The sequence below is a fragment of the Rhipicephalus sanguineus genome, unplaced genomic scaffold (assembly GCF_013339695.2).
Source record: "Rhipicephalus sanguineus isolate Rsan-2018 unplaced genomic scaffold, BIME_Rsan_1.4 Seq1203, whole genome shotgun sequence".
NCBI classification, from domain to species: Eukaryota; Metazoa; Arthropoda; class Arachnida; order Ixodida; family Ixodidae; genus Rhipicephalus; species Rhipicephalus sanguineus.
The window spans coordinates 12866-80001 of NW_023614480.1; the positions used below are offsets into that span (position 1 = coordinate 12866).

At 48.1% G+C, this 67136-nt stretch overlaps 1 protein-coding gene across 1 annotated transcript; it reads left to right on the forward strand.

The window, feature by feature from the left end:
* Positions 1–14802: 14802 nt before the first annotated feature.
* Positions 14803–59905, forward strand: LOC119376436 (conserved oligomeric Golgi complex subunit 6). Its single transcript, XM_037646260.2, has 7 exons — positions 14803–14911; positions 36789–37045; positions 44404–44813; positions 51124–51379; positions 56649–56792; positions 58270–58450; positions 58791–59905. The coding sequence occupies exons 1-7, from the start codon at positions 14803–14805 to the stop codon at positions 59198–59200; spliced, it is 1767 nt and encodes a 588-aa protein (XP_037502188.2). The 3' UTR covers positions 59201–59905.
* The last annotated feature ends 7231 nt before the right edge of the window (positions 59906–67136 follow it).

The following is a 67136-nucleotide window of genomic DNA, read 5'->3' on the forward strand; positions in this document are numbered from 1 at the left end:
TGCCGCGAATTTTTGCCAGAGGACTGCCGTCTTTTTGTTTACGGAACGACGTTCTCTACAAGAAGAACTTTTCTCCAACCGGCAGCGCGTACTTGCTCGTCGTGCCTTCATCACTGCGAAAAGAAATTTTAGAAGCCTGCCATGACGAGGCCACTTCCGGTCACCTAGGCTACACCCGAACGTTGTCCCGACTGCGACGAAAATACTACTGGCCCAAACTACCTGCTGCTGTGAAACATCACGTCCAGACTTGTGCTGACTGCCAAAGACGCAAAGCGCCACCCGGTAAACCAGCGGGCCTATTACATTCTGTTGAAGTACCAGCACGGCCATTCGCCCAAATTGGAATGGATTTCCTGGGCCCATTCCCAACTTCTACTGCAGGGAACCGATGGATCATTGTCGCCACTGATTACCTCTCTCGCTACGCGGAGACTAAAGCTATGCAGAGGTGCACAGCAGCAGAAGCGGCTCACTTCTTCATCGAAAACGTCGTCCTTCGGCACGGCGCCCCAACAGTGGTCATCACAGACAGAGGAACTGCCTTCACGGCGGAACTTTTGGAGTCGGTTCTCAGGCTCAGTGGTACAGCTCACCGGAGAACAACTGCGTACCATCCCCAAACAAACGGACTAACGGAGCGCCTTAATAAGACCCTCGCAGACATGCTCTCCATGTACATCGACACGGAACATAAAACGTGGGACGAAATCTTGCCTTACGTGACCTTCGCCTATAATACAGCTCGACAGGAAACTACTGGAATGACACCGTTCAGTTTAATCCATGGTCGCGAGGTCACGACAACGTTGGACGCTATGCTGCCGCACGAGGGTGACGACATTGATACCGACGCTGAAGAATTTACTCAGCGCGCCGAGGAAGCCAGACAGCTCGCCCGCGTACGCATTGGTCATCAGCAACATAAAGATGCGAAACGGTACGACCTGCGACACAGATTCGTTACCTACACACCAGGCGACAAGGTATGGGTCTGGATCCCAATACGTCGACGCGGACTTTCTGAAAAACTGCTGAGACGATACTTTGGTCCATACAGAGTCATCCGACGCTTGAACGACGTGAACTACGAGGTCGTTCCCGACAGTGATTGCTGTTCCAGTCGCCGGAAGCATTCACCCGAAGTCGTGCATGTCGTGCGGATGAAACCGTACCTGTCCAGCTAACTCTGGTTGGGTTCCAGTGCATATGTGCGCGCTTTTCTAAGTAGAGCGCCTAGGCTGTGCATCGGGACGATGCCTCTTTCGAAGGGAGGCAAATGCCACGTGCGTGCTATGAGAAAGACGAAGACGACAGCGCAAAGGCTCATACGCGTTATACAGGAGCCAGAAAGGACAAAAAAGAAGAACTCGCTGGCGCGCGGTATTAAAAAGACCGACCCGCTGTTATTCTCTCTATCTTGGCGTTACGACCTCTCTCTTGACGTCGCGACAATATAATCCGACGCCTTTTCTATTGGTTTCGTTCTCGTCATCAATACCCTTCTTACAGGGGACATCTCCTCGCCTCTTATTTCTTCATAAAGCACGCGTACAACATCAGCACTAAGCGTTGAGCCGCTCATGATTGCGCGCTTGTCGGATACACTCTGTTATCTCTGCATGCGCCGTCGCAAACGCACAAAATGGAGCGAAATCAGTTAATTGCGCACGGTGGTCGTCCGAGAGAAGCAAGAGCGGGTGGGCGGCTGCATAGCAAAGCAGTATGGGAGACAATTAACAACTGGTATTTCTCGTATATAGACCAGTCGAGAGTATGTACCCTGATGATGTCATGTGAATCACTCTTTTGGCATCACGAAGTGCACCAAAAGACAAGAAACGCCAAGAGAGAATAAAGCGCTCGTTGTTTTTTGTTGTATTTTCAGAGGCTGATAGGGGGTCCTTTATAAAAACAGGGCGTGCAAACACGGACACAGGAGAGTAGTCGACACCAGAAACGCGGCTAACAACTGAAAAATCACACAGCGTTGGAACCGAAGCTAGACACAAATATTTATCTGCGCAATCCCATGTAAGAGGCCATACCTATCAATCATATGCGAGTAGTGGTCTACGTGAGAGATAGCTGTTCACTCTCTCGACTTTGTTCTTATGTCCGTGTTTCCAAGTCATGTCTTCTTAACATGAATACGTACCAACTGGCTCAGCTATATATTTTAAGTTTGCCATTCTCTTTACTTCTGTACTTATTTATCAATTTACTCGAGTAAGAATGAAAGCAAAAGCTGTACTAACGCACCGAGATATACATATTATCTATTTTATTTATTTATGCACAGTGTACTAGGTCCAAGACTCCAAGAATATGCTATCCAGCGAGTTGGGTCGGCCCTTTAAGGCTGGAGGACGCAGCAGCGTTAAGGTCAGGCAATACTCGTGAGACTTCTGGAGAAGAAAAAGATACTACAACTTCTTGGGAGCTATTCTTGATGCGTTCATCCAAAGGAGATGTCCACAGTCCATTTCGGCAGAGAGCATTCAGTGATTCGAAAAAGCGGTGAGCCGTGATGTCACCTCGCTCTTGCCCACGTCGCCGCACCGAAACTGCCAGCACATTCCTATAGCGTAAGAAGAGAGTGGACGAAATGCACAGAAACAGGAACTTTTCAAGTCTGACTTTGCGTATGAATGTATCCCAGATGTTTGAGAACGATGCAGGGAATGCGTACCGACCTCACAGCTAGGTTAGACGGGCGGCCACATTAAACCTAAATCGATGGCTAACACGATCAAGAGACATTTGCATCGAAAATCGAATCTGTGAGGGCTGCGTTCGTTGCATTGAAGCGCATTCCGTCCCTATCATTTGTGTCGAGAGCGTTTGAAAGCTTCGTGATGTTATGGCGCTGCAGAACAAGAACCGGAAACAGGGCGCGCGCTTCTTGCCGAGCTCCCGCTATTCAGCGGCCGCTGAAATGGACAGTTCATTACATGGACACATCGAGAAGAGCTCCTCCGGCGAAGTGCTGTATTTTACAAGGTGTGGGTTCGAGCTAGTTGGTACTCCATGATCAACACTTCTTGCGCAAAATTTTCTTAGACAACGGACGAAACAGACACGGACGGGCGCAAATTTCCAACTGAATTTATTATCAACATGTGACATATATATACATACAAATATAAGTATGACAAAACAAAAAAATTGGCCGCGTATCTGCGTGCTTCGCTGCAAATGTCGTCTAAAGACGATAGAAGAGGCGCTGCCTGAGATATGGACGCCATCTGGCAATACGTCGGGAAACACGAGTGCTGTGTTGCGGGCTGGTACTCCCGGCGCAGCGGCAGGCGAAGACCGACGGTGACCAACGCGACCGGTGGGGACGCCGGCCAGCCCGAACACGCTGTTTGGCGCGATGCGCCGAAGGAGAAGAAACGTCCGCACTCAACGAGTACTCTCCACACACTCTTTTATTTACACGTCGCCTGGGTAAAACAGCAATGCCAGAGCGGCGCCCCCTGTCATTCGTACAATGCAATACTGAACCGAAACCGAAACACAACATGAGCTTGTGCAGAGGGCACGGAGGAAGACAAGATTCAGCGCAGTCGCATTTTCAGCGCAGCTTAAGAAACTAGGGTTGTAACATTGTAGGGCGAGTAGGGCCAGAAGGACCGTCACGACGAAAACCTGCCTCCTCAATCGTATTCGCCTGGAACGTTGGTGTGGCTTCGCGTTCCCTCATCCACTCCTGGCCTTTCCACAAATCTACTGCCTAAGTACGAAGGCCCCTACCGCGTCCTACGTCAAGCATCCCCAGTTAACTATATGATTGAGCCTGTTCAATCATCTACGGGCCGCCGTCGTCGCGGCCGCGAGACTGTTCACGTCGATCGACTGAAGCCGCATTATGACCCACCAGCTGTACCTGTTCCTTAGGTCGCCAGGATGGCTCCTTTTCCGCGGGGGAGTGATTTGTAACATGGTACGGCGCAGACAAGAACGCCTGCGAAAGAAGAAGACGAAGACGGTGGCTGTTGGCGCTCGCGCTTGCTCGGCTTGGAGCGCTGATCGCTTCAGCTGTGGCAATCTTTTAATAAACGCGTTACTGTCTCAACGTTAAACGCATACCATCAAGGTCATTAAAATTGCGTATCTATGTATTTTCTGTTAAAGGAACACACCGCCTAATGCTTACCTAGTGATGTTGCGCCTCAGATATGCGTAATGTTTGCTTTTTGATCAACAATGTACACAAGTATGAATCTAGTCAGCCGTTCACTATGGCTGGACCTTGGGCAAGTGGTTCAACTTTGGCCGAGTGGTTGAATCGAGGGACGTGCCGACAAACAGAAAGACAGACAGAAAGGCAGACCAAAATTTCTGCGTTTAAGTTCCCCAGGAAAGACTATCGTCTTTGAAACACCAACGGCACATGTGTGCAGTGTGTCAGCGCGCATCAGCTACTCACTCCCCCAAATGTAGTGTTCCTTCCAAGAAGGCCATTTGCTTCTGTGTCAATGAAACTGATGTCATGCTCACGCAGTTGCCGCCCTCCCGTTGCATTTCGGCTGCCTCTACAATCTATCGCGTGCGTTATCCCCGTCATGAAAAACAATAGTACATGGTAATGCAACGGTTTGCATGCATACAGTCACGGCATTGAAGGGCCAAATTTCCATCCCTGCCCCCTTCCACCCTGTTCGCATGCTCACGCAGGCGGTTCGCCCGTCCGTGTCTGTTTCTTCCGTTGTCTAAGAAAATTCTGCGCAAAAAGTGTTGGGCTGTATTTTATTTCCAGAATCCCCATTCAAATTAAAAGAAAAGACTAACGGCGGCGCACCGCCATTATTTCGCGGCGGCGGCGCAAGCGGCATGACCAAAAACACACGGCGGCGGCGGCGCACACCTCTAATGCAGTACTAAGTTGTGGTGAAATAGTGAAGAAGACGAGGACAGTAGCGAAGAATGCGACACGTTGCGGACAAAAATGGGGCGCGTGGTGGTGGCGGCGAAGAAAAAAAATCATAGCACATCCACGGAGTGAATGATGATGAGTGGGCGAAGCTGCGGAGGTTCATCAGTAAACCGTGAATCTTCCGCGAATTCTGCCCAGTACATCATCACCGACGTGAGATCGGGCGCGTTTATACTAAAGGTTCGATGAGTTGTGACGACTTGCAGCTCACTTTAATTTTACATGTACGCTGTGAATTTTCATTGTTTAGAAAACCATTGCTTTAGAAAAATCTGGCGTCTTTCGTTAAGCAGCTGGCGTCTTTTCGTTTTGCTTTAGAAACATCTGGCGTTCTTTCGTTTTGCTTTTACAAAACATCTGGCGTCTTTCGTTGGTTTATTTCATCAATCAACGGCGTTTTGAACAAAATTTTTATTGTTTAATCACGCACAGGAGAAATCTCACCAGGCACTACCTTGGAGGTAAACAATGGCTGCTAATGGGAATGAGAGACAGAAAAAGTCGGCTTTTAGCTAACACTTACACTTCTACTTCTACTAACGTTTCCTACTGGAACATGCCAATGGCTGCTAATGGGGAATGAGAGACAGAATAATTCGGCTTTTAGTTAACGCGCACGCTGCGAATTCTTTATTGTTCAACAACGCACAGGAAAAATCTCCCACCGGCACCACCTTGGAGGTCAAAGCGTAAGACTTGTTACGGACTACGACTACTACTACTACTACGACGACGACGACGACTACGAGGGACGAACGGGTGCCGCCTTAAGGAGCTTCGCCCCTAAAAAAGGAAGAAGAAGCAAGGAGCTGGCGGAAGTGGCCACGGAGGCACAGCGTTCGAGAGGCCACGTTCGTGAGGGCTAACCGGGACAACCGCTGGGCAGCCTCCTGACGGGTCGCGCTCCTGCGGGCGCTAGTGACCAAGGTGTCCGTGTCCTGCCCGGTACCTGGCCGGTTCCTGCCTGCTTCTTTCCTGCGCTTGCTGGTTCCGGTCTGCCTGCCTGAACGCGTGGTCCACCACCACTCACCCTGCTGCTCACCTAGCCACGCCACTACGTCCCGTCTATCTGCTGAGACGGTCGACCGTCGGCCTGCTGCGCTGCAGACGTTTACCCGGGACGGGAGCAGGACGTCAACGAATGTGAGCGCATCACTCTAGGACATTCCACGCGTGTTGACATTTTCGTTTGAAGTGTATTTGGGGGATATCTGTTATGCGTGTATTGTCTTCGAAGCTTGTTGCTGCTTGATAATATATGTTGCTTACCAGCCTTATCGTGCACGGCTCCTTCCTTCATTGCACCGTACATGAATCAAACTGACGGTCCGCACCTTACTCTTTACATTTCTGGCGTCCATCTTTCAACCACCGCACGTGAACAAAGTGAGGCTCTCAAAAGATGTTAAGAGAGCTTAGTCCTGTCGCGCGGACGCCAGAAATGTAAAGAGTAAGGTGCGGACCGTCACTTTGATTCATGTACGGTGCAATGAAGGAAGGAGCCGTGCACGATAAGGCTGGTAAGCAACATATATTATCAAGCAGCAACAAGCTTCGAAGACAATACACGCATAACAGATATCCCCCAAATACACTTCAAACGAAAATGTCAATACGCGTGGAATGTCCTAGAGTGATGCGCTCACATTCGTTGACGTCCTGCTCACGTCCCGGGTAAACGTCTGCAGCACAGCAGGCCGACGGTCGACCGTCTCAGCAGATAGACGGGACGTAGCGGCGTGGCTAGGTGAGCAGCAGGGTGAGTGGTGGTGGACCACGCGTTCAGGCAGGCAGACCGGAACCAGCAAGCGCAGGAAAGAAGCAGGCAGGAACCGGCCAGGTACCGGGCAGGACACGGACACCTTGGTCACTAGCGCCCGCAGGAGCGCGACCCGTCAGGAGGCTGCCCAGCGGTTGTCCCGGGTAGCCCTCACGAACGTGGCCTCTCGAACGCTGTGCCTCCGTGGCCACTCCCGCCAGCTCCTTGCTTCTTCCTTTTAGATGCGAAGTATCTTAAGGCGGAGCTCAATCCGGTGGTGGTGGTGGTGTGCGGCGTGACCACCCTTACTGCGCATGCGCATACCCTCTCCACACACCTCCTCTCCACTCACCCTCTCCCCTTCCCCTCTCCACATTCCCTTTCCACTTTCCTTTTCCACTTTCCCTCTCCCCTCCCCCTTTGCCCCTCCCCTCTCCACTTTCCCTCTCCCCTTCCTCTCGCCACTTTCCCTCTCCCCTCCCCTCTCCCCTCCCCCTTTCCACTCTTTCACTGAAACGCGGGCTAGACATGCCGAAATTCTCTCCTGCGCAACGCCGCGATGAGCTCGAGCGCATGCGCGTCCCCTCCCCTTCTCCCTCCTCTCCTACGCTGCCCCCTCTCGCCCGCCTGTCGACCGCGTTCCCCGCTCGCCCTGTGAGAATTAACGGCCGCGCTAGATGGAAGATACGACGCGCGTAGCGTCCCTCTTCGCGTTCCACGACGCGAGGTCGGTAGCATGCCCAACGAACGCCAACGAAACGCGATCGTGCAAGTGCTCTGGCTTCGCATCGCCTCATGGTCCCCTTTAGCGGGAGATGGTGTAATTTTTTTAAAGACGATAGTCTTTCTTGGGATACTTAAACGGAGAAATTTTGGTCTGTCCTTCTGTCTGTCTTTCTGTTTGTCGGCACGTCACTCGATTCAGATACTCGGCCAGAGTTGAACCACTTGCCCAAGGGCCAGCCATCTTGAACTGGTACGGCTGTTCATACTTGTGAACGATGTCGATCAAAAAGCAAATATCACGCATATCTGAGGCGCAACATCACTAGATAAGTATTAGGTGGTGTGTTCCTTTAATAGAAAATGCATACATACGTAATTCCAAAGACCCTGCTTTCTTAAGCTGCGCTGAAAAATGCGACTGCGCTGAAACTTGCCTTCCTCTGTGCCCTCTTCACGAGCTCATTGTTGTGTTTCGGTTTCGGTTCTGTATTGCACTGTACAAATGCTATGGGGCGCCGCTCCGGCATTCCTGTTTTACGCAGGCGACGTGTAAATAAAAGAGTGTGTGGAGAGTACTAGTTGAGTGCGGACGTTTCTTCTGCTTCAGCGCATCGCGCCAAACCGCGTGTTCGGGCTGGTTGGCGTCCCCACCGGTCGCGTTGGTCACCGCCGGTCTTCGCCTGCTGCTGTGCCGGGACTACCAGCCCGCAACACAGCACTCATGTTTCCCGACGTATTGCCAGATGGCGCCCATATCTTACGCAGCGCCTCTTCTATCGTCTTTAGACGACATTTGCAGCGAAGCACGCAGATACGCGGCCAATTTTTTCTTCGCCGCCACCACCACGCGCCCCATTTTTGTCCACAACGTGTCGCATTCCTCGCTACTGTCCTCGTCTTCTTCACTATTTCACCACATAAATACTCTATTGCCGGAGAGCTGGTTGCAGCTGTTGTTAACACATATATTTCGTATACGTGACAGGTCCACACTGCCATTGGAGCCACTTAACAGGAAAACGTATACTTAGTGCTTATCCTCTTCTGCCACCATAGTTTCACAAGTCAATCACGCGGCGTTTCGCTAACTATACCGTCGACATTTGTCTCAAACATTATACCATTAAAGGATGAACAAACTTTCCAGCAAAGCATTGCCTCTTTTAGCAATGTGCCTTACTAGATCCCCTGAAAGTATTAGATGCGAAGCAGCTTTTGAGCTGGGCTTTGTCCGTAGTTCCATTGGCGACCGTCCGCTTTCTAAAACCTACCATAGCCATCCGTGACATATTGATTGCGCGCTCTCGCCAAGGAGAAGTCTTCTTCGTCTTGTTCTTCCACCGCCATGATGATGATACGTGCAGAGCACTTTAGGGGCCCGGGCTGCCGTATGCTGTCCTAGCGTGGCGTAACGCAGACAAAACCACGTGGGGGATGGATGGGGAGATCTTTTGGATGAGGATGTGTGAGCACTGGCTCCCGCTTCGCAAAATGATTTCGGTGTTTTCGTTTGTGCCCACTTCGACGGTTTTAGCACCAACGTACTCGTAAAGTTGTGGCGATTACGTCGATACTCGATTTTTTGAGGTTGGTGGACTTTTTGCGATATTATCGCCCTTTTTCGTCCGGACCACGGCGCTGCAGAGCAAACGCTAACCGCGTTTGGGCTGACGCGGCGAGGTGCTGCGGTGTCCGGCTCTTTTCTCGCTTGTGCGGACACTGAGACTGTGCAGGGATGGAAGTGGAAGGGGAGCCTCTGTCTCCCGAAGAGTTTCGCAAGGATTCCGGATGGCAAACAGTAGCTGCCAGGTGCTCCCGAACCAAATCGGCGCCCGTCGAGCCAGCTGGCGCCATTTCCACCGGCGCTAACCCAAACGAAGGTGTGGCCGCCCAAGGTCGTCGAGACCGCGGCACAGCTAAAGCGAAGATTATTCGGGGTGGAAGGAAGCCTCCGCTGCCCAAAGACGACGTGAAGATCATCGACAGGCCGAGGGGAGGTTTGAACACCAGCAAGGTGGGCCCGACCGTTGTGGCCGAGGTCATATGGTACGCAGTCGCCATCGACTCGGCGACGCGGGACTCGGACACAATGTGCCCGAATTTGCAACAAAACATCATGGTCGTCAGTACTCCCAGCAGAGAGAACGTGACCCGTTACATCAAGGTCGAATGCATCGCCGTTGGCTGTCAGCAGCACGAAGTCAATGCGTACGAAGCGGCGCCCCACTCCACGTGCAAGGGCGTCGTCCGTAACATAGCACCAAGTGACGGCCCGGAGGAGCTCGACTGCAAGATCTTCACCTCGAAGAACCCGCTGGCCCTGGGAGCCAAACGAATCAAGAACACGGGTACCGTGGTTGTGGTCTTCGACGGCTATAAGGTGCCGAACTACGTCTCGTGCGGCGGTACGCTCGTCAGGTGTACCTTGTATCGAAAGCATGTGGAGGTGTGATACGCATGTGGCCGCCTTGGGCATCGAACAGACGTCTGCCCTTATCCAGACGAAGCCGTGTGCAGGGGATGCGGCATGGCCAACCTGGACGAACAACACAAGTGCGACCCCAAGTGCAGACTGTGAGCCGGTCGGCACCTCACCGCCGCCAAGGAGTGCAAGAGGTACCAGACAACGCACCTCGTCAGACGCAGACGCGGATAGCAATCCCGTGGCAACAGAAGGAAATCTCCGGCCTTCGCCAAAGACGACCGACAATTCCCGACTCACGCCGGTCGCTCCGCGTCCTGCGGAAGCTCCAGATCCAGAAGTCCCTCTCCGCCGGCTACCTCCGGGCCTTCCGAACGCCGTTCTAGGTGCAGAAGGATATCCAAGTCCAGGGGCAAATCCGGATTCAGGGGAAAGTCCAGGAGCCGTTCCCGGAGCCGCTCCGTCTACAGGACCCGATCCGGTTCCAGCTTCGGTCAGCAGAGAAAGAGGAAGTCTAACCTAACCTGGGCCGAGAAGCTTCGTGGCGGCTCCGAAGCGCGACCTTCTCGGGGCCCAGGCGACCCGCTCCCAGAGCAAGCTAAGGACGGCGAGGTAATGCGCCTTCATACGGAAAACGCGGAATTAAAGGAAATTATCAAAAAGATGGCTAGCGAAAGGACAGAGATCAAGAAATTGGTTATCAGTCAGAGTGCTTCGGGGAAAGCGTCGGCGACCAACACCACAGAAGTACCATTTCCGGCTAGCGACACGGCCGGGGCCCCCAAGCACCGGGCACTTTCCAGTAAGGAACAATCAGGCTCGCAAATTAATGAGATAAAGGGCATGTTGGCCACCCTCACTACAAGTGTGCAGCAGTTACAGCAACGTTTAGCACAAGTGCAAGTCGCCCTAGGGGACCCTTAGCGAGGCCTAAGTACGCTGGCCGATCGCATGGACGCCCTCGATCGTCTTGTAATCCCAAGTAATACGTCGGCAACTCCAATGCAGGTCGTTGTTCCGGACGCGTCGGGGAATAGAATCAGGGCTACGAGCACATCAGCGCATCAGAGTGGGGGGCACTTTTTACGTGCGGCTTCGCTTACAGTGGGCAGTACAGAATCAGTCAGAAAATTTAACAGTTTTTTCTCCCGAACAATAAAAACACAAATTCCCAGTAGGCCCTTGTACTTTAGGTCAAGAAAATCGGCTTCAGCCTTCTTTCTCAAAGAGGACTTGCTCTATCATTTCAGTCTAAAGTGTAACAATGGGTATCGATTATTTCTATTACTGCTTGCGCCATACATTTGAATACACCCATGGGGTACTCCATTATTTCTAGTGGAGAAATTCAAAACTTGAAAACAGCAATAGTTATACCTTTACACAAAAACGGTGCGCGTGATAAAATTGAAAACTATCGTCCATTCAATTCTGCCTTCTATACCGCAATACTAGAAAAGCATTAGAACGATCAGTTTCTCGAGCCACAACATTTATCACCCTGTAATGGTTTTCAGGGGAACCTCGGACGCTAGGAAGACTTCTCTGAATAGCAGCGTTAGAACAACAAGGTTGCCTGTGCGCTACTTCTTGACTGCACAAGGCTTTCGACAGTCATCAAGTAGGTAAACAAACCACAGGTAATAGCATTACAGGAAACCCTCGTTTCTGCCGCATCCCTTTCTGGTTATCGGGCTGCCCTCCGAGCAGCCCGGCGGTCGGGAGTATGCACGTTAGTGGATAAAAAGCATACGCACTTGTCTCACGATCTGAAGCTGGTGAGTTGCACGGTTGAATATGTCATGTTGGAACTTCTGCTGAACACGCGACAAGGCAACCAGCTAAGAAACAGCGTGTTTATACTCAATGTTTACAGTAATCCCACGGACTCCCGACAGCAGTTCAAGACGATACTGAATAAGTCCGTCGACCTGACCGGCATCCATCCCCTTCTCGCCGTCGGGGACTTCAATGCCCCGTACGGATTATGGGGCTACGTCTACGACACGAGCAAGGGCCGGGGTCTGTGGCAGAACGCCAACGAAATGGGCCTCACGCTCATCACGGGCAAGGCGTTCCCGACCCGTATCGGCAACTCAGTGACCAGGGACATCACCCCCGATCTGGCATTCGTGAAGAACGTTGACGCAGCCGAGTGGAGTAACACCGCAATGGATTTTGGCAGCGACCATTACGTGCTCGAGACTCGCTTCGACGTCGCCCGATGTAAAACAAGAGAGCGTACCGTCACAGATTGGGATCACTTTCGCAAGCTCCGCGGCAACGAAAGGGCACCCGCTCCCAGAGACCTGGAAGATGGTGCGAGGGAATCAAGAGTGACGCGGAGAGGTCCACTAAGAAGATCGTCACCGAACTGCAGGTAGAGATGATGGATAGCAGTCTAGCCCATCTGGCTGAGTCCAAGCAGGCGCTGCTCCTCCGATGCAAGGGAGAAAGGTTCAACCGAAGACTGCGGAAAAAGATCTCAGAGCTCAACAAGGCCATCGAAGATCACTGTCGGACCCTGTGCAAGCAGCAATTGGACGAGGTGTGCGACTCGATCGACGGCCAGACGCGCAACGGCAAAGCCAGGCGCTTGCTCAAACATCTCCTCGACGAGGGTTGCAAGAGATCCAATAGAAGACACACGCTTGCCAGAGCCCTGCACGAAGCTACCAGATCCTGTTCCAGGGAAAAGTTGGTTGCCAAGCTCTTGGAGAAGTATCTGCCCGTAAAGCACGGCGATGAGGAGGTACAGTTTCCCGAGCACCTTGGCCCGGCCCGTCCGGAGCTGGACGAAGACTTCACCGTGGCGGAAGTCAGGCAAGCCATTTTTGCACTCAACAGCAAGTCGGCGCCGCGTCCCGACGGCATCACCAATAAGATGCTGCGGAATCTCGATGACCGTTCGATTGAATACGTCAACGAGAAGATCAACGAGAGGTGGAGAAACGGCAGTGTCCCAGAAAAATCGAAGACCACCAACACCGTCCTGATCCACAAACAAGGCAAGGCTCCGAATGTTGATAACCTCCGTCCCATCTATCTGACGTCTTGCGTCGGGATAGGGGCGGAGCACGTCGTTCTCAACAGAATAAGCAGATATCTCGAAGACAACAGCGTCTATAGCCGCAACATGATTGGCTTCCGAGCCGGCCTGCCGACGCAGGACGCCATGAAGATGATCAAACATCAAATCATCGACCTCAATACCAGGGACACCAGGGCCTTGCTCAGACTCGACCTCGAGAAGGCGTTTGACAACGCTCTCCATGCATACATCCTGGCTTCTGTCGCGGACCTCGAACTGGGCCCCAGACTGTATACCTACGTTCGGTCGTTCCTGACCGGAAGGAAAGCGAAGCTGCGATTTGGTGACTTCGCCTCCGACGAAGTGCTCCTGGGCCTACGGGGTACGCCGCAAGACTCTGTTATTTCGCCCACTCTCTTCAACATCTGCATGGTCGGACTCTTGAGGAAGCTGGCCCAAGTCGAAGGTATCATCACATCACGATCTGCTCCACCGGCGGTAGTGAGGGCGAAGTAGGAAGTGCCCTGCAAGATGCCGTAGACGTCTCGGAAGACTACCTGCTACCCACCGGACTCAGGTGCTCCCCGACCAAATCCAAAGCTCCTGCTTTACAGAAAAGAAAAATGGGGCAGACCCAAGAGCTGGAAGCCGGTCTCTGAAAGTGACATTCACCTATTCACTCGGAGCGGCGACCCGATACCCAAGGTCGACATCATCAGAGTTTTGGGTATGTTCATCAAATCGCGTGGTGGCAACGGCACTGCGTTGCACAAGATCATCTCAAAAACCGCTAACGCTTTTCGCCTCGTTCGAAGGGTCACGAACAGACGTCGAGGCATAAAGGAGGACAACCTGCTTCGGCTCATCAACGCCTTTGAGCTGTGTCACTTCACCTACACGGTGGCCATGCACAACTGGCTCAGAGCAGAGCGGGACAATCTGAATGCCCTCATTAGAAAAATCGTCAAGCGAGCACTCGGGCTGCCTGTCCGAACGCACACCGAGGACCTCCTCCAGCTAGGCATACATAACATCATGGAGGAAATTGCCGAGGCTCAGGAACGGGCCCAGCTAACTCGGCTCTCCACCACGCCGGCCGGTAGGCGGATTCTAGAGGAGAGTGGACTCACCCCTACCAAGAACTTGGGTAGCAACACCCAAATCCCCAGAGAAATAAGGGAGAAGCTCGTCGTCACTCCGCTGCCCCGCAAGGTCCATCCTGTGCACAACGCAGGTCGTCGCAAGGCAAGAGCGTCAAAGATACTAAAGCAAATCACCAATGATAAGATTGAAGCAAGCTTCGTGGACGCCGCCGCGTACCGAGACAGCAAGGCTTTTGCGCTTGCCGTCGTGGACGCGCTGGGCGATGTCATCAACTCTGCCTCGATTCGGACGACAGACCCCGAAGTGGCCGAGCAAGTGGCCATTGCACTCGTCATGCAAGACGGTCGGAGAGACAACGTTTATAGCGATTCGAAAGCGGCTGTCAGGGCATTCCAGAAAGGCCGGGTAGCCCGGCAGGTAATTGAAATCTTGAAAGGCTCCAAAAACAGTGACAGCTCCACACACTCCATCTGTTGGTTCTCTGCACACGTCGGGCCGTACGAAAGGGTTCCTCTGAACCTCAACGAGTCTGCCCACGAGGCTGCGCCTTTACCGACCGCGCTGCGCTAGGACCAGGCGACTTTTCCCCCGGACACTGGGACGCTCCTAGCGCGCACAAGGAAATTACTAAATTCTTTTACTTAGAGAGAACGGTCTTCCCGCCGCCTCATTCCAAGCTAAGCAGGCCGCAGGCGGTCAGGCTCACACTCCTGCAAACTAACCCCTACCCAAATCCGGCGTCTCTAAATAGCATATATTCGGGAACTTACCCGAATAGTTCTTGCGAGGCCTGTCACTAGGCTGCTACTTTATCTCACATGCTCTGGGAGTGCGAGTCGCTGAGCCCGAAGTTCACCAAGGAAGAGTGGGACGCGCTCCTACGAAGTCCCGTCTATGAGGACCAGATCCTGGCCGCCCAGCGCGCCCGTGATCGGGCCGGCAGGCTACATCTGTCGGTCCCGTCGTGGGATTAGCCGGGTCCGCGATTATTCGCGTTTTTCTGGTCCAAATAAACGTTTATTCACTCACTCACTCACCACGTGTGCTGGCGCGCGCTCGCGCGTTCGGGCCTGTGTAAGCGGCTGGGTAAGACGCTGTGGCCCCTCCCGCTTACACTCTCTCAGCAATCACGTGATGGCGTTGGGGGACGAGATTCTGCAGACGTGCGATGAACCCGCGTGGTATGCTCCAACAAGAGTTCGGGACGAGTAACAGCAATAGCAACTACAGTGAATTCATGGTGTGTTCCACATGCAAGGACGCGTTAACATCGGGCAAGGTGCCCGTGATGAACGGAACTTTAAGTCGACCCATACGCTCCTTCGCATCCCCACATGGTTACCTTTAGTGGGAGATGGTGAATTTTTTTTGTTCCTTTCTTCTTGCTTAGCTATGGATTACAGCTAGAGGGGGACCACTCGCGGATTGATAATCGCTATCGGTGGCTAATCATGGAGGAATAAAAAATCTGAAGAGGGGCCCTGACGTCATTCTCTATGAAGCCTCGATGAAGCCGGAAGTCGGCCATATTGACTGCGCAGATTCTCCACTCTTGTTTACATGCGAACAGCGCAGTAGAAGGAACGTCTCTCTTTCCGGCTCGAAAACCACGTGCATGCCCGACGCGTGTGCCGTGACGATCCGAAACCAACGGAACGGAAATCAACACGCTGGGCCACCGCGATGCCGTTGGGGAAATTTTCCTCTTGAGCTGAAAGAAGTTGATATGCGCATTTGTAATTAAACTGTAAGATCTTGCTTTTTTAGCTTATATCAAAATAAAGATGCCATATCGGACCAGCCAAGGTACTGTTGCGACGACTAAGCGCCTCCAGTTTGCATAGCTTTTTTTGAACGCATTAGTTTCATGCTGCTCCTTTGTTTCCATCTGTTTGGGCTTTCAGCTAGCCTGCGAGCTAGAAGCGATAATACGATAAAATCCGTGCAATCTTACAATAATAAAGAAATGACCGGCAGAACCCGCGCTTCACATACGTGTAGTACATTCCGAGATATAGATCCATGGCTAAACCATCGGCAGGTTCCAAACTCAAATACGTAGTTCGGTCGTGGCTTGATGAATCGTTCTTAGATATTGAACCAGTTTTGGCCGGCCAGGCGCCAGGGAAATGTGGCGAAGAACACGAAATTATATATATGATGCCCCCATTTCATCTTCCGGGGCTTAAATGTTTCGTCCGCTGTGACAAGCACGAACACTGCACAACCGTCACTGACCTGCACGGAGTTCAACGTGCACAGTTGTTACGTTCTGTCATAGCGCTCGAGCATGATTTCACTGAACACGTCAAATCTTTCATATGCTTCGTCCGCTGTGCGGTACGTGGATAAGCGCTCGTTCTACGCACTGTGCACCCCGTGGCTACATACAGGTTCCATAAACGTTGTTGCATATAACAACCACCGGGAGAACGCTGCTGAGCTAACAAAGCGGCAAAAGAATGGCTACTGTTCGGCACGGTTGGGTACGAGACCTACGGAAGCGCACATGCCATCGCCGCTACAAAACACGGCGCGCCAAGTAACCTTCGCAACGCCGCCATTGTTCCTAATCCAATTGGCGGATAAAACGTCACTTCTTCCACACTTCTCTCCCAGCGCTCTGGCTTTGCTCGCCCTCTCCTTACTTCTTTCCTTCTTTCATGTGGCTAATACACCTGTCCTTAGAGTCGCGCGCGCCATCATGCACCGACGCAGTGCAGCACGCGGAAAAAAGAGCTCCGAAATCAGTCCTCTACTTCTGCCGCGCATTCAGGCTTGGCGTAAGGCACGTGGTTCGTAACCTCATACGCCATTTCCGGACATCATTATGCGATGTTCACTGATAGGTACATCGTGTTGATAGTCGAGGGCTACGGTGTAAACCATGTTCTATCAGTCAAGGAATGTCTAGCGGCGCTGCTGAATCTAGTAGCAACAATCTTAGTAATAAATTCGCTGAGAGCGCACGCCTTTCTTTGTGCGGCGCGAGATTGTTCTGCGCCGCACAATTCTGCGGCGCAGAGCGTTCTCGTAAACTGATTGGAGAATTCTTTATACTGGAGAAGATTCACGCACGCATGGTCCTCCTAAGCATACACAGCTCTGTGCAGCGCCATTTTTCAAAAGCGCACGACTTGTCTAAATTTGCATTGTCAGACATCGACTATATGTTCCGCTTTGTAACGAAGAAAAAGAAACGAGATACGTTTTTAACATCAAAGTGTTTTATGCCGGGTCCATCAAGACTTTCATGACGTACTTCCGTCACGGAAATACGTAAGCAAAATGAACGCCATTAGATTGCAAAGACAAACTACAAGAAAAAGTTCCGTTAACAGGAGTCGAACCCATCACCTCTTAGTCGGTGACGATGGCCGGCGGGCGTTCAGCCCACTGAGCTACCGCCAAAGACATAACGGAGGCTACATGAACGCGCCTTTTATATTCCATACTTTCTGTCTCGCAGTGCTTTTGGATGGATGGGTAGGTGCTACGAGCGTGCCCTTTATTGGGGTGTGGTGACATGTGTGCCACCAGGCTAGAGAAAAAAAAAAGAATCGCACCGTTGCTACGACCGTCCCATTCGGCGCGTTTCCAATAGAAGTGTAATTTCGTCAACGCTTTAACACACCGCGAGATGGTGGCTTTACCCAAGCCTAGCTCATTACATCCATCCATATAAAATATTAGCTCTCCTACGTTCGCGTTCCCCGCTCGCCCTGTGAGAATAGACCTTTTTCAAGCACACTAGCACCACTAACGGGCGCGCAAGTGCTCATGGGAAATGCGTGTACGCCGCAGCAGCCGCCGCGACGAGCGCGCGGGCCTAGTGCTGTATAGGGTCACTAGAAAAAAAATTGGCCGCGTATCTGCGTGCTTCGCTGCAAATGTCGTGTAAAGACGATAGAAGAGGCGCTGTGTGAGATATGGACGCCATCTGGCAATACGTCGGGAAACATGAGTGCTGTGTTGCGTGCTGGTAGTCCCGGCGCAGCAGCAGCCGAAGACCGGCGGTGACCAACGCGACCGGCGGGAACGCCAGCCAGCCCGAAAACGCGGTTTGGCGCGAAGCGCTGAAGCAGAGAAACGTCCGCACTCAACGAGTACTCTCCACACACTCTTTTATTTACACGTCGCCTGGGTAAAACAGGAACGCCAGAGCGGCGCCCACAACCGGCAGCCTGAAGGCCGCCCACAACGCTGCTTTTTCATTTTTTGAATATTTTTTTCACCTTCTTGGCCTTCTCAAAACTAAAGTTTTTCAACACCAACCCATGGCATTCGTACAGTGCAATACAGAACCGAAACCGAAACACCACAATGAGCTCGTGCGAAGGGCACGGAGGAAGGCAAATTTCAGCGCAGTCGCATTTTCAGCTTTGTTGAAACAGCGCTCACTAGACGACGACGAAGTAAAAGAAGGCACAGGACAGGCGCTGCCTGTCCTGTGCCTTCTTTTACTTCGTCGTCGTCTAGTGAGCGCTGTTTCAACGAAGATGAACGCATACCTACTCGCTCAAGCTTCCATTCTTATGCATTTTCAGCGCAGCTTAAGAAACTAGGGTCCTTAAAATTACGTATGTATGCATTTTCTATTAAAGGAACACGCCACCTAATACTTACCTAGTGATGTTGCACCTCAGATATGCATGATATTTACTTTTGATCGACAACGTTCACAAGTATGAACAGCCGTACCAGTTCAAGACGGCTGGCCCTTGGGCAAGTGGTTCAACTTTGGCCGAGTGGCTGAATCGAGGGACGTGCCGACAAACAGAAAGACAGACAGAAAGACAGACCAAAATTTCTGCGTTTAAGTTCCCCAAGAAAGACTATCGTCTTTAAAAAATCACAGCATATCCACGGAGTGAATGATGATGAGTGGGCGAAGCTGCGGAGGTTCATCGGTAAACCGTGAATCTTCCGTGAATTCTGCCCAGTACATCATCACCGACGTGAGATCGGGCGCGTTTATACTAAAGGTTCGATGAGCTATGACGACTTGAAGCGCACTTTAATTTTACATGTACGCTGTGAATTTTAATTGTTTAGAAAACCATTGCTTAGAAAACATCTGGCGTCTTTCGTTAAGCAGCTGGCGTCTTTTCGTTTTGCTTTAGAAACATCTGGCGTTCTTTCGTTTTGCTTTTACAAAACATCTGGCGTCTTTTGTTGGTTTATTTCATCAATCAACGGCGTTTTGAACAAAATTTTTATTGTTTAATCACGCACAGGAGAAATCTCACCAGGCACTACCTTGGAGGTAAAGAATGGCTGCTAATGGGAATGAGAGACAGAAGAAGTCGGCTTTTAGCTAACGCTGCGAATTTTTCATTGTTCAACAACGCACAGGAAAAATCTCCCACCGGCACCACCTTGCAGCTCAAAGCGTAAGACTGGTTACATACTACGCTACGAGGGGCGAACAGGTGCCGCTATAAGGAGCTTCGCCCCTAAAACTTCAGAGTATCGCATCTGTTTACCGCGCGCCACCGCGTACGCGATTGGCTTATTCGCATCACGTGACCTCTCGCCGCCATATCTCTTCCAAGCGCTTTGGGTGCAGGCGCGTTGAATGCAGAGCGCGGCCGGATATTTAGCAGTACCACGGTCCCTAGAAGTACTTCGTCGCTTTTTTAAACGCGTCATGCAGATGCCATAGAGTAGCTCACCAATAACCGAACGTTGCTGGTGAGCTACTCCGCGAATTTTGTACATTTTTGCATTCCGTGTGACAAACATTAACGTCAAAGAGCGTCGCTGTACGTGGCTGCATAGTTGGCCACGGAATGAATTCGCCCCCCTTGAAGAACACTCCTTTCTGTAGTGAACTACACAAACTTTGGTGGAAAAGCTCTCATGCAACAGGATACTTCGCCATTTCTGTTCGCTATGTTCAGCGATATTGAAAACTACGTACTGCATACCTTTCTATTTGCTCAGCTGTTTATATCTCGATCTGTTTAATAGATTGTGCATGCATTTCGAGTTATAAGCATGTCGCGCACGAGAGCGAAATCGAAGACTTATTAAAATTAAAACTGTTTACTGTATACCTTGAACGCAATTGTCGCATGATCATTTGCCACAGCGCAAAACTGAAGCGTGGAACTCTGTTGATAAACTTGGTACAAGGCAATGTTATTAAGCGTATTTTATTTTTTTTTAAATGTTGCTAATGCTGCATTGCGCCGAGCGTACCCTTATAATACTGTTTAGTGGGTGAGAAATGGTCACAGCAAAAAAAAAAAAGTCGGCTTATCCTCCCACGCATTGAGGGAATCGATTTCATGCGAGCCCCAGATCTATATACATACTGTGTTGCAGTAGCATGCGCGTTTAAAAGTTTCGGGATGTGCTATTTCTGGTCAAAATAACATAAAGCACTGCGCCGAATAAGTTTTACCAAGAGTGCATTACGAAAAGCAAAGTTGAAATTAAAAAGCAGTGCAGAAACCGAACCCCAGCTGTTTACACGCTCGCAACGCAAAAAAAAACTTTGTCGGAACACAGTAAAATATTTGCAAATGCACTGCAACGTTGGGAATATTAAGGAGACAAACATAGGAACTGAAACAACTGAGTAGTGACGTCAATCATTTTCGATGGCCTATTTTCTACCTATCTGTTAGGAAATGACAACGTATTCGCAAAATAAGATGCACCTTACCTACCGCACGCCGATTCGCCCATGCGTTCGGCTGCTGGCGTTCCGAACCGAGACAAATACCTCACGCACAACTTCCCCTTACCGTGCACACACCACTTCTATTACAGATAACACCCAGCTGAACAGCAAGCATGGTGCGCAAGTAAGGTATGCGTCAGCGATCAGTCGAAGGACGCAATGCTGAATGTTCGCGATGCTCGATAATGTTCTCGAATGCGCTATATGAAGTGAACCTGAACACCGACTGCAAAGCTAGCGCAAACAGTCAAGATTCACCAAGTGTCGAAGTAAATGGCATCTCGCACGGTCATTACGCTAATGCAACTATACAGCTCAGGACTTTGCGAACACACCCGGCCGTGAAACGAAAAGTGACCGATGAAGCCACGATGAAGCCACGAAGTTCGCGAGCACATCGCAACATTCGCCGCACGTTTCATTAGCTACACCGCTTACCGCGCAGTCGATTCATGACTGTCGATGACTCGAAATCACTTATGATATCCTTTTAAAGAAACACACACACACACATATTGAAGTTACGCCGAGCGTAACACGCCATCGAGGCGAAAAGATCGGTCACTTCTCAGCACACGCTACCAACGCGCCGGACGGTTCGGAAGGGAAATGGCCGCCGCCGCCCAATGTTGCCCGCGTGCAGCCTACCTTTGTGGTACTCTGAAATTTTCCAGTGACTCTAGCGCTGTAGCTTTCCGCTTGCGCCGTGCCAGGACTTCTTAGACACAGTGAATTTAGCGAGGTTCAACATGTTACTGCGTAATTCAATCATGAACTTCTCGAACTGCGACGGCCTCTAGATGATTTCCATCTGTCCCACTGCTGGACCTGTTGAGTGGATCAGAAACGTCACCTTTTATTTATTTATGTTTTGGCGCCAGTGCGCCTTACGGCATAAATGAAAAAAGAAATTCAACTCGGTTGCCTACGATGTGCAGGAGCGGTCTATGATTCGCGGATCCATTTGGAATCAACGTCCATCGACACTGCCGACGAGTACAATGTGAGGTTCTGATATATAAAGGGGCAATAACACGGTCGCCCTAAGATTTGTGCTTTTCAGCAAAAATTCGGAGTAGAGGGTCTATTATGCCTATATAGATTTCAAGAATGGGCCGTAAAAGAATATTTCAGTGCAAAACAAGCCCTAGAAGTGAACTGCTCTAAACTCCGGCAACCGCCAGCGACCGCCATTTTGCCATGGCACGTGTGATGTCAGATGCAGCACGGAACGGAGCCGTCGTCTTCTACCAAAGTTTCAGCCGCTGCCAATCGTTTAATTTCAAGGGGTCATGAATCAGTTTTCCAAGTAATGATCTAATGACGGAGTTTACTGCCTCCCGAATCGATTGCCGCAAAAATTTCTCGAATCCGTCAAGAATGAGCGGAGTTACGGGGTTTGGGCACACGCTCTCAGCGCTTTCTCTCTTTTTTCATGCCGACGAGCGCACTGGAAGCTACACGGGGAGGGATGGCACGGGGGAATGAATTTACGTCAGCGCGCGTCATGAAACGCGATCGCTCTCCCGCTGTGATTCGCGTGCGCGAGCGTGGCTACCGTGTAATGAGGAGTGCGGCACCGGCAAGTGGCGGCACCCCTTGGCAAGAAGCGCATCTGATCCGAACGTCGCTCTCGATTTACGACGGCTATCGGCAAATGAGGATGCTATGTATCTTGCGACGCGGCGATGCAGATCGCGACGTCAATCGGCAGACGCCCCGCCCACCGACGAGAGTGAGAACCGGCCTCTGTTTGAAAAGTGGGTGCCTGAGAAAACAGCAACTTCGCAAACAGCTTGTAGCCTTTACGCGGCGCGCACGACTGCAATATTTGGCTGAGCAGTTCATAGCCGTGTCAGCTTTCCGCAGGATGTGTTTTTTCAACAAGCCCAAGGGGTGCTTCATGACCCCTTTCAGTGCCAAGCTGAAGAAAGCTAAAACATCTCGATGTCACGTGCAGCTGATCACGGAACAATATCGTTCGCTGCAATGCAGACGCTTGCACAGCTAGCTGCTTGTCATGTCACGGCTCGCGAGTGCACCAGTGTTGCCTGACTCATGGGCCGCTCGCGTGTTTATCAAAATATTCGATTATAAATTAAGTGCTCGACTAAATGCGCTAAAATTTCGCCAGCCTATTTGTGAATGCACAAGGGTTAATCCACATAACACAGATTATGGTCGAAAATTGGGTGTAATGGCTCCTTTAAAGAGTACACTATAAAGTGTAGTCGGCATTTGGGGAAATGAGATACATTCATTGCGTCGCTCGCACAATATATGTAACAAACGATAAGTGCCTACTAACCTTAGTTGGTGCTCTTACTACAGGTTGGAATAACACTTAGAGCGAAAAAAGAAAGGAGCAGTACAAGGAAGGCAATGCACAAACCAGCGCTCACAAACAACTGAAAATTTATTGCACGCGTGAAAAAAAGCATATATACAAAAATTGGAGTGCGTCGCGCATGTGATATAGAGGGACAAAAATTTTAACAACCAAGGCACGTGCTTAAAGTCGAATAATGAAGCTGAATTCCTTGTCTTGTAACGACTTAGGAGGTTGACACAAAGTGTGGCGTTATTTGTGACATGATATGCCTCCGAAATTTCTCGCGTTATCCCATTAGGTTGATGACACAGAATTACTGTGCTTTCGAAGATGGGATTACATTTTCCTGGCTGACATAGCGATGCGAGACGAGACGGCTCCATTCAATGAATTTCGATGCTCGCTGGCACGTATTAATACATCGACCAGTCTGGCCGATGTACATGTGGACACAAGAAAGAGAAATCTGCGGTTAACTCCTACACAATCTACAAAACAAGTGGCATGCTTCTGACCGCATTTTTCTTTGCCCACCGCAGACCCCTGCGACCTTAATGCGACTAAGTTTATTTGGGGCGGCTAACACAACCTTCACCCCCACATCGCTCCCCTACATCCTTCAGGCCATGCGACTTCTTATACATATGTGGAATAACTGCAGTATTTCTAGTTTCTTCATTATTTACGGATGGAGGACGTCCGTGTTAATCTTTCTTTGCCGTGCGAACAGATTTTCGCAAACCGATACAGCGATACGCAGGATATCCCGCCTTTTTTGATCACTTTGCAGCTGGAAACAACTGCTCATCTTATGTGCGCAAGTTTTTTTTCTTTCCAATGCTGAGCGTAATCATGACATCACAATTGCTCGTTTAACAATCTCCGAATGCGCCGACGCGAAATTAAACACCGATTTCGCGGAACGCGGGCTATAGTGCACACAGACATGCTCCGCAGTGAAACATAAAGCATGTATCAATAAACTGCAAATTATCAGAGCAAGGCATCTCGCAAGTGAATTCCAGTCCTACCCCTTTTTCTTTAAACACGTTTAGAATGTGCTGACTTCTTCATGGCGTGACTTGTCAATTAAAATCAAATAATCATCTGTATACCTGAACACTGTAACCTCTCTACAGTTTGGTTAAACCCAAGGTCACGAGCCGCTATGGCATTAAATCCATAGCGGCTTGAGAAACAAGTAATCATTGAATAAATACGAATTCGGTGTTCGAGCTGACATTGCTCACGATAGCACGTTTTGACTGCATGCATCGGCACGTGATAACTCGCATGCCGCTTAACTGCTACATCCGGTATACACCCGCTCGGTAATACCTACACTGACTGCATCATTCCTTTCGCATTTCATGCGTAGAGGTACATGCAGGTGCATTCAGACATGTGTAGTATTTAGGATTTAATAATAGTCAACCAGCGGCGACGCGTTTCTTCCGTTTGGTGCTCCCACGGCGCCAACGAGCAGCGAGCGACGGAACAGCCGGTGGCCTCGCCGTACACACTTTTCCCATAGTGCTTCGCGCACTCGCGGGGGTTCTTGGATCGCTTGAAAAACGTCTATTGGCGGCCAGGCTAGAGGGAAGGACAAGACGCGCGTAACGTTTCACGACGCTTTGAAGGAGTGTATATTGAGTATCAGTGTTTATTATGTGCTTGTTGATGCCATATTTGCGCAGGATACAATATATGTGGTGTCCACGTATATGTGAAGAACTTCAGCTACTGGAAGAGTTAAATCATGATAATGGGCGTTAGTCGTCGGGACAGAGATGTGCCACTAGGCGTCAACGCGAGTGCGTCCACATCAAGCGGTGCGATATCTGCCAAACAACAGTAGACATTGTACAATCTCTCATATAGCAATGCACTATAAACAATCACCTACTTCTGTGACGACACGTTTCACTTTCGTGTTATACCGATTCCTGTGACAAAGGGATCAGCCATCTTTTTCCTTTGTACATTGCATCTCACTTTCCTTCGATGCATGGAATGCTTTAACGGTGGTTATACATTCCCGCAGCCCTTCTTGTCCGTGTTTATATGTCTTTGCGAGATATGTCGGCACACGGCTCCCATTTAGATGAAACACATTAACACAAGTAACATATATACCGTGCCTTTTGGCACAAAGTGCGGCGACAATTTATTGGTCTTTGTTTTCTCGGTTACGTGGTCTGAACGAGCAGCCACTGAATGCGGAGTTTAAATGTCGGTCGTCGGCGTGGTAGTTTTGCCAACGATTTCCGGGCACCTCCTTCCAAATTTGCATTATTTACTCGTCCCTGATATTAGGCACTACCACGTCTCGCACGGAACACTCGCGCGATACTGTGGAAGAAATTGAAGGGTGTACGCTCGCGCGTCACGTCCGCCTTTCGATTTTCATTCTCGCTTACGGCTATACTTAAACTTAACACCAAGTTCAAAGCATGCCTCATCGATCATTTCGTTTATTTCACCATATATCTCCCTATTATTATGGCGAAAGCCTTATATAATTCATGAGTAAAGAATGCTTCGAGATTTTGCGAGACCCGAAAATGCATCGCGAAACCTTGTCGACGGGGTTGGCATGGACTCCAGCGAGTCAAATAAATCTATGTAATAAAATAAAAGTATTTGAAAAGTCATGCGATACCTTAATTAGTTTGTGTTCGCAGTCAGCGTGCCGAAAATGGCACGACAGTGAATGTAATATGACGCCATCAATGACGTCACAGATCACCAAAATTTGTGACTTCATGGCGACGATACTATGACGTTCAGCCGATGATGTGAATTGATGACGTCAGCGGACGAAATCTTAGCATGATGAAAAACAGGTCGATCACGGAAGCGATGGAAAAGCACAGTCACAGCGTAAGCAGGAAGAGTCGCCTTTCTAGAGCCCGTTCTAGACTTCGTTGGGGCAGCTATTACAAGTATACACATGCAAGGTGCCGCCTATGCCATAAACGATCGTATGTTTCATCAAGTAAGGAAACACTCAATATGCCATAATTTGTCATTCTGCGGAGGATCGTTGTACCCGCTTCACGTATGTAAGGCATTATGTGCACTTTGTTTGCGCTGTGGCTGATGACGATGAAGATTTATGGCTGAGCTATGTGCAATGGGTTGGAAGCATTCAACGACCGGACTCGTTGAGCAGTTCGCATTGTGTGACGCCTGGTTGCTATTTTACTCTTCTTCCACGGGATTGACTTATGTTAACCCGATTCCTTGCCCGATAGGACGCCTGTATAGGGTATTTTTGCCATAGCAGTTTGAAGCACCAGCGTGGCTCTGTGGTAGAATACTCGACTGCAGCTCAAAGGGGTCAGGGTTCAAATCCCATCCAATCCTAGAAATTCTTTTCTCAATTCATTTTTTCATATTCCGCGCGATAGCCGTTACGGACACCGGCGGCGGAGGACCCCTACGGTGCCAAAATCGGCTGTTGTTCTGATCTCATAACAGCTTTCGCTGTAGAACAATGCGGTGTGCTGAAAGCTTGTAATGCCTCAGATCCCGTTGGCAGTGTGAATCCACGTAAGTGTCGCACGCTGGAAGGGGGGGTGAGGATTAAGACGAAAAATACGAAGAAACGGAAGAAGATGGCTTTCCCCTTCCAGTCGCCTTTCGCCAATGCATATAAGACCGTGTGAATTTTTCGCATATATCACATGTCAGAAAGCGCCGTAACAGCATTCTTTCAAAGGCTCCCTGGACAAAGCTGTTGAGAAATTTTCCGCCGTCATTTGGTGAGGCCAGTGTTACTACCACGAAGCCAAGCGTGGTGCTACCAAACATCAAATGTCAGGCTAGCGAGCTTTGAAAACGAAGAAAGTACTGTGCGCCGAGGGCTGCCAAAATGAAAGCCGGTCTCCTAATTATTTCCGGTTTATCCGCCGCACTCGCTCCCTCTTCGCACTTTTATTGAAGAAGTGGCACGAAGTGTGTGCGTGCTTCATCGTGTCGCGTGCTTCATCGAGCCGCTTGGGCACCCCGGCATAAAATAAAAAAACAAATTTCAAGAGTGTATGCTAGCTTTTACAGCGAAAGCTGTTATGAGATCATTTCACCGGCCGTTTCTGGCGCCGTAGTTGTCCGCCGCCGCCGCCGCCGGTGTCTGTAATCAGTATCGCTCGAAATAAGAAAAGCAAAATAAGAAAAAAAATTCCAGGATGGAACGAGATTCGAACCTGGGCCCTCTGCGTGGGAGCCGAGTATTCAACCTCTGAGCCATGCCGGTGCTCGAAACTGCTTTGCAAAGAGGTCCTATACAGGCTTCATGTCGGGAAGGAACCACATTAGCATATGCAATATAGCGTGGTAGAAGAGTAAAATAAGCACCAAGCGTCGCACAACGCGAATTCTGTAACCAGGCGTTACACCATACGAATTGCGCAACGAGTAGGTTGTTGAAAGCTTCCAACCCATTACAAAGGGCTCTGTCATAATTCTTCGTCGTCATCAGGCACAGCATCAATAAAGTGCGCATAATGCCTTACATACGTTTAGCAGGTACCACAGCTCTGCGTAGAATGACGAAAAGTGGCATAGTGCCTGCTTCCCTACTTCTCAAAAAGTACAATGATTTATAGCGTAGTGGGTTCCTCGCAAGTACACTTGTATTGGTTGCCAAGGAAGCCCATAAGCGCATGATCCATTTCCTCGGGGTCTCAGTAAAATTACAATGATTTATAGCGTAGTGGGTTCCTCGCAAGTGCCCTTGTATTGGTTGCCAAGGAAGCCCATAAGCGCATGATCGATTTCCTCGGGCTGTCAGTAAAGTTCCTCGCCCCATTACAAAGGGCTGAGCCATAATTCTTCATCGTCATCAGTCGTCGCGTCAACAAAGTGCGCATAATGCCTTACAGACGTGTAGCTGGTGCCTCGCTTCTCCGCAGAATGACGAATAATGGCTTAGTAGGTGCTTCCCAACTTCCCAAAAATTGTGATTTATGGCGTAGTGGGTACCCTTCTAGTGTACTTGTATTGCAGCCCCAAGAGAGCTTACAACGGGATCTAGAAACGCCGCTCTTCCAGCTTTCGCTGCGACTGTGATGCGTTTTCAGCGCGGGCCTGGCGTTTTTTTCTCCGCCTTTCACAAGTCCCTCTTGTTTGTAAGCATGCTAATATTTCACACCGAGCACAAGGTATGGCGTAGAAAACCTTTGATTTCTTTCTCAATACGTTTCATAATTATTTTCGAGGTGTGATAACTCCGCATGTCCACGACTCGGTCGTTCCAAAGCTCCATAAATATGCCTGGAGAAACCAGTTGAACGACTTTCCAACGTCATTCTACGAGGCCACTGTTACTACCCACAAAGTCAGGCATGCTATAAACATGCCATGTCAGGCTGCGCAGTTTTCAAAGCGGGCAAAGTATCGTGAGCAGATAATTTCGAAATTGTAAACCATTCTCCTCGTTCTTGTCTGTTCATTCACCGCCCCCACTGCGTCTTCAGCTACTCTTTTTTATGGAGTTAGTGGGGAGAAATGTGTGCATACTTCAAGCTGGTACCACAACCTGGAACAAGGTCTCGCCACTCCGCCTCCTCTTCTTGACGGAATCCTGTCACTAGGACAAGCCTGTAGTGATCATGCCACACTGTTAGATATTCCAAACGCGCGAGCACACGCGCACAATCACGCGAGCCCACCGTAGGAACAGTGTTGGACGGAGGCGGCTCGCTCATCTACACGCATCCACCACAGGGCCTTTTGCGCCCGCCTGGGGATAGAGCGGCGCTGCAGTTTACGGAGGAAAGGTCCATTGCCACGCTCTTTGCAATGCCCGATTGGGGCGAAAAGTGCGTTGGAATATTTTACGTCATTCACATACCTCTTGAAAAATAGGCAGTTATTTTTTGGACAGCATCAATGCTCGATCATTTCGACAGCGAAAGAAAACACAAGAAAATGGACAAAAAACAGTGGCTGTATGCGGTGAAGTAAGCTTTACAGTAACAGACCGCAACCATATGAAGGCTCCAAAGAGCTGGAGGGGTAGGGGATGTTGTACTGCTGGAAATGAGGTGTTGGTAACATTTCTCTGCACATTTTGTGAAATGTTGCTCTGCACCATATGTTTCGGCCGTTTTATCGCAAATATCCGGCAATGCGATAGCAAGAAGCTGCCGTCATGAGTCAGTGCGACAATGTTTTCCCACTTTTGAAAACTCTGTCATGCATCAGCGGGACACTCTTTATTGGCTAAAGTACTGGCTCGAATTTGATGAAGTTTCTTTTTTAAACTATTTCTCTGTGGTTGATGCCATAACCGGTTTGTATGTCACCGTGTCAAACATATAGCGGGACTTACAAAGGACTAAACTTTTCAATGGTCAATGTCGGCCGTGGTCATTCCAAGTTCAAAGTTCGGGTGGGCCATGAAATTTCCCAGACATGCCGTGCTTGATAGTCATATCCTGCAATGTCACTGCCAAATTTTGCATTCCTTTGCGCTACGCACTCTACAACTATGCGACAGATGCATGCAACTGTCCTTATACATACAATGTACAGCGGCCCTTAGCTACTGAGCACGCAGCAGCTGAGCCTGCGTTTAAAATGAGATAACGACTTTTATGGCCATGTATTCTACTATAATAATAGACCTATCACCGCTTGTCCAATACTTCATCGATGAGCACACAGCAGCCGAGCCTGCGTTTAAAATGACATAACGACTTGTATGACCATGTATTCTACTATAATAATAGACCTGCCACCGCTTGTCCAATCCTTGATCGATTAAGCTGGGTGCCTGTTAATGAAAGCCCTGTACTTATTCCTTATTGGCTTCTACCGTCATAGTTTCTCAGTTCAATCATGCGGGTTTACCCTAAGTACACCGTTGATACTTGTCTAAAACGCGATACCGATAACAGACGAATAATCTGTCCGTCTAAACATTGACACTTTTAGCAGAGTGTCTTCTTAGGTTCCGAATAAAATAAATATTTCTCAATTTTTATCTTGGTACACTTGTGAATTTTCTGAAAAGGCGGAAATCAATCACGATTTCCGTTGCGGTTGGCTGATTCAGTACATTTACCAAGGGGAAATACGGGTCTGGCTTTACCCATGTATAAATTGAATGCTTCTGCTGGCCTTGGCAGTCTGTGTCCAGTGTGTCAATGATAAAGGAATTTCACTTATCTTATGCGACCTCGAGCAGTACAGCGCACATAGCCCATTGCAAAACACTTAAAAAGTTCGACGACGGACTTATGTCGGAAGAAAGAATTCTGCGCCATCGGTTGGACTTAAAGGAGCCCTGAAACACATTTCCAAGTAATCCTCGAATGGCTTCAGTAAAAGAGCTTATTGTCACAGGAATCGACTGGCGTAAAACTTTTTTTTTAGAATCCGCGAAGTACGAGCACAGTTATTTGTCGGCCGCCTCAGGCGCTTTCTCTCTCCTTTCTTACTAGCGAGCGCACTGAAAGCTACGTAGGGAGGGGGATCATAAGGGGAGCAAGAAGATGCGTCCTTTCGTCAGCGCGCGTCATGACCTTGAACACTTTGTTTTCTTCCTTTTTTCTTTTCTTCGAATGCCCGGCTAACTTTATGTGCGATCGCGGGCATGCGCACGGGCACTTGACGGCATTCCGCTGCGGCCACGGAGACCATACAGCGCAGGATGCTCGAATCAGCCAATGACCGTGGACTGTGGCTATATGGCGCGGTCATTCCGGTTTATGGCATCATTTTTTGAGACAAGGGAACGAATCCTAGCTGATTTTGAGAATTCATTGTATATTTCAGACTGCGTGCGGTGCTATAATTTTTGGCTCGTGTGTTTCCATGAGCCTCGACTACCAATCGCCGGCACTTTCTCACCATGATGAAAGACTGTTGTAGGGCTCCTTTAATGTCGTAGAAAAAGGCAGTGAAAGTGCCTGTGAAAGTCCAGAGGATTTTCTGAGCGACTGCGTTATAATTCCCTTTCTGTGATTGTTTTTTTCCGTGTGTTTATTTTGTGTGTGCATGTAGGTATTGTTTCCATCCCGCAATCTCTCTCTCTCGGCGCCCTCTTTCCACCCCCTATTTCCCCACTCCTGTGCAAGGTAGCAAACAGGATCCTGGTGAGCGGTTCAATGACCGGACTTCCTCTTCCTATCTCCCTCCATCTCTCTCTTCCTGTCTCTCTACAACATAAAATCTGAGTTATTGATTTTCGGTGTCTTAGGGCATGTGTTTCAGAATCTAAACGGCGGGCTTAGACGTTGAAGCCGAGAAGCGATTCAGTAGGAGAAATTCGAATTCTAGCAACAGCAACTGCGAACATCAAGACCAGCCCACTTTTTTTCTATTGCGAGATATCACTTCCCGAAATCTGCTAAGCAAAAAACGCCAGGCCTGCGCTGAAACCGCAGCACAGTCACAGCGAAAGCTGGAAGAGCGGCGTTTCTAGAGCCCGTTAAGCTCTCTTGGGGCTACAATACAAGTACACTAGAAAGGTGCCCACTACGCCACAAATCAAAATTTTTGTGAAGTTCGGAAGCACCCACTAAGCCATTATTCGTCATTCTATGGAGAAGCGAGGCACCAGCTACACGTCTGTAAGGCATTATGTGCACTTTGTTGACGTGACGACTGATGACGATGAAGAATTATGGCTCAGCCCTTTGTAATGGGTTGCAATCTTTAAACGGCCCACCAGTTATGTAATTTGCATTGGGTGACGCCCGGTCGCTATTCCCCTCTCCCGTCATGCTGTATACGTTGACGTGGGAGAGAGACGGGGGGGGGGGGGCGAAGAACTTTATTGAGACCCCGAGGTAATGGATCATGTGCTTATGGGCTTCCTTGGCAACCAATACAAGTGCACTTGCGAGGAACCCACTACGCTATAAATCATTGTAATCTTACTGACACCCCGAGGAAGTGGATCATGCGCTTATGGGCTTCCTTGGCAACCAATGCAAGTGCACTTGCGAGGAACCCACTACGCTATAAATAATTGTAATTTTTTAGAAGTAGGGCAGCAGGCACTGTGCCATTTTTCGTCATTCTACAGAGAGCGTTGGTACCTGCTAAACGCATGTAAGGGATTATGCGCACTTTGTTGATTCTGCGCCTGATGACGATGAAGAATTATGGCAGAGCCCTTTTGTAATGGGTTGGAAGCATTCAACAACCTACTCGTTGCGCAATTCGCAATTGTTTGACGCCTGGTTACAGAATTCGCGTTGTGCGACGCTTGGTGCTTATTTTAATCTTCTACCACGCTATATTGCATATGCTAATGTGGTTCCTTCCCGACATGAAGCCTGTATAGGACCTTTTTGCAAAGCAGTTTCAAGCACCGGCATGGCTCAGAGGTTGAATACTGGGCTCCCACGCAGAGGGCCCAGGTTCGAACCTCGTTCCATCCTGGAATTTTTTTCTTATTTAGTTTTTTTTCTTATTTCGAGCGATACTGGTTACGGACACCGGCAGCGGCGGCGGCGGCGGACAACTACGGCGCCAAAAACGGCCGGAGAAATGATCTCATAACAGCTTTCGCTGTAAAAACTAATCTGCTAAGCAAAGACCTTGTCCAATATGGGAAATGGGGACAAGCGAAGCTTGGCGTGGGCGCGCGTGACGTACTGTATTGTTTTCTTTCTTTCTTTCTTTCTTTCTTTCTTTCTTTTTTCTTTCTTTCTTTCTTTCTTTCTTTCTTTCTTTCTTTCTTTCTTTCTGGCTAGCGGCCGTCCCAAGAACACTGTTTCGGGCGGAATCGGAGTGGCGTCTTTCATCTTCTTTCCAGCGTTCGCCAGCCTGTAGAACGGCCCAACGAAAGAACCACCACGCGATTACGGAAACGCGGTTTAGGAATTCAATTTTCTCGAAGTCGGAATTTTCCTGAAATGTGCAATTCCTGACATCAGCCTTACGCGTTGTCCAGCAGATCGCTTTCAGTCCGCCATCGCGAAATATTTCAGTGAAGCACCCACAGCAAGTGCACTGCTTCCAAACAGTTTTAGAGCGGAGCTATGAAGCATGGCGTTGCGCCGTTAACCGTAGACAAAAACTATCATCATCATTCATCAGCACGCGCCCTCTCCGACCTCTTCGTCGTCGTCTTCATCTTGAGTTTCTAGCCCAGAACACGTGCGCCGATATTTCCGGCGTGAGTCCAATAACTGTGATGGGTGACAGAATCAGTACGGATAGACAGAAAGAAAGAAAGCGAGAGAATGAAGAGATAAAAGAAGTGCAGAGAGAGAGAGAGAGATAGAAAGAGCGAGAAAGAGAAAGAAATACGGAGAGAGTGAAAGAAATAAATACAAATGAAAAAGGAAAACAAAGAACATTGAGAAAAGAAAGCGATGGAATATAAAGAAAGAAAGAAACGAAGGAAGAAAAAGAAAACTGAACGCTTACGTGAGTAGGCAGCATAGCGCAATGCGAAAGAAAGAAAGAAAGAAAGAAAGAAAGGAAGAAAGAAAGAAAGGAAGAAAGAACGAAAGAAGGAAGGAACGAAAGAAAGAAGGAACGAAAGAAGGAAGGAACGAAAGAAAGGAAGAAAGAAAGAAAGAAAGAGAAAGAAAGAAAGAAAGAAAGAAAGAAAGAAAGAAAGAAAGAAAGAAAGAAAGAAAGGAAACGCCAGGCCTGCGCGGAAAGCGCAGCACAGTCACAGCGAAAGCTGGAAGAGCGGCATCAATTTCTAGAGCCCGTTGTAAACTTTCTTGGGGCTACTAATACCAGTGTATATGCAAGGTACCCACTACGCCATAAATCATATTTTTTGTGAAGTTGGGAAGCATCCACTAGGACAATATTCATATTGTGGTGAAGCGAGGTACCTGCTATACATCTATACTAATTTCTGGGGTTAAACGTCCGAAAGCCATGATGTGATTAGGAGAGAAGCCTTAATGGAGAGAGGCCAAGATGTGGTGGTCAGCCTTAGCCTGCCCGTCCCAACGTGAGAGAAGCCCTGCGCGCTAATCGCGTCTCTCAGGACTACCAATAAAGTTTCACCAACGAACCAACCAACAGTTCGCCAAACGACAAATGGCTGCGAAGCAACGGCGGAGAGCCGAAGGCCCAGATTACGTGCAACGAGAGAATACTATGTAACGGGAAAGGCAACGGCGGCAGCGAGAAAACCCCGAAGCGACGAAAGGCCTACGCCAACGACGACGTGCCCGCAGATTTATGAGAGGTGCGAACGCTGGGTTTAAGCGCGAGTTTCTGTCTTTGGAGTTTGGACATCCGTGTCGAGTCTGTGACAGTCTGTGGTTTAACTCAAACTCTCTGCGCTGAGAATCAACGTAGAAACTATCTGCACCGCCTAGCTAAGGGCTAGAAACGACCTAGAAGCAACCAGATTAATCTTAAGAAACATCCAGTGGGTTCCTCGCAAGTGCACTTCTATTGCTTGCCAAGGAAGCCCATAAGGCTCCGATGATTCATTTCCTCAGGGTCTCAATAAAGTTAATTCCCTCTCTCTCTCTTTCTTTCTCACGTTAACGCATGTTATAAAGCGTGGTGGGAGTGTTAAATAACGACCGGGCGTCACACAATGCGAATTATGTAACCAGTGGGTCCTTTAAAGCTTGCAACCCATTACAAAGGGTTCAGCCATAATTCCTCGTCGTCATCAGCCGGCGCATGAAACAAGTGTCCATAATGCCTTACAGATGTGTAGCGGGTACCTTGCTTTTCAGCAGAATGATGAATAATGTGGTGGGTGCTTCCGAACATCACAAAAAAACGCTAGGCCTGCGCTGAAACCGCAGCACAGTCACAGCAAAAGCTGGAGGAGCGGTGTTTCTAGAGCCCGTTGTAAGCTCTCTTGGGGCTAGAATACAAGTACACTAGAAAGGTGCCCACTGCGCCATAAATCACAATTTTTGAGAAGTTGGGAAGCACCTAATAAGCCATTATTCGTCATTCTGCGGAGAAGCGAGGCACCAGCTACACGTCTGTAAGGCATTATGTGCACTTCTTTGACGCGACTACTGATGACGATGAAGAATTATGACTCAGCCCTTTGTAATGGGTTGGAATCTATAAACAGCCCACCAGTTATGTAATTTGCATTGGTTGGCGCCCGGTCGCTATTTCCCTATCCCGTCATGCTGTATAAAATACGTTGACGTGGGAGAGAGACGGGAGGGGGGGGGGGGCGAAGAACTTTAGTGAGACCCCGAGGAAGTGGATCATGCGCTTATGGGTTTCCTTGGCTACCAATACAAGTGCACTTGTAAGGAACCCACTACGCTATAAATCATTGTAATTTTACTGAGACCCCGAGGAAATGGATCATGCGCTTATGGGCTTCCTTGGCAACCAATACAAGTGCACTTGCGAGGAACCCACTACGCTATAAATCACCGTAATTTTTGAGATGTAGGGCAGCAGGCACTGTGCCATTTTTCGTCCTTCTACGGAGAGCGTTGGTGCCTGCTAAACGCATGTAAGGCATTATGCGCACTTTGTTGATGCTTTGCCTGATGACGATGAAGAATTATGGCAGAGCCCGTTGTAATGGGTTGGAAGCATTCAACAACCTACTCGTTGCGCAATTCGCATTGTGTGACGCCTGGTTACAGAATTCGCGTTGTGCGACGCTTGGTGCTTGTTTTACTCTTCTACCACGCTATATTGCATTTGCTAATGTGGTTCCTTCCCAACATGAAGCCTGTATAGGACCTATTTGCAACGCAATCTCAAGCACCGGCATGGCTCAGAGGTTGAATACTGGGCTCCCACGCAGAGGGCCCAGGTTCGAACCTCGTTCCATCCTGAATTTTGCTTTCTTATTTCGTTTTTTCCCTTATTTTGAGCGATACTGGTTACTGACACCGCCGGAGGCGGCGGTGGCGGACAACTACGGCGCCAAAAACGGCCGGTGAAATGATCTCATAACAGCTTCCGCTGTAAAATTATGATTTGTGGCGTAATGGGTACGTTGCCAGTGTACATGTATCAGTAGCCACAAGGGAGTTTATCACGTACTCTAGAAATGCCGTTCTTCCAGCTATCGCTGCGGCTGTGCTGAGCTTTCCGCGCAGGCCTGGTGTTTTCTTTCTCTTTTCAATTTCTGTTAGTCTCCATCACGTTGAGTTATCTTATTAACCCCCGCAAGGGCGTCTGTGCAAGCAGGCGTTTGGTGTGTAGCGACACCACGGACCCGAGCTAATGGGGGTTTGGCCCCTCCCACGCCTAGCCGTGCGTGGCTGTGCCGTGTCCGGGGAAAAGGGGATCCTGGGGGTTGAGCCAACGCCGGGTGCTTGGACCTTTAAGGCCCCCTAGCAGAGGCAACACGCCCCTTTGGCCCCGGCTTTACGTAGACGGCACCCCTGGGCTGACCCACCCAGAGGAAATCGGCAGTCGCCTTTTCCTATCTCTCTCCGCACATCTTCGTCTTTCTCTCCCACTTTCAATCTGTCCTGTCGTCTTCTCCCTTCCTTTTACATCCATTTTCCTGGCGGCGAGGGTTAACCTTGTGTGGTGGTCCTACCTTGGGTACACCATATTCGGTTATAGCAACGATGTACAGTTGGCATGGCAGGGCTTGCTCCATCACAACCTCTGCCGTGTCCCCTTGTTGGGCTCGGTAAAGGGTGACTGGCATTGTTGCGAAACAATTTACTCATTTAACGGGATCGTCCAACCTTTTCGCAAATGATTGCCCCTCGAAACGGGGGGCACCGATGCAACCGCTGAAATCCTCCAGAAAAAGAAAGACACCTTCCCCAAGTATCACGTCATCCACTGTGAGAATACCAACAAAAAAGCCCATAACATTTCACCTTTCCTAGTGTCAAAGTGCCTCACTGAGACCATCGGAAACGGCTACAAAGCGACCAAGATGGCCACTGGGGATCTGCTGGTTGAAGTTAAAGATAAGTCGCAGTACCAAAAATTGACGAACCTTGTGGCATTTGGGGATAAACCGATCACTGTCACCGCCCACAGAACAATGAATACGGTGAAGGGTGTCGTATCAGATGATGACCTCATGGACCTTACTGATGACGAACTCCTGGCCGGCTGGAAGGATAAGAATGTTGTACAGGTACAACGAATAAAGATCAGACGAGACAACAGGGAAATACCCACTAGGCACATAATCCTTACCTTCAACCCTAGCACACTTCCAGACAAAATAGAAACAGGTTACTTGAAGTTGCACGTCAGCCCATACATTCCGAACACAAGGCGCTGCTTCAAGTGCCGAAGGTTGGCCATGCATCACAGAGCTGCCGAGGGCAGCTTACCTGTGCTAAGTGCAGTGCTACGGGACATTCTGCTGATGACGACTGCAATGCTGAAGCTCACTGTGCAAATTGTGATGATGACTGCCCAGCGTACTCGAGATCCTGCACAGCCTGGAGAAAAGAGGAGATCATCACTATCAAATTTAAAGAAAACATAAGCTTCCGCGAAGCCAGACAGCGTCTCTCACCGTACCTTGCTAAAAAGACATCATTCCCCGAAGTGGTGCAACGGGGGCCAGCACCACAACGGCATCAGGCAGCCGCCCAAGCCACGCGCAGTGCGCTGAGGCGATCCCCCCTTGCCCCACGGTGGGAGCAGCCAAGGCTGCCCTACCTTCCCCTCATGCGGCCACACTGGAGGCCTCTCCTAGATCTGGCACTAGCCAGGACAGCTCAGAGGCCAAAGAGGTCCTGTCGACCTCTTCTCTGGCGGGGTCAAAGGCCTCGTCTGCCAAGACGAAGCCTACACAACGCCATCATCGCTCGCTAGAGCAACTGTCCGACGCCTTGCACGAGGCGATGGACACTACTTCTAGCCCAGCGGTGCAGGCAGTGCCTAAGGAGCGGCGAGACACTCTCGACCGCTCCAAAAAAAGCAAAACCCCAATTACAGGGCCAGAAAAGGGTCCTGTAAAATAAGTGAACCTGCCCCATTTTTAAACACGCATTTTTTAGTTCCTTTAGAAGCAAGTCACTTTCCATTCTATTATATCTTACTCACTTGCTCTTCGATTTTTAAACTTTCACATTCAACATGGCTTTTATGATTCATTGGAACTGTAGAGGGCTTTTAAACAATGTAGGTGACATAAAGGAAATACTGAACGACTTTTCTCCTGTGGCTTTGTGCCTTCAGGAAACCAGCCTAGGTGATCGATATCAAAACATCCTAAAAGGTTCACTGTTGTGCGGCGTGATCGTACGCAGGCAAGCCAACTGTCGGCTGGTGAGGCTGTTGTTATTAAAGGTGGCGTAGGAGTGAGAGAAATTCATATTAATAGTCACATAGAGGCCGCCGCCGTTACCATTCTAGCGCATAAAACCATCACCATCTGTTCCCTCTACATTCCACCACACACGCAATTCACTGTAAGCGATTTAGAATTAATTTACCCCAACTGCCCTAACCTTTTGTGATAGCAGGTGACTTTAATGCACATAACAAGCTTCGGGGTAGTAAAACAGTTGACTCTAGAGGACAAACACTTGAAGATTTTATTTTAGCCAACGATGTTTGTCTTTTAAATTCGGGCGCTGCATCTTACTGCTCCCCAAGTTCAGGAGCTATGAGCTGCCTGGACCTGGCTCTGTGCTCTCCAGCGGTGTTCACAGATTTTAAATGGAAGGTAATAGATAATCCATACGGTAGTGACCACATGCCTGCACTCATCAGTCTAACCACAGCACTTCCTACCATATCCTCCAGACCACCCTGCTGGAGACTTCATTTGGCAGACTGGGCTCTCTTTACCGATCAAGCCAGTCTGGATAAAGAGAGTCTAGATCATTTGAGCGTTGATGAAATGAATGAAAGAATTACAATGTGTATAATCGCGGCAGCAAAGAATTCTGGTTTTTTTAAAAAGGAAATTGAAGCCCTGGTGGACGCACGAATGTACAGAAGCCAAAAAAACTCCAAAACAAAGCCTGGGGTATCTTCCGGAGGTACCCGACGTACGATAACCTCATCTCCTTCAAAAAGCGAAAGCGAAAGCTAGGTATGTTCGTAGGCAAGCCAAAAAAATCTCCTGGCAAAACTACGTTTCATCCATAAACAGCTCGGTCACATCCAAAAGAATGTGGGATCAGGTTCGCAAGTTCAATGGCAACTACGCTGCCTATACCATCCCCTTTGTTTCAACAATAGGTACTCAGACATCCCTACAGGAACGGGCAGACCTATTAGGGCTTCACTTTTACAACATACTATCTAGCTCAGCAAACTATTCAGAAACGTTCTTAAGGCACAAGCAATCTATAGAAAAACAAAAGCTTCCTACAGCAGGTTTCTTAGACTTGCCATACAATGCGCCTTTAACCCTCCATGAACTGAACAGAGTACTTTCTGCAGGTAAAAAAACAGCGCCTGGTCCTGACACAATACACTATGCAATGCTCGCCCACCTGTCACCAAAAGCACTTGAGGCCCTTCTGTATTTCTTCAACATTATTTGGCAAACTGGTTGAATGCCCACGGATTGGAAGAAGGCCATTATAATTCCTACGGTAGAATAGCGCAAATACCAAGACGAGAGAAGATGGGAGACGAACAAGCGCTATTCTCTCATCTTGGTATTTGCGCTATTCTACCGTAAGAATGAACCAACTCGCCCAACAAGTTACTTTACATTATAATTCCATTCCTAAAAACGGGAAAAGCTTCTACATTAGCAAACAGCTATAGGCCAATTGCACTTACAAGTTGTCTTGCAAAAACCTATGAGAGTGTCATTAACGTCAGACTAACATACATCTTTAAAATGGAAAACTCACTAGACATCCACCAATGTGGTTACAGAAAAGGTTGTTCAAACTACACTGTCTAGCAGTCTTTTTTGATCTTCAAAAAGCCTACGACACTACTTGGAGGTATGGCATTTTACGAGACTTGGCGGATCTAGGAATCCGCGGCAGAATGCTTGACTGTCTCTCCGATTTTTTGTCCAACTGGACCTTCCAGGTCCGCCTTGGCGTGACACTTTGTCGTGTATTTACTCAAGAAAATGGTGTACCTCAGGGGTGTGTTTTGAGCACTACACTTTTTGTCGTGAAAATGAACTCTGAACAAAGTTATACCATCCACACTGATGCATTCTCTGTACGTTGACGATCTCCAGATTGCGCTTCGCGTGTCTAACATGGTAACATGTCAATGACAGACTCAAATCACATTGAACAAACTAACACAATGGGCTGAGAAGAATGGCTTCCGCTTCTCCGGGGAAAAGACAGTTGCCGTAGTATATTCTCAGAAAAGAGGCTTGCAGCCGGACCCAATTCTTGAACTGAATGAAACAGTTTTACCAGTCAAACAAGAGCACAAGTTTCTAGGAGTCGTATTTGACGAGAAACTCAACTTTCTATCACACATTACCAGTCTAAAAATTAAAGCAACTAGGGCACTCAATGTCCTCAAAGTTCTGTCGCGGAAGCGCTGGGGCGCTCTGACCGTAAGTGCCCTCTGCACATCTATTGTTCATTGGTGCGTAGCAAATTAGATTATGGTAGTGTAGTTTACGGTTCAGCGAGGCAGTCCTACCTCAAGAGACTCGACCCCGTGCATAACAAAGGGATACGCTTGGCAACCGGTGCATACCGGTCCTCGCCGCTTCCCAGCTTGTACTCTGAGAGTAACGAACCGGCACTGGACAGCAGAAGAATGCAGCTAATGCTTACATATGTCTTAAGAGTTCATCATCATCATCATCATCAGCCTGTCTACGCCCACTGCAGGGCAAAGGCCTCTCCCATGTTCCGCCAATCAACCCGGTCCTGTGCTTTCTGCTGCCACGTAATACCTGCAAACTTCTTAATCTCATCTACCCACCTAATTTTCTGTCTCCCCCTCACGCGTTTGCCATCTCTTGGAATCCAGTCAGTTACCCCATTAAGAAACGTCAAGCTATGAAAGCCTCAAATGCAACAGACAAAATAGAGCTGGCGGAGCTTTCGAAGTTAATCAATAGGCGTAAAGTAGCCGACATAAGAAAGTATAATATGGAGAGAATTGAGCATGCTCTAAAGAATGGAAGAAGCCTCAAAGCTATGAAGACAAAACTGTGCATAGGCAAAAATCAGATGTATGCATTAAGGGATAAGGAAGGCAAGGTCACAAACAATATGGATAGAATAGTTGAGGTAGCGGAAGAATTCTACAGAGATCTGTACAGCAGCCGAGCCATTCAGGATGATAACGTAAGAAGGAGTAATAGCGCAGAGGAATCTGACATCCCACCAGTATTGACAGGAGAAGTAAAGAAAGCCCTAAAGGGAATGCAAAGAGGCAAAGCAGCTGGTGAGGATCAGGTAACATCAGACCTGTTGAAAGACGGTGGAGAGATTATGTTAGAGAAACTGGCCACCCTGTATACGAAGTGCCTCTCGACGGGGAGGATACCAGAATCTTGGAAGAATGCCAACATCATCTTGATCCATAAGAAAGGGGACGTCAAAGACCTGAAAAATTACAGGCCCATAAGCTTACTGTCGGTTGTCTACAAGCTATTTACAAAAGTAATTGCTAACAGAATTAATACGACATTGGAGTTCAATCAACCAAGGGACCAGGCAGGATTTCGTACAGGATTCTCAACAATAGACCATATTCATACTGTCAATCAGGTGATAGAGAAATGCGCGGAATACAACCAACCCCTATACATAGCCTTCATAGATTACGAGAAGGCATTTGATTCGGTGGAGACATCAGCAGTCATGCAGGCACTGCAGAATCAAGGCATCGACGAAGCCTATATAAACATAATGGAAGAAATCTACAGCGGATCCACAGCCACTATAGTCCTCCATAAAGAAAGCGACAGAATCCTAATAAAGAAGGGCGTACGGCAGGGAGACACGATCTCTCCAATGTTATTCACCACGTGTTTACAGGAGGTTTTCAGGGCCCTAGATTGGGAAGAGCTAGGGATAAGAGTTAATGGAGAGTATCTCAGTAACCTACGATTCGCTGATGACATTGCATTGATGAGTAACGCGGGAGACGAATTGCAGCTCATGATTACTGAACTGGATACGGAAAGTAGAAGAGTAGGTCTGAAAATTAATATGCATAAAACTAAAGTAATGTGGAACAATCTTGGTAGAGAACAGCGCTTTGCGATAGGTGGCGAGACACTGGAAGTTGTAAAGGAGTACGTCTACTTAGGACAGGTAGTAACCGCGGAGCCGAACCATGAGAGTGAAATAACTGGAAGAATAAGGATGGGTTGGGGCTCATTCGGCAAGCATTATCAAATCATGAATGGTAAGCTACCACTATCCCTCAAGAGGAAGGTATATAACAGCTGCATCTTACCGGTACTTACCTACGGAGCAGAAACCTGGAGACTTACAAAGAGGGTTCAACTTAAATTGAGGACGACGCAGTGAGCGATGGAAAGGAAAATGATAGGTGTAACCTTAAGAGACAGGAAGAGAGCAGAGTGGGTCAGGGAACAAACGGGGGTTAAGGACATCATAGTTGAAATCAAGAAGAAGAAATGGATATGGGCCGGGCACGTAGCACGTCTTAAGAGTTCGCTCATCGCCAAACCACATATGCTGCAACATTACCACACACTGTGACAAATGACTCCATTACACAAACAAACCAAATGTAATAAGACCACTTATACTCAGATTTGAAGAAAAATGTCGCGAGTGTAACGTCCCTGCAGATGCCCTTTCTGTTACTAAAAGGCCAAGAAGATTGCCTCCCTGGAAAAACTTTATGGAATTTCTTGACCTCTCATTGACACATCTTAAAAAACAAGGTACACCACATGAACACATATTACAAGAATTTTGCACAGTTCAAGAAAGGTACAACACAAAGAATTTTACACTGATGGCTCCAAGATGGCTAGCTATGTCGGTAGCAGTGTCGTTCAAGGTGCGTGGGAAGAAACAGTCAGATTACCACAGTTTGTTTCAGTTTTTACCGCTTAGTGTTATGCCTTGTGGATGGCAGTAAAAATAATTGAAAGCGCTATATACAAGAAAACAATAATTTTTACAAATTCCTTGAGTGCATTGAAGGCCCTCCATATACGCTATCAATACGAACCTTTCATTGGCGACATTTTAAACATATTATCGCGTCTAAGTGAAGGACAAAATAACCGGTTCTGCTGGGTCTCAAGTCACGTCGGGATACCTGGAAATGCAAGGGCAGATCAGTGCACAGCAGCAGCAGCAAAGAACTTTAGTATCTCGCTAGTGAATCTTCCCGTTAGGGATAGTATCTGCGCAATTTGTACAGTGCTAACATCTAAATGGCAGCGGGAATGGAATATGATAGGCAACAATAAACTTCAACTAATCAAGCCATTCCTAAGTGAATGGAAGTCATGTTACCACCAAGAATGTTTTATTGAAGTAATCCTGTGTCGTCTTCGAATTGGTCACACGCATAGCACCCATAATTACTTGTTCAGACAAGAACAGCGATAAATGCGATGAACCGCTAATAGTGTCGCACATTTTGCTTACACGCCCACATTTGGAAGCACATCGAGGTTACGCATTCCACGTTACCCCATGTTCATTCTAGGAGATGATACGCTCATACCCCCAGCTGACGTTGTCAACTTCCTGGATGACACCAAATTTCTAAATAAGTTATAATAAGCATGCCATCGTAGTTGTATGGTACAGATCTGCAAGATTTACGAACCTGTGTGGCCACAGCATGGCCTCTTGCGAGAAGTCAGCGCTGTGACAGCTTCTTTTTGAACACAGCACTTGCCTCCTGACCCTTGCACACAAGGACACAAGTGAGGCGAGAGTGCTGGAGCGATTCCCTTACATTTTTTTACAAAATCACCTCACGCACAGACCATATCCATTGACCACCACCCCATGTATCATGTCCATAATTTTAAAAAGTATATACATTACGCGAATGTTTTTAGGTCTGTCTACAGCCGCAAAACATTATTCATTTTATTCCATTAGTCATCACTAACCACGCATTCACAGTCATGGCCATTGTAAGGAAAAAATCACTTGGAAGACGAGCCACAATTTTCCCTTACTGACTGAATCACTCTCTTAGAGAAGATAGTTTTTTTTGTTTTTTTTTAATTAAACCTTCACTGCGCGATGTATGCCGAGCTACCTAGTTTTTTTTTTTTCTCCTTTTTTTCCTTTCACCATGTGGCTGGCGCAGCATAGCCTTAGTTGCTTTTGCGCCAGCAAACCCAACATAACTAACTAATTAAGGTGAGCAAAAAAGCACAGTAGCCACATAGTGTCGTTGTCAAATGGCTGTAACTTTGCTACAACATCGTCATTTCAAAAAAATTCTTTTGACTGTGTGTTTATTGAAAGCAGATGCAGAGTTGTCACCTTATATATAGCCAGTTTTCGAGCTCACAGTAACATAGGGGTTCTTTAAGACGAGCACCTTTATTTTGATTTTTTTTTCTTCACTTAGTGTGTAATGTTGAAATCAGAAAGACTGAACTCCGTCTTTTGGTCATTGCAGCAAGAGACAGCCTACGAACGTCTCTATCGCTGGCTCCAGAACAGGTGCAGAGTTCTCGGGGCCGATGCCGCATCCGAGCCAGGCCCCCTGTTGGCTCGTGCGTTTGGGGCACTGCGCGAGCGCCCCCTACTTTGGGGCTATGCTCTTGACGAGTATGCCAATGCACGACGTGCCTGCGTGGTGCGGCACCTCATTGATGCCCTAACTCGTGGCACGGGAGGCTCCAGGCCTCTTGAGTCCCTGGCAAAGGACCCACTCCGCTATGCCGGAGACATGCTAGCCTGGGCACACCAGTGTGCTGCGTCTGAACGGGAGCTTCTGGAGCAGCTGCTTGCGCAGTGCGGCGGGCTGCGTGGAAGGTGAGAAGAGCGCTCACTGTAGTTTCATTAAGAGTCGACTGTGACAAGACTTGGCATCACATAAGGTGGTCACAAAATAGAAAAAGAAGAGGGGCCCACAAAGAAACTGTGGCTGTGCTCAGAGTTATGAAAAAAATTTACTGTAAAATCATGCAGGTTGCTAAATAAAGGATTCATGCTGTGAGACTTGCTCATTGTATGAATCCCCATAGTCTAATGGCAAGTCAGCATTGCATACTGACATTATTTGTGTTTCTGTCTATTTGTCGTTCTTCCCAGCCGCGTGTGCGCTTAACAACAAAGAATACGCTAACAAAAATTGTAGTGGTTCCAGAATGATCCATTTTTATGGAAGAATAGGGTAATTGAGTGAAACATGAATGAGTGGGTAAGACAGTTGTGGTTTACGGTAATGGTTGTGTATGAGCTGAAGTGATGCCTTTACAGCCTGAGGCACATCACTTCTGGTAGATACACTCTAGTGCAGCGTGAATTTCTTTTTTTTTCATTGTGTGCGTCATTTGCATGCAGTGCTCCTTGGCACTTCATTATAACTACTTTCTGCTAAGATATTCTATATGCAGATGGTTAACTTTATGATCAGTTCAAGGACATAAAAAAGTCCAATCACGATTTTAAGGGCAGGTTAAATTACATTTTCTTGAGGGCTCTTGGGCGTTTTCTAATCAGTCTAATCAATTCATTTGATGAGGTAGTAATGTATCGCAGTTATTCCACTCCTGCGCCAAAGTGCGCCAAATTAGATTTACTGTGCCATCCTGATAATATCGACGGAAATTGTGCCAAACTGCGCCACTCTCGGGTTTGGGGCGTCTATCACCGGAAATTGCCACGCCGGTGCGCCAAACATGTGCAGCTGGATCTTGGGGCCGCCAAAGTCGCAACCCCGGACCAAAAACTATTCCGCTCAATAAACAGCGCACGCGCCTGCGCCTCGAGTAAGCCACGATGCCATGCTCGGTGCCGACGCAGCTTCTGTTCTGCAAGTCAGCTCGACAGTAAAACGTACTCTCCGCAGAGGCTCGTGACATCTCGGCCAATTGGTAGCGTGAAAGTGTGGCGGCAATTCATCGGCGGACGTCGTCTGTTCCAGAAGCGCTGCTGATAGCTCGTTTCAAGTGTCACATGGCACGTAATGAAAGCAGTGTTAAGTAATAACTACATGCGTGCCACCAAAATGTCTGTCACTTCTATTTCTGGACATCACGTAATGACATTTGGGAACGCCATAGCAACAGGTGTATAGAACAATGTCAAATCCTTCGTGCTTCGCATCCTTTTAAGAGCACAAGAACGGTGGGAATGCGTTGACACTTTTCCTCAAATATACTTTATCCATGGACCGTCATCCAGAAGAGGCTTTTCGTAATTCCTTCCACTAGCGTACCCGGGTTTTTTATTGCTCTTGCGGTGAATACCCTCTAAAAGGCCCTGCCATTTCGAGCACGTGAGTGCTAGGGTCCCAATTCAAATTTTTCGCTTGGTTTTTTTTAAATGTCATCTCATTAATAAAAGCATGCCTCCTGGTCGGAGCAGCCGCAACTCGGCTTTAATATGCGCCCAGCTGTCAGTAGCAGGCCCGTCGCTGGCGGCCCTAGTGTCTGAAGGCCCACTGTGGAGCGGCTACGCCATGTTACACGTCCGCCCCTCGCTTTCCAGGGTCAATAGCTGACGGTTAAAAAAGCAAAAGTTTTGCTTATGGGTGAAGCAAGGAATGTGATACCAACAAATTGTATTTTTATTCGAAGTAAGGCTAGCCGCTATCTCTTTTGGATCCCATCTCGTGTAACTCAACGAAACGCTGGTTTAAGGGAATATGGGTGCACCCAAGACCAAAGCGGTTTTCCTGCTGTAAGCGTTGAGAGTGCAGCAAGTTTACGAGCTCTATCTCCGGATGCCTCGAGATAGGGCGCGTGCCAGTGACTCTGCCCTTCGAGTGACGCAGCCTCCCCCCTCCCATGCCTTGGTGCCTCTTCATGCGCCTTACTAAAGACGGGCGGGGCGTTTCCTCTCTGTTTGATAAGCAGTCAACGGCAGGCCTCGCACAATGACGTTTATCGCATGTGCCCTCCATGCAACGGAGACGGTCGGCTCGTTTCATCTGTGCTTCAGCTGCGTTCGTCGCCAGCACTCGCGAGCTTTTACTGACAGGTAGAGAATACGATGCGTGGGGTGATGTTATCAATTTGGTCTTTATACAGAAAATGACGGCGACGGCGAGAGTGTCCATATAATTGCTATTGCAACAAAAGAAAAAAAAATTTGTCAGATCCCATGCCTTGTGAGAATCGGTTTCCTGCAAACATGGTGTTAGAAGTACAGGTGGAACGACGCAGCACCGGCGTCATGCTCTCGCTGCGTCGAACTTCGGTTCCTCCGCGCCGTCACGCCGCGAGATGGCAGGAGCAGTCACGAGGCTCACAGCGGCGCACGCCGGCCTCTGTTCCGACAAAGCCACGGTGACAAAGCAGTTGTCGCCACGTTGCTTTCTCGTTTAATTCTTTTTGTGCGATGGCAGGTCATGCTATTCGAGTGAGGAAGCCGTGAAATGGGCAAAAAGTGTTTTGTGCCGCGGCGCAACTCTGGGTAAAGACCTGCACTGAAAAAGTCGATTTTTCTGCACCCCGAGACGCGGAGCGCCTGCAGGTTTGGCGCCATGCGATTCCGCGCAAGGACCGCATGCTGCAGTCGACTGATTATGTGTGCGAGAAGCACTGTGAGCCGAGGTACATAGCGAAGACGTGGGAAGCAGTGTACAAAGGGCACGTTCTTGTGAGCACACCACAAAAGGCGGCTCTTGCTAATGACGCCGTGCCGACGAAGTTTTGAGTTCGTTTTGAGTTCATCGTCTTGAGTTCATCCACGCCGTCAGTTGGCCTGTTTTTTTTTAACTATAACTACGTGCGTGTGCAGTCTTTCTCCGTGCGAGAGCTACGCTTGTTAACAATGAGAATATCTGGAGTTTTGCGTGCTGAAACCACGTTATGATTATGAGGCACGCCGTAGCAGAGCTCCACAAACTTCGGCAATATGGTGTTATTTAACATGCACCGACATCGTGGAGCACACGGGTCTCTAGCTTGTCGCCTCCATCAAAATGCGACCGCCGCGGCTGGGATCGAACTAGGGAACTTCGGTCAGCAGCCGAGTACCGTAACCGGTGTACCACCGCGGTTGACTGGCTACGCTCGTAAAGACTCCACACACCGCGATTGACGTGTTCCTTGAAAGACGAAGTAGTAATGCTGTCTTCGGGTGACTATGCGAGACATAAACAGTGAAAAATATTCCTCAGTTGGCAACAGAGACGAATCGGAAACACATATCCACCACTCTTAATGTCTCCCCTTCTCACAATGCCAAACCAGGATGCTTTTTCGTGTCCTTCGTCAGTGCCTCAAACTTAGCTGCTGGCATTCGCTAAAATTCAGTATTTTATGCACAACCAGCTAAAAAGTCGTATTCGTCACACATTTTTTTTCCGCGATCAACGACTGCAAATTACTTCGAATGTTCGCGACAGCAAAGACTATGCATCTTCTGTTGTAATACTACGGCTAATACGGTATTTTTTCTAACTATCCAAACTATACTTCTACAAATAGAACTAATTTTTGTCATATTTCAGTGTGACGTCACTGTCATATGTTCAAATGCATGATTTAACATATCCGAATGAGGAACGCATATGTTGAATTTGCCACCGCGATGGTTCGCGGTGGCAAATTCAACATATTCAACAGATAACGGCTGTATCGTCAGATTTATTCAAAGCTATTATTTATCTATTTATTTTTGCACTCATTATAGCGTGAACGCACAGTTTTTTTTATTCATTTCAAGGGGCGTTCGCGGCTCCGAAGCGACCATGCCTGATACCGCTCATGAGCCACCGGTAGTGTAGCACCATCTAGGGCCCTGTGAACAAGACACCACAAACCGCGGACAGAAGTTCGCCGCTTCCGGAGGCGCCGTTGGTCCACCTATAATACTTCTAACACCGTGCCTGCAAAGCAGTCAAGCGAGTACTTCTGTGCTGCATTTTTTGGCTTTGAGCCAAGCGTTATGAGGTGGATCGACGTGTTTTTGTAAGTGTAGTAGTTGTGTGCACATCATGGGCTTACCAGGCACGCCGACAGCACTGGCGTTTCAAAGGGTAACTTTTCGTCTGACGTAATGTCAGCACTCACGTTAGAGCACATAGTCAATATTACGGAAACGAAGTGCACTTTACGGTGCAATGATATAAATACCATCCCTAACTTTTGTTAGGATATTCCTCCAAGTTCCAGCAACGCTTGAATATAGCTTGCTGAATCGTAGGAATACAAATGTAATGTTTATTAGACTGCAGTAAAAGCAGAGGAACACTGGAACCACAGACGTTAACAGGACATGACGCCTGTATTTTAGGACCACATCTGTAGTGTTTATTGCTTTGTTATAAGATTAGATAGCCAGCACTGCAACCACAAGTGGCGCTGCACTGACATAATGCCTGCATAGGGTCTTTTTCCAAAGCAGTTTCAAGACATCGCGTGGTTCTGTGATAGAATACTTGACTGCCACGCAGAATGCTTGGGTTCGATTCCTGCTGGGATACTGATTTTCATTCTTACCATTCGTTGGGTAAACTCTGCTGATGACAGTTTTTCTTAAAGCTCTCACATCTAAATTACAAACGTCTGTTCTCGCTGTTCCTGGGAAGATATAAACTGTCAATCACCTGTGGCGCATACCAGCTTACTGTGGCCCATGGTATATACAGGTATGTGCCACACATGTCTGTAGGAAAGGGTTTGGTGACGTACGCAACAGAATTTTCATGTTATTCATGTCATGACCAGACAGCCATATTCGTCCAACCCTCTTACCCTCCCATGCCAATTTTGGTCTACACCAAGCTGAGTAGGTGATCACGACAGCACCCTTAGGGTGGGTGGGTAGGTGGGTAGGTGGGCGGGCGGGTGGGTGGGCCTTAAGTTGCTCCAAATTAGAAGTACCCGGTAGCATCACTGGCACCAGTGATGGTGGCAGCAAAATGTAATCACGTCTTTTAACATGATTACATTTGTCCCTGATTACTGGCACTTGCACTGATGCAGTTGTCAGCACAATGAGCTCATTAGTATCGTGTCCTTGGTGTACATCATCACCAGCCAGCGCGCACCAAGGTCACTGCTCATTACGTTCACATTGCAAATATGGCCCAAAGGACAGGCGACTGCTTGTCACTGAAGACACTAGCAGGCTTTCAATTGAAGACTATTCACACTGAAGTGAGCTAAATTGTTCCTTCATGTCAGTAGTAATGAAGGCTCTATGTATTATGGAAAAGTAAGAACTTGGCATGCTGAACCCTGGTTACAAGGAGATAGCATGGACAGTACTGTCTCACTGACACCAGTTGGCGGAAATTGGCAACTATAGTGTAAACAATGGCAAATGGAAATGCATGTATCATAAACTGGGGCTATAGGTATCACTGTTGCAACCTGACTCAAGCCCTCCCATTAATCGATGAATTGCACTAATATTGCTAATGTGCAGGCAGCAAAATATTTGGCAATTAATTTATCTTCGAATTCCTGATGGAATCAACACATTACTGGCAGCATGTGCAAGACTTGTGGCTACATCAGGTGTAACCTATCCTCGGCAAACAAGTCTTCCAAATGGTTCGTTCAGGAAAGGAGCATACATCGTATTCATGCCACTGTGTCAGCATTTGGATGGGTGAAAAATGCGCATAGAGCTAGGTGCACATTAAAGAGTGGTCAACATTAATTGGGATTCTCCCACATGCCTCTTAATCGTGTCATGGTTTTGGTACACCCCTAAATTTCATATTTACTACCGATTGAGGTGTGGCAAATGCTGTTCCTACTTCCACATTCTTGAATATTCACATTGACTTTGTGGGTTCTAGCCAGTACCCCTCGTGGCCATTGCAACAGCATCGCTCGTGTAATGCCGAGGATATGGGTTTGGCTTCCGCTTGCTTTATCGTTTTTGAATGAGGGTAGCTTAGTGGTTTCACTGGTATAGCATCGTCCACTTTGTTGTGGCATAGGCAGAATGGCGGTCACACGAAAATGTGTTTTCTAAAAAGCCTTTCTGTGTGTCTCTCCTTCGGCAATGTCCTTCTTCTTCGTATCAAAGAAACGGTGAATGAGAAGTTGAAAGAGGAAACAAGGAGAAGCAATGTTTTATTTTCCATAGCATGGTCACATACATTCACTCGCCAATTCAAGTGTACGTTTGTCGCCTCACCCTCTTTTCATCACAGCGGTGGTAGTGGAGAAGCGGCCCTGGACCACATCTTGGCAGGCCTGTGCTCCCCGCTGCGCCTGCGCCTTGAGCAGCTGGCCGTTGCGGAGAGTAGTCCCCTGGTGCTGTGTCGGCTGCGGTCAGTGGTGCGTTTCTACTCAAACACCCTGGGCTCAGGCACAGCGCTGGCTATCTGTCTGGATGAGGTCGCCGCACTGGCGCACAAGATGTTCCTCAACAGCCTAACCTGCCACTGCACACGGCTCCTCGACAAGGTATGCCAAGGACGCCAGCGCATGGGTTAGGCCCTTGATGTGTTGTCCCAGACTGCCCAGTGTGCAGCTTTCAACAAGCAAGCATTTGCGTGCACATCTTACGGGGTTGTCCAGGGCAAAAAAAATTGAAGATGCCCTTTACTGTGTGAGGCTCCGATGGCACTCTTAGATCTGCCAAGCACTAGAAGAGTAAGATGTCAGCACCAGTCTCAAGCTCTGCAGCCTTGCAATACCTGAAGTGCATTGGAGACTTCACTGTGCATGGATTGGTGGCAGCTTTCATTGCACATGGAGCAGCCTGCATGCTTTATACATGAACTGCAAATGTCCCTGTTACGCGAGAGTGGGGAACACAGTAATTAACCCTCTGAGGGTCCATCTTTTTTTGCGAAAGGCATCCCAAAAATGTGTATTTTTTTTTATTGCTGAATTAAATTATTCAGACCAATCTATTAAGACACGCTTTTGAGATGTTGCTCGCTCATCAACATCTGAATCTTAACACGTAAGTAACGCCTCATGTGACTGAATCAGATTCTGATTTACCAGTCGAGCAGCTATTCAGAGGAATCGCCGCTAGACTCATTTTTGCAGCTGAGAAACCGGTGCGCACTTCCATAGTGCTAGCAAACTGCGTGGGTGAGCTCACTGAAGAAAATTGTGTAGTTGTGAGTACATGCGGAAAGCAAAAACAAGTCCAAAACCTATACAGTCGAACCTCGTTAATACGTACCCGCTTTAAGCGTACTAACGGTTAAAACGTAGTTGCGACGAATCCCCGACCGAGTCTCATAGAGCCTAATGCATTCGCTGACCGCATAAGCCGTAGTGCTTCACCCTACGCCTACCGGTTAGTGCGTACCCTGCGTACCGCGATAACGTTTTGTCCCATAAAATTTTACTGCGCTGCTAAACTTCCCGACGCCACAATGTGCCGCCAAAGGTTTTCCGTCTTTTCGAGAAGTGCGTAGATCGGTCTATCACCGATTCCGACTTCCGCGCGATTGCGGCGATGCCTTTGCGGGTAAGCATCGGGAAAGAACGAAGGTGAGGCGGCAGCCACCGACGAACGCGCCAGCATGACTTATCGCCGACAACCTTATCACAATAAGTATCTTCAGATATCTGCTCGGGTACGCGTGCGGCGCAGCACTACTTTAAGCCTACTGCACGCATTAATAGGCGACGACGCGCTGGGCCGCCGATCGCTGCCGCCTCGTTGTGCGGGGCCGTGTTCAAGCGCGCGCCACTTTGTAGAAACGAAAGCAGCTCGCCGTTGCGGAGTTGCGCGTTGCTGGTCGTGGGCGACGAGAAACCTCTTTGCATAGACGCTATCACGCTAAACGCACGCGTACGGTACAGCAAGCGTAGCGCTGTTGTAACCATACTGCGCGCTTTTATTGGGCGACCACGCTTCCGTTCGCTGCCAGGACCGCTAGAGCGTCACGGAGTGCGCATCGCTTGCAGGAAGTTCGTCATCGCCGCGTTAACCGAACAAGCTCATCTGTGCTCATCGCCGCATCTGTGCACGGTCTGGAGCGAAGTAGGTACGAAGAACACTCCCACGACAAATGCGCGCGTGCGGTACAGCAAGCGGCCCGGCGGCCCGGCAGTAACGCCGTGAGCCGAGAAGGCGACGCGCTGCACGCAACTAGCCAGGAGACGATCGGCTCCACGCAGCCGTACCGCGTTTCACTGGAACTGTGTCAGTTTTCATTTAGTAGCAGATCGCGGTACAGACGCACACACATATACCGCGGAAAGCCGACACTGTCCGTTCTGTCGCTATGTTGTTGGTCACTGCGTATACCGGACCCTGTAATAGTTACGAAATGCTCCTTGGCGTCGCCACCGCGCGCTATCGGCACTATCGGACGGTCCGTGCGAGAGTACCAGAATCTTTTCTCCAGTTTGGGAAAAAGAAAGAAAAAGCTTTGCAGTGGGTACTTTAGGCAATATCTGCTGTGGCACTGTATTTATTTCTTTGCTGGCGACGATGGCGTATGCGAGGAGATGCAAATTTTTACTTGGTGGTTAATGCGTACTACCGTTTAGTGCGTAGTTATGCGGCGTTCCCGGCAGGTACGCATTAACGAGGTTCCACTGTAATAATCATTCGTCTTATCGCCAATGAAATGGGAATGGTTTTTGTGAGTTCCCGAAACAGGAAACGCAACCACAGCAGCATTGTTTGTGTCAGTCAGCGCCCGCACGGAAACAGGCATAGTCGCTAACCGGGGAGCAATAAACGAGGTAGTAACAAATCCGTCACTTTTTGAAACATTCTAAACCAGAAGGCCATCAGTTTTGCGAGTGCAATAAGCTGGAACCAGCCGAAACCGAAACTACCAGGTGCACCGCTGTCGGAGGAGGAGGATACAACTTTACTGACATCATGAAGTGGGTCAGATGATGGGGTTCAGGGAAGAGGATGCGCCCTCGGGCCGCTCTAGGTGGCCGAAAGTCCTTGCGCTGTAGTAGAGCATAAAAAAGAAACAGAGAGGCATCGGTGATATAAAAAAATTCCACGTACGTATTCCCGAAGTATGGCAGCACATGGCAAGCAAGAGAAATGATCGAAAAAGGCGTGCACTTTAAACATACAGGCAATGACGTACATGTACGGTGTAAACCCTTTGGTGCCTGTTAGGTGATGCTGTACATACCCTCAAAGGGTTAAGGTTATAGTATAAGCTTCATACAAAAACACTTGTATGCTACGGTCAAAGCCCGCTACAATGATTGCCTTTGCAATGAAATTCCCACCACAACAAACACTTTATTTCCCATCAGCTGTTAATAGAACGTAATATGAGAACAGTCTCTTCACAATGAATACAGTAGAACCTCGATGATGGGAATTGCAATATAGGTAGTATACATATTATGCTGAATTTGCATGATCCAAAATGTGCTAACTTGTGAATAAACAATTAACATAAACTTTATTATGCTCAACTTCTTCCATGCATAATGCCCATGCATAATGCATAGTGTTGTTCACACTTCTCTGCTCTCTGTGTCTGATAAGTGCCACCTGAAATACACAAAGGGTGACATAGGGATCAGATCACGAACAATCGCTAAAATACTACCAATTACAGGAAAATATTTGTTTTTAGCATCTACACTGCCTGATCCATGTTATAGCAAAATGATTTAGCTGCAAATGTACTCAGAGTACCTAGAAGCGATCACTTTGCCAGTCCGGACAAGGAAATAGGGTATGGTATGGGTTTCATTACTGGAAGCAGCACAAAAAAAAAACACCGAGACAAGAACTAACAGCACCAAATGCTGACTACCAACAAGGTGTTTATTTTTATGAACGTGAATGTAAATGCTTTCCAGAGGAGAGGATGGAACAGGATGGATAGATATAATGGTCTTGGAACATGCACATGCATCTTACCCTATCTAGAATGTGAGGTACTTAAGGGGGACATGGTACCTGGGGCTATCTTGATCATTTTCTGACCAGATTCAATTAAAAAGCACAGATATATATGTATTTCTTTGTGCTGATTGTAAAAGTGCAGTAATTTTTTCTTTGACTCAAATAATTATTGAGATAATAAATATTAATTACTAATATTTGGTGGGACAATACATAATAATAAACTGAGCAGAAAGTTATGTTTAATGCATGAGTGGAAAGCCGAATGAATAAGAATCGAACTGCTGCAAGCAGTTTTTAAATCAAACAACAATTAACAATTTAGCAGCCCATTGAAATTTAGCATTTACAGTACAGCTACTAACGATCAAGAACACAGGCAGTTAAAATAATTATAGAAGAAGAAAAGAAGGAATTGGCATGCAGCATTTCAAGCTTTATGCGTTTAGCTTCATACAACAAAAAATGTTAGAGCTGTAGCTATTCTAGAGCTTGAGCAATTGTCGCACCAAACAAGCAGGGTGAGTAAAAGCTTGTTTTGAGAAAATGCAAGAAAACAGATAAAGCTCATTTTGAACCACATATAATGGAAGATATTGAAATATTCTTTTTAGATGATTAGTCTCCACCAGGGCCATAACCTGCATGCCTATTGCTGCAGCACACGTCATTCAGAAGCAGCATAGCGATATAAAAGCCCAATTTTTGTGCTTTTTCTCAATCGAAATATAGCTTGTTTTGGTTATATAAATTGCTGTTGGGGCTGAAATATGGATCCAAGATGTAAGAAACTTGGTCAGCACTTGCGACAATGCCTGTATGTTACAAAAATACTATATTCAGAAAATTGATTTTTTCCATGATTTTTCATCTCTAAGACCAGTGTGCCCCCTTAACTGCAGAGATCTCTGTGTGAGCTAATGCTATCGGTGGTGAACTGACAAAAGCAGGCTGTGCATGACAAAGGCTTCATATTGTGCACAGTGCAGTTGCAGTGTGCACAATATGCCCACTTCCACCAGACGCGCACTGCCCACTGCTAGCATGATACCTGAACTTGATAAATCTATGAAGCCTTTGTCATGCACAGCCTGCTTTTGTCAGTATAGCATTAACTCACAAAGAGATTAACTATCTCTGCGGTTAGATAGGGTAGGACGCATGTGCACTTTACAACCCCCGCCCCCCCGCCTTACCGCCTGTCCTCTAGAAAGCATTTATATATTCATGTTCGGAAAAATAAATTCCTTGTTGGTAGTCAGCACATGGTCCTGTCTGCTCTTCTTGTCTCGTTTTTTTGCACTGTTTCCGGTAATGAAGGAACAAGGAGCTCAAGATGGCACAAAAATGCCGGAGCTGACAAAGGAATTTTTCATCTTTCCCATCACCGAGTGCCACCATCTTGGGATCATTGAAAAGCTCAAACTTTCACTTTTCCATTCCCGAGCCATACTGCCTTTGATGTGTAATCATGCAAACTGCAATTAAACTTTACAATGAGATATCTTAGAGCATGGACACGTCTCTCATAATCAAGTTGTGGTTTTGGGACGTTAAACTCCATCAATTAAAATTGGAACACGGACGTGCTAGACTTCCAAGTGGAACTGCGTAGAAACACAACTGCAAACATGCCCGCTTACTGCAGCCAGTAAAAAGTTCATTACGATGTCTTAGTTAATTGGGCAGCTGACAGTGATAATTCTCACTTTGTGTCCACCTGGCCACACAACTTACTTGCAGAGGTGGCCTTTATGTACCTCCCAGTACCTTAATTTCAAGAAAAGCATAAGCCTTAATTTTGGTCATCATGCATAAATACTGTGGGACTACACCAGCCAACTAAAAGAGGGTCAACAATGGGCATTTCAGGCGGAGCTGCCCCCAGGGGACCTGGGTGCACCCCCTTTTCTGCAGCAGCTGTTGTCGCTGGTGCGTGAGCTTCTGTCTACACGTGATGGCTCCCTTGCGCCTGTCGACCAGAGGCAGAAGGACCTGCCCGACATACTCGCTCAGGTGAGGGACTGCAGTCATTCACTGTCCAGCTGAGAATCTCTTGCACTCTGTTTCGCTCACTTTTCGTGTATCCAAGAGACGCTAGTGCCTCTCAATCAGCTTGGCTGCAATGAAATAAGAAATCCAAGTATGGACGTGTTCTCATGTGCCACTCAGTTGAAATTGCAGCAGAACAAAAGCAGCAGTCTTGATTTTCAGTTTCGGCATGGGCGTTGTGCACACACGTGCTAGCTTTACGTTGGACACTGTATTCTTCACCACCGTAACTATGTGACCATATTAACCGTATAATCAGTCGTTGTATAGTCTTAAGTTTTCTTGTGTAAATTTACAAACTTTAGAATGCATCTTGTATTGTATACAGTCAATTGCCGATTTTTTTGACATGCTTGAAAATTCGGACGCTTCTCAGCACCGTCACAAGCCCCATAGAAGTCACTGTATAATAACGTCTGGAATTTCAGACTCTAAAGCTCTTTGAAATCCGATTTTTTGGGCTTTCCGCCAAATTTCAATTCAAGTCCGAAATGGCATTATTAAAGCCCCCACCTCTGCCGCGTCTATCATCTCGTATATGTTTGAACCAGCGCTTTTGTGAGTCTATCCGTTTGTGGCCGTAGCAGTGTCCAACATTAAGTGTTATGGGGTGAAGCAGACCGAAAATCCCAAGAGACCACTATCATGGCGCAGTGCGGCAATGTCTTTACGGATAAGCACCGGAAATGTACGGAGGCGTGATGGCGACAAACGGAAAACCCTTTATGATAAGCAGCTTCAGTTAACTGCTCATTACTAACTGCAGGCATGACTGAATAGCGCAATAAAAACCACAGACAAACTAGAGACGACAGACAGGACGGAGCACTCCGTCCTGTCTGTCGTCTCTACCTTGTCTGTGGTTTTTTTGCGCTATTCAGTCATGTCTGCAGTTAAATACGCACCAACTAGCCCAACTCACGGCTCTAATTATGCTCATTACTGTATGTGGCCTAGCGCAGTTCTAAGCATACTGCACAATTTTAATAGCCCACAACCCAAATGTACCACACCGCCGTTCATGCTGGCTCATGAACGAAAGCAGCTCTAAATTTCCTGAAAAATAAGCAGCTCGCCATCGCTACGCCCGTGTGCGGTCAGGAACGGTGATGCGATGTAGAAGGTGCGAAGACGGCGCTGGCAGGGACCAATCCTGCGACCTTCAGATCCAAAGGTCGCAGGTTCGGTCTCTCCTAGCGGCAAGTTGTTTTTTCATCCACTTTACCTTTTCTCACATCTATATCACAATTATTACAATACTCCTAAAACAGTACAATTGCGATCCCTATACCTTCCTTGTCTTCGTTACCTGCTGGTTTTATTGAGGCTGTAGCATTATATAGTATATTACATGCAAATTAGTGTGATACATAATTCACTTTCATGGCAGGGCTTCGGCTGTAATTTTTTTCTTCTAAGTAGTTTGTATCGCAACTTCCAGGTCCTAGAGCCAGCACTGGCAGCGTGTGAGCAACTGTCAAGCCGGCTTGCCCCCGCTGACAGATCAGTTCATCTCCTCAACTGTCTGCAACTCGCTCAGACTGGTCTGGCGGTGCTCGAAATGACAGAACCATGGCTGGAGGAGCTTGAGGCACGCCAGAAGCCCCACATTAACTGCCTTGGTCAGTGTTTGATGCACAAGTTCTTGACGTTTGTGTGACTCGTGATGTGGTAGCATTTTGCAGTCTTATTTGAAGCATTTCGAAAGGTAAATTTACTTTTTGTAGCCAGTGAAAAAGCTTGCAAGGAGCCTCAACTTGTGTGCAGTCCACTCTGTTCAATTTGCTTGCTGTGTGGTAACTTGGGTAGTGCATTCCATCGCTGCCTCAACAAAGTTACCAATAGTCTTGAATACTACTTTATCCAAACAGCTGGTGGTGGTGCCATCTAGTGTAGCCACACTTGCATGACACACTGGAACTGTGACGAAAGCCTCTTTGCCTCTCGTGCATGCTCCTGCAGTGGAGGAACAACTGGAGCACTTCGTGAGCCGGCTGGGCAGTGCCTTGGCCGACGACCCATCCCGCAGTGGCAGCATTGTGCCTCTGCCAGAGCCGCTATCTCTGCAGGCATTGAGCCAGGGCCTGGCTGAGCTGTGTGAGCAGCTGGAGGCCTGGGGCACACTGCCACCACTGGCACTGTTGGTGGGACGCCAGCGGCAGCAGGCAGTGCGCCGTGCCGCCCTCGATAAGTTGTGGCACCGCTACGTCCAGCTGTACATGCGGGTCCACGCTGCTACAGATAAGGACCTAGCTGAGCGGCTACCCCTAGCACCAGACACTCTGCGAGAGGCACTGCTGCTGCCACCTCTCACCCAGCAGGGAGAGGAACAAGATGGTGGAGGAAGCCAGGAGGCTCCATCCTCTACCTAGTCACTGTCACCTCCCTTGGGCCGTGGGACAATAGCTCTTCTGGCTGAAAAATTGCTCCCTGTCGCTTTTGGGACATCTGGCTTGTTTATTGGGGCCCTTGCGCATCCTATAGGATGCTACACTTCAGAATGGGCACTTGGATTTGTCGGTGTGGCATGATTTAACTGTACAGACGGTAAAGGACAAAGGCAGAAGGGACAGTGCTGTCATCCCTTTGTCTTCTCCTTTATGCATCGAGCTGTAAATTATGCTGGGCACGATTTTGACAGAAGGTGTTAACAAATAGCTGCATCCATCATTGTTTTTATGGTCCACTGGTGGGGCTGCTGTCTTGCAGTGTGCTGAATTTTATTCTTGATGACTAGTGTCTCTTGCACTAGTAGCTACCAGTGGCACATCTGTACTGTCTGGCCAGACACATCCAAACGGCAAGCTGTGCTCTAAACTAGGCGCTGATAATGTGCACTGCATTGAAGGAGCAAGTTTGGAGCATTCAGGGCTCCTCCTGACTTCTGGCAATACCAGTGACTGCAGCATATCATACTCCTCGGGGCGCTGTTGACGCAAGGGTGCTGCTGGTCAGAGCGTCGTAACTTGAAAACAAGCAGTAGATACAGCAGTTGAAATTACTCTAAGGATGTTAGTGTTTCCGGTGGAGAGTTTGTCAAAGTGGAAATAAACTTTGGCTAATTAGTCTTGATAGAAGTTTTTTATTGCTACAGAATTGAAGCACTCCTGATAGAAATCTCTGTAGTAAGCTCATGGAGACGAACATTTTGACGTTATGAGGTGCAAGGTGTGCAGACAGCCTTGAAGATTTGCTGTGCACTGTGTGATATGGTGTGGGATGGCTACTGGCTGTACTGCTGTTCAGGACCCTCAAATTCTTTCTCCTAACTCCAGTACATTGAGTATATAAATGCAAGCAAGCAGCTTAAATGTGTCTCAGGAAAGTCTTTGTGTCACTTGTGAATGTTGTACCTTATTTCTTGTGAAATAGACACAAAGGCAACATATTACTAGCGCCATATTATTGAGTATGCGAAGGAAAGTGTTGAGAAGGAGTGCAGTGCAAGCTGCATTCCTCTCACTCAGCATGTCACACCATATAAGCGTAGATTTCACGATGGCTGTCACTTTGCTTGTGAACTAAGGAGCTTCAGGAAGCACTACAGGAGCACTACAGGAAGAAGCCAGGTGCTTAAAAAACGGTGATGTACGGATCATGACATAGTGGGTGTGCTCTATATTTATCCTTCATCCCATTTCTGCGCTGTTCCGGTCAAAGGTGGCCTAGCTTGTACAAGCTCAAAGGCTGCACACCCACCTGAAAGGACAGCAGGTGACAGCATGAGAAATGATTTTCTTCATGTTTTCCACCCTGAGTGTGCCATCCAGTTTCAATGGGTCACAGCCTTTTGTTCTTTTCTCCGCTGCCTAGTACAGTTCTTGGAGGTTGGAAGACATCATTTGGTACTTCTTTTTTTTTTACTTCTGGAGGAAAGCATGCCTGCTTCCTCCTTGTAGTTGATGGGCAGGGATCTTCTGTGACTTGGATTGAAAAACAGTCAACCACGTCATCATATTGGTGAGTACCTTCCTTCTTTCGAGCTGGAAACCTAAAGTTGGAAACTTTTTTAAGGACTAGAGACTGAAGAAAGGGCATGCCTCATTCAGTTGCCTTGACCCCAGCAATGGTCGGAAGCTTCACCCTTATTCCCCTCTTGCCAAAAATGCTGGGTTCATAGTCTTAAAATAAAAGCGGAGTGCTAGAAAAAACGGAACAAGAGAGGCGCACCTTGTCCAGTCTTTTCTTGCACTCTGCTTAATAGGAAAGATGATGACTTTTAAGGGCTTGTTTTTTCTTTGTCAGACAAAATATCAATGAGAACTAACCTGTGTCGTACAAACTCATTCGTGAGTGGGGGGCAAGCATCGCCAACTCTGTCTGCTGTATATATACATAGAGAGAGGGAAAGTACTATATTTGCTCTATTTTGGCGTGATGTTTTTATATACAGATAGATAATTTTTCAGAATTGCTGTCTGATATCGCGGAAGAAGCTGCACAAACAGATTGTGCAGGCTGGGCTGCCCTATACCACAACAACACAGCAGTGTTTAATAACATTATGGAAAAATTACCATCAATTTTAGAAAGTACAGCCACATTTAACCTGTTCTTCATCTGAGCATTTCATCTGCAAGCCTCACAGTCTGTTTGGCGTTGTAAATACGATGAGTATGAGGAGCCTGCTTTGACTCTAGTGCATTAACTTCTCACTTATTAAACAAAACATGTGGCTGACAAAGCAAGGTACTCCGCAGAAGTCTTCACTATAAGCCGAGTGCAATTTTTTTTTTTACCGTAAGAGCCTTTAAAGTCTTTCTGAAGAAGAAGACAAAGTTCAGTCGATTCATTTTTGTGGAAACCACATTGAGTTGGCTGTGCATATAAGATTATGAATGACTACGAATTTATATACTAGGTGTCGTTCCTTGCCATCCTAATTCTCCCAGCTTGGGCGGTGGGTGGTGGGAAAAGCGGTGAAGTGGCCCTTTACTCCTCCCCTCCAGCATCTCCAAGTAAATACGCCTACGTAAACTGTGTAAGCTCAAATTTTCTTCGAAAAAATGTGGGCGATTATAACGTTAAACTAACCCGCATTGTTTGCTTCCGTATAGGTCATTAGCTGGTAATGATTGGTCAAAATTTTCCGGGTCATGCTCGCAGCACCTGTTCGTAACACGATGCAACAAATGACACGTAAGTGATCCACCGCATAATGGCCACTTGCACACAACTATGTCAAAAAAATAAATAAATAAAGCTATTTTCAGTACGGCGTATTGTAGATCATTTGTACTTCGCTATTCGTCAAAAATTTTCGGTGTGCAATTAGATCGCCTCCTTATTCTTACGCGACATCACAAGTCTGCAAAAACTCATGGTGTTGAAATGAAGTGTGCCCAAAAAACAGCGCATTACCATGCAGAACAATAACTAAACTTTTTTTTATTGGGGAGGGGGGGGGGATAGCCAGACAGTGTCTCATTCTGAATGCAATTAAAGAAGGCTGCCCGCCTATCACATTCCAGCGGCTATTTATAGGAGCTGGCGAGATGGATTCATATACGTATAAGAGATACTTTCAGTTGTAGTATAAGGATGTTGAGCTGTTTTTGCTCTCTGTGAAATTCTCCCTGTTGAGAGAGAGGTAAACATAATTAGGAACAATCTTTTGCAGGTGGGTAGTCTTCTTAGTCCAGAAAACTGTGGACCCTGACAATCTCCCCGGTCAGGTAGATTAACTTAAGAGGCAAACTTGAAAGCTGGGCTTCTCAATGTGCTCGAGTCCACTGCCTTATTTATAAGACGCTGCGATCGCTGAAGTATGGCGCCATATGATAAGCAAGGTGAAGCGAGTTAATCGGAGACTAAATCGGGAACCTTTTTTAGCTGTCCTGGCTCGGCACAACTAAAAAAAATCACAGCATATCCACGGAGTGAATGATGATGAGTGGGCGAAGCTGCGGAGGTTCATCGGTAAACCGTGAATCTTCCGTGAATTCTGCCCAGTACATCATCACCAACGTGAGATCGGGCGCGTTTATACTAAAGGTTCGATGAGTTATGACGACTTGCAGCTCACTTTAATTTTACATGTACGCTGTGAATTTTCATTGTTTAGAAAACCATTGCTTTAGAAAACATCTGGCGTCTTTCGCGTCTTTTCGTTTTGCTTTTAGAAAACATCTGGCGTCTTTCGTTGGTTTATTTCATCAATCAACGGCGTTTTGAACAAAATTTTTATTGTTTAATCACGCACAGGAGAAATCTCACCAGGCACTACCTTGGAGGTAAACAATGGCTGCTAATGGGAATGAGAGACAGAAGAAGTCGGCTTTTAGCAAACACTTACACTTCTACTTCTACTAACGTTTCCTACTGGAACATGCCAATGGCTGCTAATGGGGAATGAGAGACAGAAGAATTCGGCTTTTAGTTAACGCGCACGCTGCGAATTTTTTATTGTTCAACAACGCACAGGAAAAATCTCCCACCGGCACCACCTTGGAGGTCAAGATCTGGTACTAGCGTTACGACTGGTTACGCACTACGACTACGACAACTACGAGGGACGAACGGGTGCCGCCTTAAGGAGCTTCGCCCCTAAAGGGGTATTCAGACGGGGGAGAAATGCTCGGGGGGTAAAGGCGGAGCCTAGTGACGTCAACTCGCGAGGAGAAGTCTCCACAAATGCCCCCCCACTCACACGGACGAGGCAAACGGAGGGGGAGACCAGTGTTACTAGACTACTCTGGTGGCTTGCACCACCCGTTTGACGAGCTGCAGACGACCATCCAGCTGCAGACTGGACACCCACTGCCGCTCTCTGCAGGAGCAAGTGCAACAATGTGGCCAAACAAGAGCCCGAAATTCCGCCACATCCCCCACCGCAGGGGGATCGTTTGTCCTTTCGGGGAAAACGTCCCCGTCTCCTCCGAGGAGGCGCGGGGGGGTCACGCCCACTCGCTAATCCGTGACGTCGCGGTCACGTGATACGCCATCCCCCCGTCTCCCCGGAGCATTCCTCCCCCGTCTGAATACCCCTTAAATGTCGACATTTCTGGACACTCAAACTCTCAGCAGCTTGGATATGGAGCAGTGGCGATGCTATTCGTTTTCAAACAAAAGCTAATTATCCTGTAAGAGAAAAAGGTTCGATCAGGCTATATAGAAAGTTTATTGGTTCCCACCCGCATTAGCGTCGCCAGTTAAGTAAATTTCAGCTCTCCAGGGGATAGAAATCCAGTGGAGGGCTGGACAGAGGAAGGAAGGAAAACGGGAGAGAGGAAAGACAGGGATGTTAACCAGTTTGGCATAACCGGTATACTACCCTGTACAGGGGGAAGGGAGGGGGGAGATTGAAAGAAGAGTAAAGAAAGAGAGGGGAACACACGCAGACAGAATGACTAGATACTGTGACATTACAAAATTTTATCAAAAAATCCAGGTGTACTTATCCACCCCCAAGCCCCAAACTCGACAGGGCCCAATCGGTAGATTGGAGGCAATTACAAACCCAGACCTTCCCCAACCCCGTTCACCTCAAGAGGATTTACCCAGACGTCTATTCAGACGATAACTGCAAATTATGCGGCTGGACTCACGCATCTCTTAGGCACATTCTTTGGGAATGCGCGGTTATAGGCGAAGAACATGCAGTCGCCCCAGATGAAGCTGCAGCGGGGTGGACGGCCGCGCTGCGCAGCTCGAACCTGCAAGATCAATTGTGGGCCATCCAGCAAGCCCGGCGAGGAGACCGGGTCTCCGGTCCTCCTCGGGTGCGGCCTAGGCCCAGGCCACGAATTTGCCGGAGTTCTTAATAAAGTTGCTACCACCACCACCACCACTACCACCACCACCCAGGCAGAACAAAATAAAACCATGATACAGTGAAACCTCGGTGATACGAATCTCACGGGACCACCAGAAATATTCGTATCATACAAAATTCGTATCACCAGAAAGCATCAAAAATTATCATGCGACAAAAAAAAAGCTGCCATACATTTTCATTTATTGTTTTTAAGGGCCGCAGCAACGTCAGGAAGAACTCTGAATGATTGTCAATTAAGTTTTCAGGTGTCGGCAATCATACCAGCACTCGTAAATATACGGTCCGTAAGCGCGTCTTTGATTAAGGAACCAGGTGCATTGTGACTCGCGACAGCAGTAGGCCCGTCCGAATTCTAGCATGCCTTTTCGCATGACACAGGAGTACTGAGGCGAGAATGACGGAAGTGCTTTGACGGGATAGATCAAGGCCACAAAATTTCAGAACCATGGTCCTATGTTATGCTTTTGGGATCGCGGAGGTGTTGGGGATGTTTTTGGGAGAGTTACAGCCGTGCCTGCACCAGCGCAACCTCAACAGTCGCGCATGTTGACGTTGTGAGGCCTGACTCCTTCGCCAAGACCGTACTCGCCTTCTTTCGATCCTGGTCCTCCTTTCATAGGATTTCTGGTGCACGATGCAGGCACGTGTTCACACAGTACAACGACAGGAGCCCACGTTGATGCGTTAGAAAAAAAAAAAAAAACAGGGCGCCAATGCCCTCTGTAATGCAAACGCGAACGCACACGGAGGCACATTAGAGCCTCAAAGATTGGCCCACACAATCTCGGAGGCCGTGAAGCGTCTCTGCAGGTTTATTCTGACCGCAAGAGAAGTATTTTTGTCACAACGTGATTCTGGCGATTTGGCGGTGCCCGCGCTTGCGTTCCCGCGCTCGCACATGCTTGGTGCGCCTTCCGCGACAGCGCGGACACAGCACCTCTTCGTACCTGGGCGGTAGGGTACATTCGTATCAAACGTCGCGGGGTAAACATTTGTTCGCACCAACCATACTCCATAACATTGCAGGCCGATGGGCCTTGGCCGGGACCAAAGAAAAATTCGTATCACCCCGAAATTCGTATGAGCTGTGATCGTATCACCGAGGTTTCACTGTAGATTGCCATAATGTCAAAGCCCCTGCTGAGCGGTGGCCTTCTCTGCGATGCTCGAGCGCAAGGCGCGAAAGCATCGCATAGGCGGCCCACTCCGCGAAGAGCAGTGCGTGGTCAAGGCACGGAGGACAGTCGTCACAGCAGAATCGTAGGACAAATTTTATTATATAATTACGTGATTGCCGCGTTCAAGCAAAGCTTTGCCTGACTTGTTAGTTTCCCAATCTGCAGCCGACAATGACCGCTGTCCAAAGTGTGTGGGGGGGGGGGGGGGGGGGCGGAGCCCCCCCCTTTTTCAGTAGGGCGGCTGGCGCCCCCCTTGCCCCCCCCCCCCCAACAGATACGCCTATGGAACTAACAGACAATAATGCCAAGGAAAGTATAGGGGATGTTTGTAGTAATTCGCATATAAATGCGAATTGTAAAGAAAGTAAAGTGGACGAAAAGATAACTTGCCCCCGGCAGGAACCGAACCTGCGACCTTTGAATAACGCGTCTGATGCTCTACCACTGAGCTACGGCGGCGGTCATCCTCCCGTCGTCAGTCAGCGCCGAACGCAGCCAGGGCGGCGAGTGTGGAACACTTTTCCTGCCTATTTTAGTCACGTAGCACGTACTCTCTTTACGAGCTGGCAGCTGACCAATAATCCCTCGCATACTACCTGAAGGCATCACGTCTGCCAGAACGAGACCCTCATTATGAATGAAGGAAAGAAGATGACTTTTTAAGGGCTTGTTTTTCAGAGGCGGAGAGGATTTACTGGACGGCACGAGGCTACATCAAGCCTTGGGTTTAGAGACGACAATGGAAAGCTGAACACACCCGCGATTGAAATAAATAAGAGACGGTTAGAGTATTGGCGGCAGCAAATTAGAGAGAAAGGACAAAGATAAATATTGGGGAAAAAAATGACATTCTGCCATAAAGTGTAGAGAACTGGGCTGAGAATTTACGTTTTTTTTTCCCTGTAGTAAGATGGATTTAATTGAAGTAGATATTCTAGGCCAACACAAAGAAAAGGGAGAGTAAAGGTTTTTTTTTTTTTTTTTTGCCGAGCCTGGTGGCACACTTGTCACCGCCCCATTATAGAGGGGACGCTCATAGCATCCATCCATCCATCCATCCATCGTGGCGTAACCACTGAGGTCAGTGGGCTAAGTGGGCGTAACGAGCGAAGCGAGAACGGATACAGTGTACTAGAAGGGGGCAGCTGCCCCTCCCTGGAATTTCGGATAATATGTTTCTTTGCGGTAGCAATGAGCTACATAGCTTGATTAGCACACTTGGGTCCCGGCCTTCTCTATTTCAAACCAATTTCGCATGTTGTACACTATTGGTTAATCTTGCAGGTCATGTCACGGCAGTGAAAAAAAAGCTGTCAATGCTGGATCTCCCCCCCCCCCTTCTGCACCCCCCTG

What these genes read in the sequence shown, in the direction of transcription:
- LOC119376436 (XM_037646260.2), top strand. Translation starts at nt 14,803, where the DNA reads ATGCTCTGGGAGTGCGAGTCGCTGAGCCCGAAGTTCACCAAGGAAGAG. An exon ending in TGCGGCGGGCTGCGTGGAAG is followed by an intron (nt 44,814 to 51,123) that starts GTGAGAAGAGCG and finishes TTTTCATCACAG; the next exon opens with CGGTGGTAGTGGAGAAGCGG. An exon ending in GCACACGGCTCCTCGACAAG is followed by an intron (nt 51,380 to 56,648) that starts GTATGCCAAGGA and finishes TGGGCATTTCAG; the next exon opens with GCGGAGCTGCCCCCAGGGGA.